The sequence below is a fragment of the Dysidea avara genome, chromosome 4 (genome assembly GCF_963678975.1).
Source record: "Dysidea avara chromosome 4, odDysAvar1.4, whole genome shotgun sequence".
Lineage (NCBI taxonomy): Eukaryota > Metazoa > Porifera > Demospongiae > Dictyoceratida > Dysideidae > Dysidea > Dysidea avara.
In genome coordinates, this window is record NC_089275.1 from 15,881,018 (window position 1) to 15,953,106 (window position 72,089).

The 72,089-nt window shown below is 36.9% G+C and overlaps 2 protein-coding genes and 2 long non-coding RNA genes across 7 annotated transcripts; 2 read left to right on the forward strand and 2 right to left on the reverse strand.

The window, feature by feature from the left end:
• Nucleotides 1-5,990: 5,990 nt before the first annotated feature.
• On the forward strand, nt 5,991-6,349 carry LOC136253212 (uncharacterized). The gene is made up of 3 exons (XR_010700006.1): nt 5,991-6,082; nt 6,151-6,208; nt 6,265-6,349. It is a non-coding gene; the product is annotated as an uncharacterized lncRNA (long non-coding RNA).
• A 1,677-nt stretch (nt 6,350-8,026) lies between these two features.
• On the reverse strand, nt 8,027-36,201 carry LOC136253274 (mucolipin-3-like). 3 transcript variants are annotated; one of them, XR_010700044.1, is made up of 12 exons: nt 35,775-36,201; nt 33,341-33,484; nt 32,801-32,933; nt 30,603-30,768; nt 19,458-19,743; nt 17,791-17,940; nt 15,535-15,645; nt 15,312-15,434; nt 13,033-13,245; nt 11,194-11,550; nt 8,356-8,431; nt 8,027-8,103 (listed from the first exon to the last, which is right to left on the reverse strand). XR_010700044.1 is itself a non-coding variant. In XM_066045911.1 (11 exons), the coding sequence occupies exons 1-10, from the start codon at nt 36,117-36,119 to the stop codon at nt 11,212-11,214; spliced, it is 2,010 nt and encodes a 669-aa protein (XP_065901983.1). In that variant the 5' UTR covers nt 36,120-36,201; the 3' UTR covers nt 8,342-8,431; nt 11,194-11,211. The 3 variants fall into 3 exon arrangements, 2 of the variants coding, with proteins under 2 accessions (XP_065901983.1, XP_065901984.1); XM_066045911.1 differs by lacking the exon at nt 8,027-8,103 and having other exon boundaries at nt 8,342-8,431; XM_066045912.1 differs by lacking the exon at nt 8,027-8,103 and having other exon boundaries at nt 8,342-8,431; nt 11,171-11,550.
• LOC136253275 (uncharacterized) lies at nt 27,232-29,111 on the forward strand. Its single transcript, XR_010700045.1, has 8 exons — nt 27,232-27,405; nt 27,454-27,613; nt 27,723-27,827; nt 28,082-28,146; nt 28,207-28,235; nt 28,286-28,419; nt 28,835-28,899; nt 28,959-29,111. It is a non-coding gene; the product is annotated as an uncharacterized lncRNA (long non-coding RNA).
• Nucleotides 36,202-41,948: 5,747 nt separating the features above from the next.
• Nucleotides 41,949-58,553, reverse strand: LOC136253276 (mucolipin-3-like). Of its 2 annotated transcripts, none has more exons than XM_066045914.1 (11): nt 58,108-58,553; nt 54,218-54,367; nt 51,582-51,714; nt 50,225-50,387; nt 48,468-48,753; nt 47,075-47,224; nt 46,540-46,650; nt 46,349-46,471; nt 46,030-46,242; nt 44,168-44,497; nt 41,949-42,090 (listed from the first exon to the last, which is right to left on the reverse strand). In XM_066045914.1, exons 1-11 carry the CDS (start codon nt 58,480-58,482, stop codon nt 42,067-42,069), a joined length of 2,058 nt encoding a protein of 685 aa, XP_065901986.1. In that variant the 5' UTR covers nt 58,483-58,553; the 3' UTR covers nt 41,949-42,066. The 2 variants fall into 2 exon arrangements, with proteins under 2 accessions (XP_065901986.1, XP_065901987.1); XM_066045915.1 differs by lacking the exon at nt 58,108-58,553 and adding an exon at nt 53,924-54,014 and having other exon boundaries at nt 54,218-54,335.
• Nucleotides 58,554-72,089: the final 13,536 nt, after the last annotated feature.

Here is a 72,089-nt window from a genome sequence, read left to right on the forward strand (position 1 = left end):
ACTTGTTTGTGCACAAATCTTATATTGTTCACAAGTGTGGAGACCTTATCTAATTAAAAATATCAATATGTTAGAAAGAATACAGAGGCCGGCGGTGGCGGATCCAGGGGGGGCACAGGGGGCACGTGCCCCCCCTCCCTTAAAAAAATGTATATAAGATCGAGATACTCTAATAGAGCAGTCAATCACCAATCACTCTAATAAAGCAGTCACAGTGTTCATGGGGAAGGTAGCTTACTTAGGAAGCTATAAATAGGATTTTATTTTACATAACATACGTGATATAATATATCTAATCCAAAACAGCCAAGCTGTAAAAAAAGTGTGCGGCCCTCAGAAAGGCTATGGTGAAAAAAGATGTGAAATCCAAGGTGGCGGCCAAGAAATGGCTGTGATGGTAGGTTAGTGGTAAAAATTTTAATAACGACAATTCAGGTGAATTTTTGTGAAGTGGCACAAAAATTCACCTGAATTGTCGTTATTAAAATTTTTACCACTAACCTACCATCACAGCCATTTCTTGGCCGCCACCTTGGATTTCACATCTTTTTTCACCATAGCCTTTCTGAGGGCCGCACACTTTTTTTACAGCTTGGCTGTTTTGGATTAGATTTCATTTCTTTTTGTATTTGTATACCCCAAAGCCGGCCTATGGCCAGCTTTGGGACTTTTTTAACCTATGCTTTTTTCTTTACTACAGGAAGAAGAAAAGATGAAGTAGATGTACTTTAAATATTTTATCAGTAAATGTACAAATTATATATACTGTATAATACATATGTGACCGGATTTGCGAAAAGGGGTCCAATTTGCCAACTTTGACAATTGATAACTTCAGATTGGAAAGAGCTATTGCCTTGATATTTGGGCAGTGGTGAGCACCACTAAAGCTGAATACATGGTGAAATGTTCAGGTTAATATGTTACTTGAACACTGAGTTATGGTCTCCAACATTTACGGAATTGGATGTGTGTGGAAGACCCCTTTTCGCAAATCCGGTCACATATATTTATTACAGAAATCTCCATGGTGGTTTCTTTGTAACTGAACACTCTACAAGGTGACTTCTTCTAATTGCTCTCTCTACAGGGTGAATTGTTTGTAGCTGAACGATCTACAAGGTAACTTCTTCTAGCTGATCTCTCTACAGGGTGATGTGTTTGTAGCTGAATTCTGTATAGGTGATTTGTTTGCAGCTGAGCTCTTTACAGAATGGTTTCTTTGTAGCTGAACTCTCTAAAAGGTAACTTCTTCTAACTGATCTTCCTACAGGGCAATTTGTTTCTGGCAGAATTTTCTACAGGGTGATTTCTTTGCAGCTGAACTCTCTACATGGTGGTTTCTTTGTAGCTGAACTCTCTACAAGGTACTTTCTTCTAGCTGATCTCTCTACAGGGAGATTTGTTTGTAGCTGAACTATCTACAAGGTAACTTCTTATAGCTGATCTCTACAGGGTGATTTGTTCGTAGTTGAATTCTGTACAGGTGATTTGTTTGCAGCTGAGCTCTTTACAAAATGGTTTCTTTGTAGCTGAACTTTCTCCAAGGTAACTTCTTCTAACTGATCTTTCTGCAGGGTGATTTTTTTGTAGCTGAACTATCTACAAGGTATTTCTTCTAGCTGATCTCTCTACAGGGCGATTTGTTTGTAGCTGAATTCTGTACAAGTGATTTGTTTGCAGCTGAGCTATTTACAGAATAGTTTCTTTGTAGCTGAACTCTCTACAGAGTGATTTGTTTGTAGCTGAAATCCCTACAAGGTAACTTCTTCTAGCTGATCTCTCTACAGGGTGATTTGTTTGTAGCTGAACTCTCTACAGGTGATTTGTTTGTAGCTGAACTCTACAAGGCGATACTTCTAGGTGATCTCTCTACAGGATTCCTTGTTTCTAACTGAACTCTCAACAGGGTGATCTGTTCATAGCTGAACTTTCTACTGGGTGATTTGTTTGCAGCTGAACTCTCTAAATGGTGGTTTCTTTGTAGCTGAACTCTCTACAATGTGACTTCTTCTAGCTGAACTCTCTACAAGGTGACTTGTTTCTAGCTGATCTCTCTACAGGGTGACTTGTTTCTAGCTGAAGGTGATTTGTTTGTAGCTGAACTCTCTACATGGTGGTTTCGTTGTAGCTGAACTCTCTACAAGGTAACTTCTTCTAGCTGATCTTTTTCACTGCATATTTGTTTGTAGCTGAGTTCTCTACAGGGTGATTTGTTTGCAGCTGAACTCTCTACATGGGAGTTTCATTGTAGCTGAACTCTCTACAATGTGACTTCTTCTAGCTGAACTCTCTACAGGGTGACTTGTTTCTAGCTGAACTCTCTACAGGTGATTTGTTTGCAGCTGAACTCTCTACATGGTGGTTTCTTTGTAGCTGAACTCTCTACAAGGTAACTTCTTCTAGCCGATCTTTCTACAAGGTGATTGAGTTTTTTGCAGCTGAACTCTTTACATGGTGGTTGCTTTGTAGCTGAACTCTCTAAAAGGTGACTTCTTCTAGCTGAACTCTCTACAGGACGATTTGTTTGCAGCTGGATTCTCTACGTGGTAGTTTCTTTGTAGCTGAACTCTCTACAATGTGACTTCTTCTAACTGAACTCTCTACAGGGTGACTTGTTTTTAGCTGATCTCTCTACAGGGTGACTTGTTTCTAGCTGAACTCTCTACAGGTGATTTGTTTGCAGCTGAACTCTCTACATGGTGGTTTCTTTGTAGCTGAACTCTCTACAAGGTAACTTCTTCTAGCTGATCTTTCTACAGGGTGATTTGTTTGTAGCTGAATTCTCTACAGGGTGATTTATTTGCAGCTTAACTCTCTACAAGGTGACTTCTTCTAGCTGAACTCTCTACAGAGTGATTGATTTTTTTTGCAGCTGAACTCTCTACATGGTGGTTTCTTTGTAACTTAACTCTCTACAGGGTGATTTGTTTGTAGCTGAACTCCCTACAGGGTGATCTGTTCATAGCTGAACTCCCTATAAGGTAACTTCTTCTAGCTAATCTTTCTACAGGGCGATTTGTTTGTAGCTGAGTTCTCTACAGGGTGATTTGTTTGCAGCTGAACTCTACATGGTAGCTTCTTTGTAGCTCTACAATGTTACTTCTTCTAGCTGAACTCTCTACAAGGTGACTTGTTTCTAGCTGATCTCTCTACAGGGTGACTTGTTTCTAGCTGAACTCTCTACAGGTGATTTGTTTGTAGTTAAACTCTCTACACGATAGATCTTTGTAGCTGAACTTTCTACAAGGTGATTTCTTCTATAGCTGATCTTTCTACAGGGTGATTTGTTTGTACCTGAACTATCTACATGATGGTTTCTTTGTAGCTGAACTCTCTACAAGGTAACTTCTTCTAGCTGATCTCTCTACAGGACAATTTGTTTGTACCTGAACTCTCACATGATTGTTTCTTTGAAGCTGAACTCTCTACAAGGTGATTTCTTCTAGCTGATCTTTCTACAGGGTGATTTGTTTGTAGCAGAACTCTCTACAAGGAAACTTCTTCTAGCTGATCTCTCTACAGGGAGATTTGTTTGTAGCTGAACTCTCTATACATGATTTGTTTGTGGCTGAATTCTCTACATGATGGTTTCTTTGTAGCTGAACTCTCTACAAGGTAACTTCTTCTAGCTGATCTCTTTACAGGGTGAATTGTTTGTAGCAGAACGATCTACAAGGTAACTTCTTCTTACTTATCTCTCTACAGGGTGATTTGTTTGTAGCTGAACTTTTTACAAGGAAACCTCTTTTAACTGAGCTCTGTACAGGGTGAATTGTTTGTAGCTGAACTATCTACAAGGTAACTTCTTCTAGCTGATCTCTCTACAGGATGATTTGTTTGTAGCTGAACTATCTACAAGGTAACTTCTTCTAGCTGATCTCTCTACAGGGTGATTTGTTTGTAGCTGAATTCTGTATAGGTGATTTGTTTGCAGCTGAACTCTCTACATGGTGGTTTCTTTGTAGCTGAACTCTCTACAAGGTAACTTCTTCTAGCTGATGTATCTACATGGTCACTAGTTTGTAGCTGAATTCTCTAAATGGTGGTTTCTTTGTAACTGAAGTATCTACAAGGTGACATCTTCTAGCTGATCTTTCAACAGGGTGATTTGTTTGTATCTGAGCTCTCTACAAGAAATCTTCTTCTAACTGATGTTTTAACAGGGTGAATTGTTTGTAGCTGAACTCTCTACAGGGTGATTTGTTTGTAGCTGATCTCTATACAGGTTACTTATTTCTAACTGATCTCTTGAATTCTGCTCAGGGTGACTGCTCTATTAGGATGACTGCTCTATTAGAGTATCTCGATCTCGCACTTGCTACACCAAGTTGGATTTCGTGTTATAACTCCGTGGCTTTAAGTCTGATTCTTCTACACCATTGAAGAGCCTTTCTAAGATGATAACTCCATCTGTACAGCGATTTTGAAAGCATTACCCCAAGCGGTTTACCTGGTAGGCGTGGCAAGCATAATAATAATAATAATAATAAAATAAAAATATTAAAAATTAGCTAATCTCGATTGCGTAATTGTTACACACTGTTGATTTTTTCGCTGTATCTTCCTGGTTTTTAGCTCGATTTCTTTCAAACCACAAAAGGTTTGAGGTTCAATAGTTAACCTATTCACCCACCGATTTTCAGCTTCTTCCCATACGCGGTTTACCCTGTAGGCGTGACAACATATTGGTGTTATTTTTCGTGCATAATCGCTCATAGCTCTTTGTCTGTTTATGGTATTCCAGCCAAAGTTGGTACCGAGATGCGCCTTTATACCCCCCTTCTGTGTGCCAAATTTCAAGGCAATCGGATAACGCGTTCGAGTTTTATAGCAGATTTTGTAAGTGTGCGACAAGAAAAAGAAAAATAAGAAGAAAAAAACGAAGAAACTCAGCCAATTTTTGAAGTCGCATACCTCGGGAACGCGCGAAGCGATTTCGCTCAAATTTGGAATGTAGAGTGCTGCAGTTTGGGGGCATGTCCACAGCAAAAATCGTCTTGTTTCATCAAGGAAGCACAGAGCTACGGAGGTGCGAAAATTGCGTTTTCTTTCTTCCTGTCAATATACTCACGGGTGTTACGCGCCGGCTTCTTGGGCCGCACGACACACTACCGTGTGTCTTGATTTGGTAAAGGATAACTAGCTATTATTGTTGTGACCTTTTTTTTTTTTTTTTTTTGCTCTTCAACTGTTTTTTTCAGCAAGGTGCCCCCCCCCCCTCTTTCCAGACTCTGGATCCGTCCCTGAGGAGAGCTACAAAGTGGATTTTGAATGACTACCAATCATCATATAGGTCACTCCTGGTCAATCTACATCTATTACCACTAATGTATGAATATGAAATGAATGATATTATGTTCTTCATCAAGTCCTACAAGCAACAGTCATCACATTTCAACATCATACAGGGCGTAGCTGAAAAACAGCTTTGCTGATGTTACCTTCCCTGTTTAAATAAATTAAAAAAAAAAAAAAAAAAAAAAACATTACTAAATATGTTCAGTTTAGTACCCTCTAATACACGATTTGGTGCATCTGAAAAAATGGTTCATCATAGATGTTCCTCCAACACTGCTCAGAACTTTTACTTTTATCGTTTACTACGTCTCTGGAACTCATTACCAAAAATAGACCTATCTCTGTCCACAAACATTATTAAACACACACTGTACAACTACATGTGGGATCATTTCATGCGGCAATTCAATGATACAAACGTTCATACCTTCCACTACCTCTGTCCCTGCTGCCACTGTCCAACAGCGTCGCCATCACCAATATATGCATGCCGGCAGTACTGTTATAAGTAATTATTTACTGTAATTAATTGTAGTAGAGTCACTGGCAGTACTTGTCAGTGGCTTTCAGTATCTTTTTTGTGTGTACTGAAAAGCAATAATAATGATACAACCAAGTCACGGTAGTAAGAATAATACGAAATGCGGTTAAAATTAGCTACGTCATTAATAATGAATGAATAAATAAATAATAAATAATGTTTGAGAAAACTACGAGGCCTAGAGACATGAACTAAGCGGGGATAGATTCGCCTGTGAATGAAGGCACAACCGTATAATAAGTACGCCTGTTCGTGCTGATGACCTTACCGTACGTGTAATTCTATATAACGCCCTTGTTTAATTACAGATTGCTCGAACGAGAAGATTAGTAAACGTCCGCGGAGAGGCCAGGCGCCACTTTACTGGTAAGCAACAACACTACTAGTATGTTTAAATGTTTGCAACTGTATTTTGTGTGCAGGATATGCGCTCAAGGCGTCATGCAGTGAAGGACCAGCTGGGATACCAGCTGATGCGCTCATAAACAACCAGCTGGAACAGCAAGGTAATGAGTAATGTAATACTTGTACCGATAGTTGTATTATAGGTCTACATCTTCATCCTTCATCTGGCTTGCTGGCGGCTGGAATTATTTTCCACTCGGCTTAACTACTAGTCTACTGTGAGTCTGTAATAGCTAAACAAGAAGCCGATGCAGTGCTGCATATACAACAATGTGTAACTATCTCCTGTTACGTCTTAGCTATTATTATGTTTGCTAGCTGGATTTACAAAAAGTAAACAAGCTAGTGTAAAAATAATATAAAAATATGGGAATAGAAATTTGCTGAAAAAAGTAAAGAAACAATATAATAGTCAAACAAGCCAGCATGTTAAACACACATAGATATCTCATTTGGACTCAATCAAAACATTTATATAATGACTGGATTTGTGAAAAGGTACCTTTTCCACACATTTTACATGTAAGCAAACAAAATGATGCAACACTTGACTCCTTACACTAATTGACTTGCTTTTACTTTCATAATGTAGCCGGATACTTTAGCTACACTCATGGAAAATGTCAGGCAATTATATGCAATGATAAAGAAGTTATAAAGCATCAAAGTTCCAAAAAATGGGTCAAATTTTGTGTGTGAAAAAGGTAGCTTTTTGCAAATCCGGTCACATATATGCATACAGAAGCATTCTCTGTACTTTTCTGCCCTTGAATTATGAAAACGTACTTAGTTTCTACCATATCCATTGAGTCCAAATAGAGATCTCTGCATGTTTAACATGCTGGCTTGTTTGACTCTCAATCATTCCCATGTTTTAATTTTTTGAAATACACTAAATATCCTGACTGCCTGGCAGACTCCTGTAAGCATTTGAGCATCAATCAGATGGCTGCAGGTTCAAGGCTGCCTAGGTCCAGTCATGGATTTTTTCTCCTTTGTCCACCTTTTCAAACACACTTTATGTAACAACTTTAAACTGGCTGTAGGACCAGGTGTCCTACAGACCTTCAGCGAAAAACAAAAACATAAACTAGTTACAATTAGCTATTGTATTATAGAGTGTCAAGACATGTATGTGTATACTGAGATAATGATCATGCACGGTTATCTATATAATCACAGTGCATGGTAGCAGCATTCAGCTACCTATACTCACTATGACCTTCTCAGTACTCCTTTGCTCAATATTAAGCTGGTATACATTAACTATTTCCATACAGGTACTTCAGTGGCATGACAAAAAATTAATATACAATATAGGTCACATTTAACATCCAGCTATTATGAATTCGGTTATTGTGGCTGAGGTGATCATGATGTGCAGTGTTGTAGTTGTGATCTTAGCTTTGGTAGATTTTGTTAGGCCGCAGACTAAGTAAGTCATGTAGAATATATACTACACATGTACATTACAAGTCAGTGGAAGAGAACTCTGTGTTAATACTGACTGATGCATGCTGAAAGTGTCTGCTGAAAACTTCACACTGTAACTAGACAAATTTTTAAACCAAGAAATACAGCAATTAACTGTTCAATTAGGATACCTGTTATCATTAGATTTAAATTTTTCTCACAAAGATAAAACCCATGTTGTCTTATAGCACATTATACACAGTACTGCAGCATCAAGGAATTACAATACATTTAGTGATAGAAAATTGTGTGGAGCGTTTGTATCTTGTACTGTATCAAGCTACTGTTGTGAGTTTGGTTGACGCAAAGTGTTGATTATACTCCTCATTATTTTCTCTTGGTTAAAAGGATAGGAAAGACAGCATTATAATTAAATCTGTATATGTGACCGGATTTGCGAAAAGGTACCTTTTTCACACACAAAATTTGACCCATTTTTTGGACTTTAAAGCTTCATAGCTTTTTGATCATGGCATATAATTGCTTGAAATTTTCAATGAATGTAGCCACAGTATCTGGCTACATTTTGATACTAAGAGCAAGTTAATTGGTATAAGGAGTCAAGTGTTACATCATTGTGTGTGCTGGTATGTCAAATGTGTGGAAAAGGTACCTTTTTGCAAATCCGGTCACATATATTAACAAAAATAAAGTGTGATACTATAATTATTCAGTTTGTACAAGTTGTCAAGTTTCATCTTCATTAATCACCTATACAATGATAAACAATGGAGTATATAGCTACAATAATTATCTTGTGCATTCCTTAATGCCACAAGTGTAAGAATTTTACAGTCTAGTAGGGATAATTACAATAAAAGTGTTTAAACAAGAGTCATAAAACAATAAACCCCAGGGTAGCTAAAGCAGAGATTAAATTAAAAGTAACAGCCTACGTATATAGTTTGACTTTAATTTTACCCATTTTGCTATGCTGGTGTGCTCAAAACTTCTGCCTGTTATGTTCAATATGCATGCCTCTGTTCTGATGTTTTGTTAATTTGCATTTTGTGAAAGGGTAATCATAATGGTTCTGCTGTATAGCAAAGATATCATTGCCTGTAAGCCTAATGGTCTGTGAACTATTGTTTCTGATTGTTCAACTATAATTTGCATGTATACATGTGAACCGCTGAACGAAAACCTGACTTGTTTGTATAATTCTGTTTTTAAAAAAAGAAAGATAAATTCCATTGAAATAGTTAAAAAAATGCGTGCCACATAAATAATTTTATGCATGTTTTAATTGCTTCAGTAAACAGTGAAGGAAGGCTTGAATTGAAATACCCATTACTATGACTAGTAAACCAGCCTGTGTTTCTTAACCTGTGTGTGGGTTAATATGATGATAAATTGTAATAATCGGTTGCTATCCAGCACTTGATATGACTTAAATTACCTCAGAAGCATTGAAATACTCTAATAGAGCAGTCATGATCAAACAATCTAAACAGAATTTTTGATCAGAATGAGCTGTAAACTAATTTGAAGGACTAATATATGTAGTTGCGGATACCTTTTATGAACTTTCAGCTTTTATGGTTGACATATATTAGAGTGCAATTGACTGCTCTATTAGAGTATTTCAATCCTGCAATTAGTTACAGCCTGGAAAAGTAAATGACCCTTTTCAGTGGATCACTAAATACAATTATTGCACAAATTGTCATTTTAACAAACCACCTAGTCTGATTATATTTCCAGACTGTTCTTTGATCTCCAATTTAAAAGGAATAAGTTATAGATAGTTGGAAAGCAAATAAACAGCCCTACAATCTGAGGGGATGCAATTGTTGATTGAATGCAACATATAATAGAGGCTGTATTTTTGTTGTTGATTGAACCAATCTTTGGAAGGCTGCTGTACTGAGACAAAACAACTGGGTTATTGAACTTGGTACATACGTTTCTACCACATTGGCCTATATGGAGATGTGAATTGTCTGAGTGTACCATCCAAGAAGGTGAATCACTCCATGTTGCACAGTGTAAAAATAAATAAAAAGTGTGGGAGTAGGCATCATAGAAAAAAAGGAGCGTACACCTGCAGCTATGTTAGTGTAAATTATATCCCCACTTCAGTCATGGCTATATCACTGACAGGCTATAAATTAATTAAGCATGCACTCATGTGGCTGCAGATGCGGGTGACCTCCCTAGTTTCAGTAAACACTTCAACTGTGTGATGGTTTCATAGAATTTTGAGTTCAACAAAATATGTACAAAACTATTCGGAACTTGCTGAGTACAACGCAAGTAATGACCAATTTCTACTGGACAACGATTGAACATGCCATGAAAAATATTCAGGAACACCTTTTTCTTCAAGTAAATTCTATCTTCACCATTCTAAATTATATGGTTTGCCCCAAATAGTGCATAAACTGTTTTTAGCATTATTTTCACATCGATAAAGTTCTTTATTCAGAATTGCATATTGACTGACTGGCTATTCAACTAATGCATTTTAAGTATCATTCAATGACACTGACTAGATTTTTAACAATTAGATGTACTGTACTGTAACAGTCTAGAGTGGGTCCAACATGTGCCTTCTATCATACTGTACCACTGGAGATTTAATGCATGTATCATTTGCTTTCTCTGTGTCCTACTCCTTATCTCTTTTAGGGTAACGTGTTATGGATTCATATGTTGGCTAACTGTCATATGAAACTTCCTTTTCTATAAAGCTAAGTACAGTGGAACCTCCCTTATCCGGACCTCTATTATCCAGGCACCTCCATTGTCTGGGCAGCTCTATTGTCTGGACACCTCCATTGTCCGGACACCTCCATTGTCCGGACAACCCAAATTGGTCATGTGGCTTGTAGTTTATTGACCATAATGAAGTTTGGTTTAGATGAAAGCACAAGGAGGGAGCCTAAAGGCTGCTGTTTACCTGTTTGATGGCTTCTTGTTTATTCTACTACTAATAACTACCACTTGGTTGCTAAGTGATAATGCATTTTTACAGCCCAGGGGAGTGACCATGACTGCTCTGTAGTGACTTCCCCCTCTGCCCACTAAACTGCATAGCACTAACTGATAGCAATAACAACATTACTTGTATTTAAGTTAGTCACTTTAGTATAATAGCATGTTATTCTTAGTTACGGACATTTCTGAGATACAGACGGTAGTAGGTACCAGACCGCCTGGATAAGAGAGGTTCCACTGTAATAGACAGAGCACTACTGAAATAGCAGCAAAATGGCCACTTAACTTGCTAGCAGTGTGTGTTAGTCACACCATTAAATATTCTAAAATAAAAGAAATACACCTACGCCTGCAGCCACATGCACTTAGTCTAGCAGTACCCTCCTTCAATTATGGGTATATTGAGTTACTAACAAGCTACTTGTATATGGCTGAACTTAAATGGCTGTCGGTGTACGCATTAAGTTTTTATTGTTACAATCCCTACTCAACTAACTTTCCTTTCCTTACACTTTCTATAGCACAGAACTCACTATAGAGCTGCATGGATATCACATAGTGGGAACAGGCAGTCTTAGCCTTGCTTCATCAATTTCACTTCTGCTAGCTTTAGGAGGATCAGCTACTTGAAGCCTAACTTGTGGCCTAGGGGTCATACTGCGGGTAAATGACCTCACAAGTGCTGAGTGATCATCTTGATTAGGTGTAGTCAGTTCAATCACTGGTACCATGTTATGTGCTGAACTGTCATCACTGATCTCAATGGCTGTATCATCAACTGGTTTTCGAAGAGCTGGAATGGGAAAAGGGTAGCTTTGAGTTGGATCATCATTTGGTTTTCCTTCTGCCCAGTCACGGAGAAATCCACGTGACCTTTTCCTCCAGTCATCCTGTGTGTAAGTGCAAGTAATGTATTTCCTGCATTACATGATTTTATATAGAAATATAATTAATCATCAACCACGGTAGTTGTTTATAATGGGGGCTGCCTATTAGTTGCTTAACAGAACACTTAAAACAGCAAACATCCTTCACCTCAAAACAATGTTACTTTCAAGGAGTATGTATCAATGTACACAAATGAAGTTTGTTGTTTTGTTTATATTCATGCAGGATCAGGAATTTTAAAAAATGAGTACAGACCATAGAAATAAAACAGTGAAATAAAAGTGGTCGTCTACATCTGTAGTCATACTAATGCATAGTAATTATATAGGAGAAGCTAGTGTGGCTACAGGTGTAGGCAACCTCCCTTGCTTGCTACTTTTCATGTGATCTCTGCTCTAAAATTTCCCTGTGCTTGTTTGCTAACTTTTAATAACTTGTACTACATCAAAAGAAAGAATGGTACCATACAGATCTTATGGGCAGGTGTATCAGAAATTAAACTAATCATGCATCACAGTACGTGACCATCAATTACTGCCAAGCCAAATTAATGTTGTCATTTCAATTTGTTATTAGTAATGTTTAGAACGTCGATGTGGCACTGGATTGCATGTACAAAGAACACAACAAGACACGTGCCTCTGCAATCAATCTACTTCAAATGTCGGAAGCATGATTTTGTTTACGTCATGTGGATAACTGGCATAAGAAGCCATTTATGTGCCACCAATTAATCAATGTGTGCAAAACTACTGGGAAAGAAATTGAACAAAAAGGAGGACACAGGTAGCTAAGTCCATGGCCTTATGAGTTACTGCGGTAGACGAAAAGGCACAGCTTGGCACCAAGCAACTTTGAATAGTAAATGAACCAAGCCCATAGAACTAATGATAAGTCAGTTAGTTAGACAGTAGAAAATTAGTTTAATGAAAGAGCAACAAAAATTAAGTTGTTGACAGTGTTTGGGTCCTCGAATGCCACAAGTGACATTGATTATAATAATCAGTGCAGACTGCAAAGTCATTGTTAAGGAGATGAAGCAGGAAAATTGTTAACTGATACAGAAAATTACAGATTTTATGCTCTCACTTATAAAATAGTTGGCCAAAATGGCCTGAGCTGATTGATAATCTAATCATAAAAAAGCAGCAACCAGAGCCCAATGAGTTACAGCTTTAAATGATCAGCTCAAACTACAGCTAATAGTACCATATATGGTACAGTCTGTACATAGTATTCTATAATGCTGCTTAGGAAAATTAATGTTCTTCAATCTTTTCAGCTGTTTATTGATAGATCAAAAGTCTTTGTAGTGACTTGCACAGCCAAAAAAGTAAAAATTGTAGCTATGCTTCAATTGAACAAGCACAACCACTACTATGAACTTACCCGATGATTGAATGACAGGAGCTAGCTACATGACAATTTACACAGCATTAATTACATTGTGTTACTTAATGTATTGTATATACACAATCACTCACTGATAGTGACTCATAAGCATGACTGAATATTCCAATAAACAAACTCAATACCACGTAAATGAAAACAAAGATAAATAAAGCGAGATAAAGTTTGGAAAACACTTTCATTACTGATGATAGGAAAGTTGAATCAATTCCTTCAAATGTCACATACAGATCATCTCCATTAAGAATGGTAAAGAGAGACTCTATTGACAGCCCAAAGGTTGTAAACTAGAAGAAATATATAGTAAATAAATTAAATATGGTGTGTAGGCAAATCAAAGGCTGTTGCAAGTGATACAAATCTAGGAAAACGGGAATGGGATGGAAATGGAAAGCAGGAATGGGAATGACCAACTGAAAATGCTGATAAAGGTCATCACATCAACAAACCAGTTAGATTGTGCAGCAGAATACTTTTTTGTAGCATTGTTGGATCCTTCCACTAAAACATTCAAAATACTTTAATAGAGCAGCCAAGAATGTTTTATATAAATAGTCAAGGGGAGTTGTTTCACTTGACAAGCAACTGCTGAATATTCCATCGTATAACCTCTTATCTGGAGCAGTTTACAAAGCGTGTAATAGGCACTGTCAGTTAATTAGAAACTAGAATACTTTCAGTGTTGATGAGTTAGCTAGTCTATATACGTACCTAATTTATGCCACCTATAGTCCATCAGGCTTCAATGTAGGTGAATCCACCTCAGCTGACACATACTGCAGCTGCTATATACCCCCATGATGGCCCATATGTCATGTGACGTCTTCATGAGGGTGCAGGTACAAGTTCCACTGTCAGTTTATTAGACTGCTTTGTAAACTTCTTCATGTCCAATGGTTGAATCTTTCTGGTTTTTAGGGAGTAGATAGTTTTCAGTGCTGGTGACTTAGCTAGCCCATGTAGTGAGTTGGCAAAACATTCTTGACTGTTGTATTAGAGAACAGGTGACTGCTCTATTAGAGTGTTTCAATTGCCTTAGCGGAAGAACGCCGCAAAGAAGCATTGTGGCTATAAATCCAACCTTTCTAGTGGCATAATCACCTTTATCAGGCATTTTCCGTTGGTCATTCTGCTTTCCGTTTCCATTCTGTTACTGTTTTCCTAGAATTCTACTTACTCAATTAGTTGTAATCAGGTGCGTAGGTATAAATAGTGGACCCAGGGACCGGGAATCCAAGGACTTGGGAACCCAAGGGCCTATGTTTTTACATACTTTGCAAAAGTTCACACTGTGTTTGATTCAACAAGTGCCTCTGCAGTAGACTACTCATACTATGCACAAAGAGCACGCTAGCCTATTATGTAAATGGCTTCAGTGAAGTGATTACTGTAAGATACACCAGCAGTTTGATAAACAGACTCTGTGCCATGTAGCAAACAAAGGCAATGACCTGTTACTGCTTAATGATACTAGTACTGAAGGTGTAAACAATGAGTGGCCTACCAGGCACTAATTTCTAGGCATTGTGCAAGGAACTGTCACGATGACAGGATAGAGAAAGAGTGATCTAGGCTATTTGAGACTAGCCACTATGACAATACAAGGATAGTGTATAAAATGTAAAATTCAAATTCCACAAAACGTAGGGTCCCCGGGTCATGAATCCTTAGTCCCTGGGTCCACTGTTTTATACCTACCAGTTGCAATGTAACACGGTTAAGTACCTCCTTTTGGCAACAGTTTGGCCACTAATTAGTTCAAAGACATGAAAAGAAACCATACACTTCACCACCACACAAAGTAACAATTTACCAGGCTATGAATTTGGCCAATACATCAAGCTGATGAATCACTCTGGAATGAATATCCACAGCTTCAGTTTTACACTTACTTGCCTAAATGAACGGGAAGCAGTACAACTACTGGGCTGAATCAGCATATATACCACGCACTCAATAAATTAAGCCAACAAGGATTATTAATAATATTTAGCTACATTGCTAAACCACTGAGCAATGAATATCATGTTAGTTACACATATAAATGTGAAATAGTACAACAGCTGGTCTAATTGGCCAGCTATTAATGACAAAAAACTAACTATCAAGACAGTAATTAGTGAGTAAAATTGTTCCTTGGGCACAGCATGCAGCAATTGCCTGGCTTTTTTGCTTTTTCCATGTTAGAAATGGGCGCCTTTGATCCTGTATTTGATTTTTAAACACTTCTTTCTCAGTCCTGTGGCCCTCAGGTGCCGTCTTTACAAATTAGATACAAACCTCGTGGGTATGTTACAACCATAACATGTATCAGTAAGACTATATAGGTCTAATAGAACACATGGGTATGTACCTTTGGATGATAAGGACTAAGCACCAACCATCCACACAGTGAGAATGCTACGAAAATGATGGCCACACAACATAAAAACCACAGAACACTGGGAAGAGCTAGGGAAACTGTGATGAATAACACCTGAAATGGACAAGATTGTATGAACATGACAAAATGCAGCTAGTTGATTCTGATGAATTTAACATCCATTGCAGCAAATTAGTGTGTTAGGCCAACATACATTTAAGGGTTCAAATGATATAAGTAGTCCAAATAAACCACACCATAGTAGCAATAGTCCAACTCCAAGCAAAAGTCTTACTGCTTCTAATAGACCAATGACAATCTCCTCCTATGACAGCAAGTAATAATTTCAGATACTCTTACAACAGTAAAGACAGTATCACATATAATACAAACTCATAGCATTAATTGAACATTATAGCAGCATGAATTTAATAATCTGCAGAAAATAAAATGCAACAAGCAAAATTTGAATCAGCAGATAGTTTTTTTTGTTGTTGCATTTTTCTCACATTATTAATTTAAGTTTACCCAACAGTTTTTGAAAAGGAACGGTTGCACCTTATTCGCATATAATCAAATGCTAACTCTAGACTATGGGTTACTACTATACGTACAGCCAATGAAATTTTTGGCTTGTAAAAAAACATCTGCTTTAAGGGTGAGCAAGAGTCTATAAATTAGTCACAAGTGGATCATAAGAACTATATACAGTGCTCCCTTGATTATCTGAATCTCTATTACCTAAACAGTAGAAATGACTGCTCTATTAGAGTATTTTGTCTAAGATGCAAGTTCTATTAGAGTAATAGAGGCTCTGTATATAAATGAATGGGGTTTGATTATCCAAACATATTGATTATCTGAACATGTCTTTGTCCCAAAGGGATCAGACAATCGAGGGAGTACTGTAATATACTCGTGTGTATCTATCTATTAGTGCCGAGCGATACTACCGTTTAGCGATATATCGCGATATTTTGAAAGTATCGATATCGCGATATTTTGTTATTAACTATCGTGATACCATGCCTGTACATTACTGTCATTAAAAATCCATTTGTTATGCTAAGAATCCTTGTAAATGATAAAGTCCACCCATCTGGTTTCCCCTGCAGAGAGGTGTGAACACCATAACAACCTCAAAGCATGTGTTACAATAACTGTTACTGTAAACAAGGATGATAGTGGCTAGTTTGCTATCACTTCCTGCAGGAATGCTGAGCAATACATTATGTGGCACCAGCTATGATTGACTTATTTGTAAGTATCGTGAGTATTGTGAATAGTGGCTTTAGTATCGATCGTGATACTAAAATGGCAGTATCGCTCAGCCCTACTATCTATACAGTATTTTTTTTTAAATTGTTAAAAATGAAGTAGGGATCTATGCAATAAAAAGTAGTGAAACAAGAGATGAATGATGGTATTACAGCATAGCTCGATGGGAAAGTCCAAGTTAAAATACTAGTTTGTTTAGTTTTTTTGTTGCAGCACAGCAGCTTATTAAAGTACGTACTGTGCCAAATTGGAAGCATATAGGTCCATAGTAGTGTGCATAACTTACCTTTGATCGTAGTAGCAATGGCGCTCAGATCTATGACCTGTCTCAGTACGATGGTCTGCGTTCTATTCGAGGCCCGGTTCTATTCACCCTGACCGGAAGTTGTTCAAACGGACAGGCCTTTTCAATTGTCTGGAGCTTAGTCTCGACTAACAGGATGAAGTAATACAATTTCCACTCGAGTACTATTCAATCACATGAATCACTCACTGATCTCGCCGTCTGGCACCGAGTGGCTGAGTCAGTGTGTTCAGAGAAACAAGTTGTCGAGTATCAGTCCATCTCATTCATTGATTGCAGTCCAGGCGTTTGCAAAAGTCGAAGTGACAACTCAGCAGCCTTAATGTTTCACTTGCAACACTTGAAATTATAAGTGCCCTGCTCTTTCAGCAGCATAAGCGCTTTCTGAAATAATTTTGTGGCATCTACAGAAAAGTGTTGTTACGGAAAATTAATGCCTCGGTATGGTTTTGATGCTTGCAGAGGACAACCAACCTGATTGAAGATAAAAGGAAAGACAAGGCGTACAGGGTGCATACTCGTTGGAACCCCAAAAGGCACATCCCACTGGTGAGTTTGTTGCTGTGGCGTAAAATGGTGACCGTGCACTGCTTCGTTTGGGCTCTAGGTTTGCGACAGTGGTCAGGCAGTGGTCAGGCAGTGAGACTAAAATCGGAGTTTTTAAAATTTTATATCCAGCCACCTGTATGTGTTTTGTTGTATTATATGGACTAGTACTATTCCGTAAAGGTGATTTTCGCCGTGTAAAATGTCTGTAGGATGATTTTTAAAGGCAGAATTTTGGGCGGCGCATGAAACATTCACCACGATCCCTACTTAAATGGTACGACCATACCGTTTGATAGTGTCAGTGTTATTCTAGGTATAATGACTGCTACATAGCTATACCTTGTATTCACTGATGATCTTTAGAACAGTTCCAGAAAATATGAGAGTGTTTGTAAACAACATCAGGATATACCACTTGTTAAATAAGTGACTAATTTCTTTCCATCGTAAATGCTTTTTATAGAATGCTGAGAAATGTAACTTCAGATCCTACAGCAAAATTAATTTCTTATATCATTACAGTACTGCTTAATGTATGCTGCTAAACAACAGTTGTAATGTAAAGCTTTTGCAGTCTGCAGCTGCAAAATGCATGTCATTCACAAATTTCCTAACTTTCACATAATAATACAAAGTACAGATAGTGCTTAAAATATGCATTATAAAAGATTATCAGTATGTAACAGTTGATCACAAAACAACAAAACAATATAAACAGTGTAACATCAAGCAAACGTTATTAGCATATGCATAACAATTAGTTGTAATTAACATTTGACCTATAGCTAAACTCTGTAGAAGGTTGTAACTGTAAAACAACACCTGTACTATTGACTACTTATCTGCATTGATGTCATAATTGACAAAATGGCCGTGTTAGTGTGGGGACTTTGTCACGTTTTTATTCGTAGTGACTAAAACGACCCTTGTTTGCGGCTTTCACAACACGGGAACATTGGATAATGAAGGTAAGAGGCTAGTTAGTGTGATGTGGCGATGTGAAATAATCCCACCAGGCGAAACCAGACCTAAGTTTTGAAATATAAAACAGTGCACATTTGTCTTGTAAGTAAGTAAGTATGCCTTAACTTGATTGCTGCAAACTTCAGCACAAATGGAGTGAATTAACGTTCTAAATTTGCTATGAATCTGATAATATCCATGGAGTTATGAATGTTTACTCACATATAAAATGATTGAAGTTTGCTCACGGCTACAGGATAAACCGAGTATGAGAATACCATCAAAATTGGTGTGTACAAAGACTGATTATTGTAGCAGTGCCTTTCGATGGTTTGAAAAACAATGGAGATACAGCTACAGAGTTATAAAGCAAAAACTAAACAAGTGTAAAATCTTAGGATTGAGATATTCTAATAGACCAGTCATTGTGGGTAAAAAAGGTGCAAAAAATGTCAAAAAAATTTACCAGAGTTTGAACCAGGGACCTTCAAATCCAACATTCACATCCTTAACCACTGAACCACTGCCATCTTGGCTGTTTACCTTACTTATTTTCTAATTTACAGATGAATATTCTTATTCTTACTTTTTGTTAAACGCTTATAATTTATAGCATGTTGTGTGTGTCCTATTAGAAGTTCTCAAAAAAAATGTGCATTCTATTAGAGTATTATTAGAGTATTATTAGAGTATTATTAGAGTATTATTAGAGTATTATTAACAAATATCATGCAATACAATACATATACAAGTCTGTCTTCAGTAATCACCATTGTGTAAGAAGAAATGTGAGTAAAAAAGCCTCAAAGTCAGCCATAGGTTGGTTTTGGAGCTTTATAGTATATAGTACAAAAGGCTTTAGCCATGATTATCAAAATTTATTTTCATTAAAATCACTACAGCTATTTCTTGGTCGCCACCTTGATTTCACAACTTTTTTCATCCAAGCTTATAAAGGCACACTATTTTTCACAGCTTGGTTTGTTTTTGTGTGGTGCATTGTACATGTGTGCTGTGTACACGCATGTTAGTGAATGCACAACCTTGCACAATTTTACTGTTAAACAGATAGAATAGAGGTATGTTCCTGATGACAATATCAGTAGTAGAAATACAGTAACATCCACAATTGTTGCTGTGGTCCTAAAATCATCACGGTCAAATCTTTTCAACTTTGTGTTCATTTGTACATGAGCAAAAATGCCACTGTGTCGATCACTCTTAAGCAGGATATTGAAATGAACAATAGAATTAACTTTGTTGTACTCTTCGATGTCCCTTTCATTAAACATAGTAAACAGGGTAAAATTGAAGGAAACAAAATTAACCCTAAAAAATAACCAAAAATACTTGTATGTACTGTTTTTCCACATGTAATTATTATACACAGATAAAAAAAATGATAAACTATACATGAAAAAATATTCATGTGCCTGTGTACTGTACATGCATGTGTGATAAACAGCTTCATCATTCTGTGTGAGAAGTTCACATGGATTACTTATGCAGTAGGTTTGTGCCGATTATTACCCTGAAAATTGCAATGGTAATAGGTTAGCAAAAGCACCATCAAACATTATACCAGCATAGCAGGGATAAATGGTTCTCAGGATTTTTAGTTAAAAGGAAAAATTAGGAATTTTAAGTTTGACTAGGGATCGTAGAAATAAGTGTAGTGAAACAAGGGAGGATGTCTACACCTGAAGATATACTAGTGGACGTTTAATCCCTACTTCAGTCTACTTTTTTTGTGATCCCTAATCGAACTTAAAATTCCTAACTTTTCCTTACACTTTCTGTTTTTTAACATTACAAGTACACAAAAAATTTGGAATTTTCAACTAGAGTAGGGACCATAGCACATCGATAAAAAGTACTGAAACAAGATGGAGTAGTGCACAATATTAAATCATAGTAAAACAATAAGAAGTGTTATATCCCCTATCTACTGTACATAATGGAAATGCACAGTAGGGATATAACAATTCTTATTGTTTTACTGTGATTTAATACCATGCACTACTCCAGTTTGTTTCAGTACTTTTTATCAATGTGCTATGGTCCATACTGTAGTTGAAAATTCCAATTGTTTTGTGTACTTGTTTGTTAACTTTTTTGCAAAATAAAATAGCAGTACGAATCAAGAAGTGTTCAAAAGCACCTCTGCAATCAAAGTAGCCACTATGAAAAATCAAGACAATTACTTTATTACGAAGGGAAGCCATCATGTGCTACCACCAAATCGACACCTTTCGCTATCAGCAAAGATGAATGGAACACAAAGGAGGACACCGGTAAGTCCATGAAGAATGAATTGTACATACTGTGGTATGCCAAAAGGCACCTCTTGTAACGAAGCAACATTGAATGGTGAAAAAATCAAGCCCATAGCCTTAGCCATTATTGAGTTACGCTTGTCTGAAGGAATCAGTCAGTCAGTCAGAAGAAAATTCCTTTTTTTTGTAAAATTCCATAGCAATTTGTTGAAAGCGTTTCGGGGCGATCTGAAGACTTGTTTGGGCTTAGTTTTACCTAACCAATACTGCTTTGGGAATATTGAGGCTGGTTTTTGGGTTATGTGTTTTTGTAGGCCACACTTCCACCTTTGTGGTCCCTACTATACAGTACTATTGTACTGTATGATTATGACTGTTGAACCCGAGCATACCACAACAAACGAAAAATATGGCACCAGAGCAAGCGCTTTCGCTGGAACATGCACCCAACTATTAATTACTGACTCGAAAGTGAATTTAAGTGGCCATTTATGAAGCATTACAAATGAAGAACAGTAGGAGAAGCATCTCTGCAATCAATCCAGTCACCACAGAACATACAGGCGATTCCATTTACAAATGTAGGGAAGCCATCACAAGTTATAGTTACCGCAAATCGACATCTTGGGCTGTCAGTAAAAAGAAATGGGACACAAAGCAGAACAAAGGTAAGTCCATGACCATGATACGTGTATTCTATGTACTGCGGTATGCTTAAAAGCACCTATCGGGCCGAAGCAACATCGAGCAGTAAAAAGTCAGGCCAATAGCCTTAGCCGGCATCTAGTTACGCCTTGATTAAAGGCATTCATAAGTAAGTCAATCAGTCAGCCAAAATTCCACTAAATAATTAACTTTTTTAGCAACCTATTGGATGCATTCAGAAGGAACTTTTGGACCCAGTTATAGCTAACCAATACTGTCAAGGCACTATGAAGGTATTGCGAGGCTGGTTTTGGGGTTATACTGTTGGTCAGAAAAGCCCAAACCATCGTGATTCCTAACAAATAGTACTTATCGTACTGTATGATGCACATGCCTAAAGATAGCAAGGAATAATGAACACAAATAATTCAGATTCACACCAGACTTGAAATGTGAATTCACATTAATACGTCCTCGCTGTATTTCATAGCAATTAAGTTGTGCATTTGCGTTGTATACCAGTTTTTTTGCAAAATGTGTGAAAAGAACTGGAAAATGGGGAAAATGAAGAAATTAAGCCTAACTTTGAGGACTTACAAATACATACAGCTATTTTGCTGAAATTTGGAATGAAGGTGGCCAACTACTGTATAACAGAGATATACATTTCAAACTGTCATAGTGGCAACACCATGCATGCATAAACGTACTATAGATCCACATACAACTGATATTGCATGCGTTATGATCATGAAGTGGATTTCTAACTAATCAAAAGTACATACATATAATGAAAAGAGCAATGAACAAAGCAATAATATTACAATTAATTGTGATACATTTTATCAAAAGATCTAGTGTACATGTGTACTTACAAAATAGCTCTGTAAGTTATAGTTAAAGCACCGCTGTGTGTGTGTATGGAAAATACAGTACAAGGGTGTGTGTTGAGAGGCTAATACAGCATGAGGCGAAGCAGAGTGCTGTTTTTGCCTTGAGACACCCCTGAGTGCTGTAGTTTTCGCACACACAATCAAGGCGGTGCTTTAAGTGTTATATTGTACTTCCTGGTCATCTGGCTTGGAGCGATTTTCTCTAGTACTCAAACTGCTGTGATTTTCGGTGATCAGGATATCAGTAAGTGTTTACCTACTAGCTGTAGAACGAACTCATAGGATTAGTTTGGCTGGTTTTAGCGATTTACAGTGTGTTGTTTATGTAACATTCATAAATAAATTCTCCGCGTAACTGTACTGTATTTGCTAAATTAGTTGCATAACTGTACTGTATGACTCATACAGTACAGTTATGCAGTTGATGAGTACTGTATGGACAATACGAGATGCGGCATCGCTTTGATCCTCTCACGCAAAGTACAATATGTATAATTATGTTAAAGCATTGCAATGAATGCTTTAGGACAAATTGTCACTGAAGAAAGCTGGTGTAAAAGGAAAAATACATATAGCACAAGATGAAATCCAGTACTATAAGTACTATCTGAAGACTGGGGCCCACTCAAATTTCCCTGGGATAGCGGTGCCCCTTTGCTCTTATTACAAAAAAAAACAGACAAGTAGTGCATACCTTGGTAGCACAATAATTATTTCATTGTAAATCAGCAAGAAGAGTTGAATAATTACATCACGCAATCCAAGTAATTTCAATATTTTCTATTTAATGCACAGCATCACGTGATCAAAAATTTCAGATGGAGAAGAGAGGAGGGGATCCAGTCTAATTTTCCACATCAGAGTTGTGAGTAACAGCACAGCTTCTTTTGTTGGTGGGGTTAAGTGACCTAAAGTGCTACATAGACAAAAAAAACTCTATGGTGCCAAGCAGGGGTGTAGCCAGCCAATATTTGATGGTTGGGCATAACATCAACTTAACTACACACACAAGAAACATGCTCACTTTCATGTGAGACATTACCAAAGAAAAATATGAAAAGTGTATGCACGCAAGGCCTACAGCTACCTATGCTATAGTGTAAACAAAATGCTGCTTGCATGCATATAAACATTTACTAGCTATATGCTATTCTATTAAATTTGTAGGGCAGGCATCCACCGACAATCGTCGTAGTCAAGCATCACGTGACACCAAACTGCTGAATCTGCAATGTATACAGTTCATTACACATTTACTACAATCAACTGGCAGTATAGCTTACAAACAAACCACCACATCGATATGTAATGCTTTTTCAATAAACGCCACGTGGCCCCAAATGAAGGCCAGGGGTGCTAATTTATGAACTATAATGAGTCTTATCACAAATATGAGCATGCCAAGAAAGCTTCGTCCCAGACTTATAGCAGCCAATGTACATTTTGCATGAATCTGGTGTAAACCACAACTCGGTTAATCAGTACAAATTGTGCATGTGACAGTTTATAATGACTTGACCTTTTCTCCATTTCCAGCTCCATCTGCATATGCCATTATTGTTATCTAAAAGAGTACGTTTTCCTGTTTTCTTTTATCAGCAGTAAGTTAGGCTATGCGGTAGCTACTTTCTTTATCAAAAAAATACGCTTGACAAGTCCACTGAAACGGAATCTTTTACTGTCAGCACCATTCACACTGCATCCTAAGGACAATTATCACACACTGTGACTTAGAGATACAGTACCACGACTATAGTGTACCACGCTCCGACTCCATTTTAAATTTCCAATTTAAACTGCACTAATGAGCGTGGCACGTGAAGTGTAATTATAGGGACTTCCCACGTAATGGATCATGTGATACATCATCTATCTCGATCCCTCTTTGAAGTCATGGTTCAACAAATGAGGTACACGTTTGTGCTTTACAATATTAAAGTATGGTTGTTTTGTGTGCTGTAATCCTTGTGTGAATCTTAAACTACTTGTGATGGTTGGACAAACGTTTGTGATGGTTGGGCAAACGCCCGCCCATGCCCACCCTTGGCTACGCACCTGGAGTGCTAAGCAAGTCAGTGGAGATGAAAAATTGGTTACTGAATTAGGCCATACAATTACCTCAAGAGTTGGATTGGTATATAAAGAGTTGTGCACAGGTACAGATGGTTAAAAGAGAACAAGACAGTTGTAATTAGTTCTCTTTTTTAGCTTCAATATCATTCATGCAGTAGCATTAGACTAGTGAAATAAGCTGCAGGAACAGCAGCATAACTTAATATTAGTTAGCTAGACACATATGTGCACTTTTGAAACAGTTTTAAAACCAAATGTATGTAGAGTCCACAAAGGATGGCCTAACAGTTAGTTGCAAGCCAGCACAGGAAGCTGTGGCTATCATTTTACTGCAAACAAACACCTTGTATTGTCAGTGAAAAGAACTGAACACAAAGGAGGACAAAGGTAAGTCCATGATGTGTGCATTGTACGTACTGTGATATGCTAAAAGGCACCTGTAGGACTGTCTGACAGTGAAATGTCAGGCCAATAGCCTTAGCTGTTATCGAGTTGGGGTGAAGTGTGTGGGTGAGCGTACCCACCCATCCTTGAAGGCCTGGCTAAGATACTGTGTGCAATAGCCATAATCCCTATTGTTACAGTAATATAAACCACCCCAAAAACACCTTCGCTGTAAAAAAGGCGCGCCCAAGAAACTAAAAGTACCTGGAACCCAATGCAAAAAAACAAAAAGAAAAAACAGCTCAGCTGAAGTGAAAAGTAACTGGTAACTTAAAGAGCTGATATCTGAAGCGGCCAAGAATACAATTACTAAAGTTTAATCCATGCAAGAACACCTTGGCTATAATACAGGTGTGTACATGAAAGTAACTGGCAACTGAAATGGCTGATATCTGAAGCGGCCAAGAATGAATGGTCATATACAACTAATTCAAAAATTTAACACTGAACCTTTATAATTCAGCTGTGTTCTATATTCACTCTTGCTGCATCGTAAGGTAATTTCTTTTAACTCTAATTGGCTGGTAATTTGGCCGCCTTTTTTAATAGTCAGTATAATAGAGCAAAAAAGGCGGCCAAATTACCAGCCAATTAGAGTTACTTTACGATGCAGCAAGAGTGAATATAGAACACAGCTGAATTATAAAGGTTCAGTGTTAAAGTTTTGAATTAGTTGTATTCATTCTTGGCTGCTTCAGATATCAGCCATTTCAGTTGCCAGTTACTTTCATGTACACACCTGTATTATAGCCAAGGTGTTCTTGCATGGATTAAACTTTAGTAATTGTATTCTTGGCCGCTTCAGATATCAGCTCTTTAAGTTACCAGTTACTTTTCACTTCAGCTGAGCTGTTTTTTCTTTTTGTTTTTTACATTGGGTTCCAGGTACTTGTAGTTTCTTGGGCGCGCCTTTTTTACAGCGAAGGTCTTTTTGGGGTGGATATCACTCATTTTTGTCAGTGATAGACTCTACATTTGGTTTAAAAGGTAATTTTTTTTTGGAAATGAGCAATTAACATTAATGCAGAATATTATCTTGGAGAGTCAGTAAAATCCATACATAATAATGATTGTTTCATAACACCGTAAATTCTGAAGTATGAATTTACGGTGTAGTATGACTGTTCTATTAGAGTAGATCTATCTTTACTGCCTGCATGTGACGAATATATCTCATATCTGTGCATGTTAAATGCTTCAGACACCTAATTAAACTTGCAAGTGCCTAACTAGTTCACAGTTGCTACACAGCTATAAATACATTTGTAATTGTTATCATCATAATCATTTAACCATTTTTTAATATTTTGGTCACTACTTCAGGATTAGAGCAGCAGAGAAAGGAATAGAGGACTCAACCATCAAGACTTGTATATGGGAGATGGGACAGCATTGCGATGGACAATGCCAGTACTAACCCCTCAAGGGTGTTGCAGTACAGTATAGATGCAAGACCAGAGCCTCGATCGTCACCTTTTGACTGTGGTCACAACTTCAGGATTGGAGCAGCAGAGAAAGGAATGGAGGACTCAATCATCAAGACTCGGTGAGATGGAATAGTATTGCCATGGACAATGCCAGCACTAACCCCTCAAGGATGTCACAGTGCAGTATCGATACAACCACTCCAACCAGTGCATAAGACCAGAGCTTTGATCATCACCTTTTGACTGAAATTTTTATACTTGAAGCAATTGAAACAAAAAAGTTGTAGTACTTATACTTTCCTGAGGGAGCATGTCTCCAGAATCCCAGACTCCCTTGCCTGTTCAGCAGAATAATAGGATTGAGCCTTACTACCACTTTCACCTTTATTCTTGGCCCGGATGTACATATCAGCAACATAATACAGTAGTTGTAGATAATGCTAGTTAATGCCCCTAGCTATAGGTAGAGCTATAGGGGTGGAATTTTTCCCTACTATCACACTATCACAGTAGTTCTTCTCGCAGTTCTTTGCCTGGCCATCATCAACTGCTGTAAAAACATTAGTCTCGTCCCCCAGACCCTTCCTCAAGCATGCTCATCACACAAAAATAACTTAGTTTAGCAGTACACAAAAAATTATTGACAGCGTATACTATATTAAAGTACACTTACCGCATTGTTGAACCATGTATACCACCAGAATCCACCGGATTGACAACTAACACGTGATCTATTTAGGGGAAATCTCGTGGAAAGTCCCTAATTACCTTAAGCGGACACTCGTGATACGTGGTTTTAAATTGAATGGTTTAAGAATGTAACTGGATGGTGAGGCGTACTTTAATCGGCTCGACTTTAATGAGAAACTCGAGCCCCTCGTGAGAAACTACATCGCTAGAGCAACGCTTGAAGAAGTAAGAGTCAAGACTACTGAGGTACTCTATGACATATGTCGGTCTTGAATGCTAACGAAACGAGGAGTGAAACGTGTCATATCGCCACACACTGATTCACCGTGTTTGTGCGATAGGGTTTTTGACCTGTCCGCCAGATGTTGAAATTCATTCCACCACATGTTGAAAGGAAATTCATTCCAACTTGTGAAGTTATTGATATACTCATTGTTGGGGTCCACGGGGACATCGATGATCATTTACCAGTCAGCTGTAAGTAATGTCACAACAGAAGGAAAGGAACCATTTCCATACCCCTATGGCATACTGATTTTCCAGGTCAGTTTATGTACACTCAACCACAGAAATGTAGAACTTTGGTTGCAGGTGGAAAATAAACACCTTTTTACTCAGTTACAAGAGATTCACCCAGCTGGGATAAAATGTTGAAGTGAATGTCATTAGTACCAACTTGTTCATCAGGTATTGGACAATTCCAAGTGTCCAGATTATGCAGTTGTCCTCATGTTCAAGTTTACATGTTTAGGCAAGTTCCACAACATCCTATAATCTATTACTATATCAGTGTGGAATAATGCTTATATGATATAGCTTTAGGTGTATTGTATTTAACAACTGCTTGTTGGTTTTTGCAGGCCATCTGGTCATACTGGTTTATCCACTAGCAGTTGAATGTGATCATGGTACATATGTAAGTTGAGACCACGTAAGAACAAAGATACAGTTGTCATGAATTTCAGGTCAGTTACTGTTCAGAGGAATTGTATTATTACAATTGTTCTTTTTGTAGTTATCAATTATCACTGACCAGTTTGTGATAGCGTACTTTTGTTTGACTAATGACCTAATGTTCTGGTTTACATGCTTACCCAACAGTTATGTTACTCACTTAACCTGCATATGGGATATATAATTTTTAGTTCATTTTGATTATCCATCCTTTATTGGTACAGCCTGGCATATTGATTTTTTGCACATTCTCTTTTTAATTCAGTGCCTGCTGGATTGTTTCGTCAGATATCGAAACAGGTGTCTTTGGTGTTGCGACCGATGTTCCAGGTCAGTTTGCATGTGTGTTTAATTTAAGGTTGACTTCAGTGCCTGCTTATTCTTTTACAGGTCTCGGTATCGAGTGTCATGAATTTCAGGTCAGTTGACGTACAGAAGAATTGTATTATTGCAATTGTTGTTTTTGTAGTTATCACTTATCACTGTATACTAGTGAGGTGAATTTGCAGGGTCAGTTTACTCAGATGTATCGGGTATGGTGTTGATGGGTTCAAACAAATATCCAGTGTAGACTGTAGTGGCATCAAGGGTGTTAATTTCCAGGTCAGTTTACATGTTGTGATGTTAGTGATTTTTTCCTAGTACCCAGATGTTAAGTGTATTGTATTTAATGCCCACCTGTTATGTTTTTAAATTATGGTATATCAGTGTAGACAGTAAGCCTTCTGTGTTGTAGTAACTATTTGTTTCATAATTATGCTGTTGTCCCGGAATGGCACAATTTTTGGGCAACCAGTGTGAAGTCCAGTGGTACAAACATTGTATTATGACCAAGTTGTGATAGCATACTTTTGTTTGACTAATGTCCTAATGTTCAGGTTTGACATGCTTACCCAACAGTTATGTTATTCATTCACTTAGCCTGGGATATAATTTTTGTTCATTTTGATTATACAGTACATGCTATTATTAATACAGCCCGGCATATTGATTTTTTGTACATTCTCTTTTAATTCAGTGCCTGCTGGATTGTGTCATCAGATATCGAAACAAGTGTTTTTGGTGTTGCGAACGATGTTCCAGGTCAGTTGCATGAGTGTTTAATTTAAGGTTAACTTCAGTACCTGCTTATTCTTTTACAGGTCTCAGTATCGTCATGCTGACATACAAGAAATCATCACTATTGTTGGAACTATTTTTAGTCAAGTCTTGATGTGATGTTGATTAACGTTGTTACACATTGTTGTATGTTTACCATATGGCAAGAAATTTTCATGGCCATCATGAAATTTGAATATTGTGTAAGTTGTGTGGAACAACCCCAACTCATACATGGTCACTGGCAAACCACGAACCACATTCGAGCCACAACACCACGAACCACATCCGAGCAATCCATTACAAAATTTTGTTGCACCATTTGTGTGTGCATAATACTTAATGAAAGCCACAACACAAGCTACATGGTACACACTACATATAGGTGGTAACCACTAAAGCCTTGTTACCTTTTGTATTCACCTTACCGGCCTTTGTGGTTAATCTATTAAAAATTACATGTAAATAGAGAATTGAAGAGTATGCTTAAAGCACCTTCACTAGTGATTTTGCTCTTCACACCATAAGACAACTGGCGATTTATAAACGCTCGCATGGGGTGTGGCACTAAATCGAATTTAAAAGATTTCTGCTTAAAACGCCATCCCTAGGGAACTTACGGTTCAGCACGTTGTCACAATTTGTTTATCAGGCATTAGAGTTTGTGTCCACGTCGTGTCTTTAAAAGTTATTGTAGGGAATAGAGGTTTTATTGAAGAAAATACGCGTATAGGCAAACCAGGATTGGATAATGTCAGTGCTAGATGGACTATACAAACACGGCTATGTTGACTGGTATAACGTGACTAAGGCTCAAACGAATAACCGATTATTCGTATTAATATTCGTTGGCATAGTATTCGAATAATAAAATTAATCCCCGAATATTCGCACATGATCGTTATACAATGGCACGTGATTAGCTGTAAGCAATTAAGGAAGCGGAGACGATGCCATTGAATGGAAAGAATGGTGTTGAAGAAGCGAACAGTAGAAATAGCATTAGGCAGCCACTAATTGGTGAAGATGTACTAATGCTGTGGCAGATTGCCGTAAGCACAAGACTTCATATGGATTCATGGTTTACTCCAGATACTTCTACTTTGTTATAAACACTTTCCATCACAATATCGCTGCGGTAATCCTTTCAGAAAGGGCACTATGCTACCCTTTTCTTCTCAGTAAGTTATTCATACGAAGCCACAAACTTGTTTGTGGTTCTTTATAGGTTTCTTGGTAGTGGCCACCTTAATTACTGGATTGCATTCATAGCAATGAAACCTTACACCGAATATTCGAGTATTCGGACAATAGTTGAGTAAATATTCGAATACAGAAAGCTACTATTCGTTTGAGCCTTAAACGTGACAGTAGTTGTAACATAAGGTAGAGAAATAAAGTGAAATACGCCTATTTTTTATTTTGCGATGGTTACTTTTTTATTTTAGCGAGGTCGCAAGAAAACTATGATGATGACGACTCCTAAAGATTTTTTTATCACGTAACGCAATACAAATCTATTGAGAGATGTTGCATAATCTAGGACTAATATTGCGAAAATAGCCCTACACGTAAATAACTCATAGTAGTGGCCGCACGTCTTTTAATTGGGCGTGCGCTTTGTAGTTTCTTGGCCGTGCGACTCACTACCGTGAGTCTTGATAATAATTTTTATATAATCCTCTAACCTGTCAATATTTTCTTCATTAATACAACACCTAACCTGATCTCTTATGGAGCAACAATATTCATCAGTTGTCTGATCACTGTTTACAGTATGATTACCACAACACTTTGCTGTTTCATCTGACATACATTCAGTTGTTGGGGCATATATTGTTGGATGAAGGTTTCCTGTGAACATAACACATGTACATTTATAATAATCTATGATGAACTTAATTAATGAGAATTCATGGTGTTAAATCAAATTAGTAGCCATATAATAATGCTGTTACGAAGATTTATAATTTTTTCTTCTACTTAATCGTTTTTATAACAATTATGGCCACTGAACCCACATATATTGAATCAATCAAAAGAATGGCATCAGGCATGCCACAAAATTAATTTTGTGAATGAGTGTCCCAATCAACAATAAATTACTGAAAAGTGAAGTGGCCACTACACTTCGTCTTCAGCTATGTTCTGCCTGTTACACAGTTTACTAATGAAGAACAGTATGAGAAGTGTCTCTGCAATTGATTCAGTCGCTGTGGAAATAGGACGATAAGTGTGCTAGCCAGCCAGCCGTAGCTATCATTTTACCACAAATCAGCACATTGCATTGTCAGCGAAAAGAACTGGGACATGAAGGAGGACAAAGTTAAGTCCATGATGTGTGTATTGTATGTCTTAACTTACAAATACCTTCAGACAAGCATAACTTGATAACAGCTAAGGCTACAGGCCTGTTGATTCAGCCTGACAGGTGTCTTTTAGCATACCGCAGGTAAGTAAGTAAGTCAGTCAGCCAGCTAGCAGAAATTCCACTAAAATATTTCAACATTTCATAGCAACTTACTGGAAGTATTTTGGGTCACACTGAAGGCACTTTTGGGCTTGGTTATACCTACCAAGGCGCCATGAAGGCATTGTGGGACTGGGTTTAGGTTGAAATTTTTGGCCAGTAAAGCCCAAACCTTCACAATCCTAAATATACAGTACTATCGTACTGTATGATACATCTTCATAAATACACCCATGTTTAAGAGAGACAGAGGGATATATGTTGCAGTTGTGTTTAGTGCGCTATGAATGCAGCAAATGTGCAGGCATAATTGAAGCATGGGTGGATATAGGCCAAAAGTATACCTTTATCAATTTCCAAGTTAATGATGAACACAAGTTTCAACTCTATAGCCTGTTGCATTCATGACATAATTATGATCAATTAAATAAGTGCCTGTAATTTATTTTCTATATAGCAACTGGTATGCAATTTATTTATTTATTTTATTTATTAATGCTTTACAGCACAAGTGCTGAAGGTCTGTAGGACACCTGGTCCTACAGCCTGCTCAAAGACTTTAGCTACTTAAGGTGTGTTTGAAAAGTTGGAGAAAGGAGAAAAAATCCATGACTGGACCTAGGTAGCCTCGAACCTGCAGCCATCCGATTTACACTCGAACACTTACAGGAGTCTACCAGGTGGTCAGGATGTTTTCTCCTTGTTATTTTCATGTAACTATATCCATAGGAATTCTAGAGAGTATTTTTGGCAACCTACAAGGCCTTTGCTATCATTTTTGGGTTTTTACAATACCTGTACAACCTAAATTAGGAAAGCCATATTCAGAACCCACTTTCACCGTATTTTGACTGGCATGATGTACGTATACGCTTCAGGATAAAGCTTTACCTGCCCATAAACTTAATACAGGGTCTATAAAGCACTCACACTGGATGCAAGACTGGCAATGTGACAACACGTCAGTTTCTTGTTGACATTATTTTTACTATCACTGCGACTAAAGTTTAGTCTATTTTAACATGGTGCAATGATTTTAAAATGACATATAATCAAATCCCATAATGACTTCACCTATTTATCTATATAAAATAGCCCCATTATCTAAGATGGTTAGATACCATGCCTTCGGATCTTTGTGATAATATGAAGAATTTTTGCTAGGTCTCTAACCTACACTTAGGTGAGTGCACCCAAGTGGAATATCATTTTTCTATTATCATGACTGTTTGCTGATTATACACCCTCAGCTCTCAGACTTAAGGTGTATACATATATATCAACAAATGTAACTGCATTCAGCATTTCTGCCCATAGAAAAATTATAGAATTCTTTTGTCTACTATCTGGCAGCTAGCGTATGTCTTTATGTTGTATTTTATCAACAGTGTCATATTAATTCTACGTTAGTATTACCTTGTTTGCAGTCTGAAGTATTATCGACAAATTGAACAATCATTCTCAAGTTACTAGGAGTATCTGATATATCACCACTATCAAAACTGACATACTTGTAAGGTATCACATACTGATCTGAGATATTGTAATACTGTAGTGATGGAGACAACAATTAAAACATATTCTGTAACTAGATTTTGGAAAATCAGGTTTAATGTCACATTTTGTTGATAAATGAAAAGCATATTAATTTTATGACTAAAATAATTAGATTCTAAGCTATACAATATACTCACAACCTTGTATTCAAATAAATTCTGAATAATGATGACATTGCAAATTCTAACTATTTCACGTGTGACATTAAGACAGATTTTCAAGTCTGGTCACATTGGTGTATATATATGGACACAAATAAATAGTCAACTAAGTAATAGACCATGATAATACTTAGTGGAAAATATTATCTGAGTCAGAGAGCACCTATGCTTACTCGATTACTGAATTTTCATTTAATTCCCTACTTATGTATGTATTAGTTTAGGTACATTAACTTACAGACATGACAATGTGAGTGATCTGCTCGTAGACTTCCTCCAAAGTATAAATATTCGTAACAGGAGTAAAGTATTGTTTGAATGCAACTGAGCTTTGTGACAAGTAGCTTGTGAGATTGGATGTCTGTGAGACATAGATGCATCCCTACAGAAGAAGAGGACTAATATTTTCAGCATACTGCAAGTACACATCGTATGTATTATCACGGTTCATATATTAACAACAATGCATCATAACTGGTCAGGAGTACAGTAAAACAACACTTTTAATGCAGCTAGCACAGAAGCTAGTGATCAATCTTATCTAGAGTCTATTTCAACATAGGAAAACACAGCAGTAGCTGTAACTATATCACATACCCAACACAGTGCTTACTGTTAAGCAGTCACCTGCATAATAGCCAGCCAAGAATTTAACAATGAAACACTGTACATACTGTTTGAGTAACTGTCACTGCCATATAAGTAATTTGCGGTTTGTTCAGTCAACAGTCTGGTTATGTGATCCAATTATCACACAATTATTACAGTTTCATGAATACTATAGAATCTTATTGGCTTTGAACATGATAACCCCTACACATGTTTACACTGGGTGAAGTGAACTATTATATGCTGCATAGTTGGTAACAGCAGACCAATACCTCTCATACGTGATAAACATAGCCATCAGCACTCAGCTGCATATGTGTCATCATCATGATCAGCTTAACAGTAGACAGAATTATGTAAAGGTATCTGCCTCAGTGATTATTACAGCATTCCTGAGGGGTTGTTTATACACTGAAGAATCCTAGCAATGCCACATCTTAGTTATTTAGACATGGCCCCGTAACTGGAAGTTAGTGATCAAAAATTTTATGATGTACGATATCTGTGGATTTTACATGTACATAGCCAGAAGTACATTTTGGTAGTCCCACTGAAGCTTTGAGTTTATTAAACCACTTTATACAGTCACAGATTCTTATCCAGATGGTTTTATTCATTTGGTTTTAACTGAACATTTTATTCATTAATTTGTCATGTGATTGTGTAGCAGTTGCATAACTATCATAACCCATTGAGCATTTGCTATATTCACACCCTTAATGTTTTACACTGCATTTATAACTGCTGTGTGGGTCGTGAATACTGAATAGTACCAATGGCTATAATTAAGGGGTTGATAATGCCCCCCAAAATAGCATATGAGAGTCCTAATGTTAAGGACTTTTCAAATACAGTATAAAATATTTTACTGTACTTGTGCATGAATCAGGACAGTAGACGGGAGGCCATAGCCTCAACAGGAGTATGCAAATATTCTTTGCACAAAAACATGACAGTCAATTACTCCACATAGTCGTTGTAGCTACCCAGTTGTCGTCCCAGACATCATGTCTCATTGTGATTTTTTGGTTGCCATTAATCATACTGTAAACCTTAGCTATATCCACTTCGCACTTGTTGTGAATATACCGTATAACGGAAATTTTTAGCGGAAGAAAATTTTGGCGAATTGATCATTGGCAGAAATAGGCGAATAATATTTTGGTGAATGCATGGCATTACTTTGCCCACGCAATTTTAATCTGACAGCTTTGGCGACGAAGCTTTGCGATGTCTACGTACAAAGTACTACAGTTCAATGTCTCTGATTCGAATCGACGCACTCTTATGTAAATAGCTAGCTGAAATAAAAACAACGTGCAACGTCAGTAATCGAGACTGGAATGCTGGCATGTGGCAAGCGAGGCAAGGCATTTGCACGATTTTTTTTTAACCCGGGGCTTGATGGACTGCCCTTGCCTACCACCCCCAGCACAAAGGCACGTGCTGGACAACTGTAAAAAACAAAAGAAAAAGCAGTAACACAGCCAGCATGTTACTCATGATGGGCACTGAGCTGAATCGCTCGAGTGAATTGCCCATCTGCCTGAGCTATTAGTCTAATACTGGCTGTGGATACTTGCGGAAGATTAACCACTCACCGCTGTAACAGTATTCACAGAATAAATTAATTCACTCACCGATGAACAGCGTCTACTGCACTTTCAGTGTTTATAAAAATGGCGAATAAAATTTTGGCGAATCCATGCATACTCGCCAAAATTTTCCGCTATACGGTAGACTGAAACAAAAATATACTATCTGCTTTCCAGGTTTCAGGATTTCTAATTAGATTTCTCAGTTAGTGTATAAGAGTCCCAGGTTGTTGGCGACCCTTGGAATGAACCCGCTTGTACACATGCATTTTTGAGGTCAATGAAAAGGGAGTGGCTTTTACAACTGATAGCACTCATGCGATGTAGCCATTTTTCATACAGCTAGCTATATATATATATATATATATATGTACATTATTAAAGTACATGCAGCTACTTAGTAGCTAGCATGTCGAGCAGAGTTATAAACTAGTCATCTCACAATAACATACCTATCCCCGGTCTCACCTGTGCAGTAACTAATCCAACAAGTAAAATGTGTAAGGCTGCCTTCCATGGAAAACGTGGGTGATCTTTATCCATCCATTTTTGTATGTGGCTCCTAAAGTGATCCTTTAATCGTTTCTTCATTTCTAGATCTCTGGTGCTCATAGGAGCGGCACGTCCTGAATCATTCACCACTTCGCCATACTGCTTGCAATGACGACTATGCCAACACGCCGTGACAAAGTACCTACAAAGAAGCTCCCAACATCGTATTAGAATCGTCGTTCTCTGTGGTTTTTTAGTGTCGCCATCTGATTCAGGCAGAAGACGGGTGTACGTACTTAGCTCATGAGTGTTGACTGACATCAGTCTCTTACATGTACAGGGTTTACTGTATCTCGCTCTACAACACCGTCCAAAGCGAGGTCCAAAGAAACTCGAAAAAACGTGATCCACCGGACAAATTAGTTAAGAGTGGCGCCGCGGCGGGCTAATTTGGCATCCAGGGGATGGGGGGGACACGTGCCCCCCCACCCTCCCCTTCAAAAATTTCGCGCCCATACTCTTGGAATAGAGTAGTCAGTGAAATAGAATAGAGTAGTCAGTGAAATACTCTTAGAACAGTCACCCAATGAAAATTACCACTGAAAACTCTGTGAAACACTTTTCATTGGCAACTTTTCATTAATCTGCCCAGTTAACTGCTATGAAAATAACATTTCATTGGAGCAACCCCGAGAGCAACCCAATGAAAACTTTACTTTTCACAGGTTGAACATTTTTTTCATTGGATTTTCATGGACAATATGTCCAGTAGTGATCAAGACACACGATCACTACTGGACATATTGTCCATGAAAATCCAATGAAAAAACTGAAAAAAATTCAAAATAAATAAAATAAAATCAAGACACGATAGTGTGTCGTGCGGCCCAAGAAGCCGGCGCGCCACACCGTGAGTATATTGACAGGAAGAAAGAAAACTTCATTTTCACACTTTTGTATCTCGGTGATGGCTTATCCGATTGAAACCAAATTTGCTGCAGAGTTGCCCACCAGCTAGGGGAGTCTACAGTCCAAATTTGAAGGAAATCACTCAAGCCATTTCCGAGATATGAGCGGCCAAAGTTTCGTTTTTTTTCTTCGTTTTTTCTTCTTCTTATTCTTCGTCTTTTCGCACACTTGCAAAAATTGATATAAAACGCAAACGCGTGCTCCGATCGCCTTGAACTTTGGCACACAGAACGGGAATCCAAAGGCGAATCCTAGCATCACATTTGGTGCAAATCCGATGAATGGTTCAGGAGTTATGACCGATTATTCGCGTAAAACAAGATCGATTTGTTGTCACGCCTACAGGGTAAACCGCTTCATGGAATGAGCTGAAAATTGCTATGTAGATGGAGTAACCATCGTAGGAGTGCCTTTTGGTAGTTGAAAGGAATCGAGATTAAGGCCACGGAGATATGACACAAAACCCAACCTGTGTCACAATTACGCGATCGATTTTTAGTAATAAAAAAGTATTAGTTTTTACGCCTACTAAGCAAACCGCTTAGAGCAATGAGCTGAAAATCGGTGTATAGCTGGAATAATCTTCATAGAAAGTCCTTGCAGTGGTATAGAAGAATTGGATCACAAACCACTGAGTTATGATTCGAAAGCCAACTCTGTGTAGCAAATGCGAGATCGAGATACTCTAATAGAACAGTCACCCTAATAGAGCATTCAGCTAATTTATTTACTCCATTATAGAATTCTATTTACATTACAAGTTATTCTGTAGGGACTTCAGCTGCAAACAGTTAATCGTATAGACAGTTAAGTAAGAAGCAAGTCACCTTGTGGAGAATTAAGCTACAATTATATCACTGTAGAGATTCAGAACATTACAAGTCACACTAAAGAGAGTTCAGCTATAAACAAGTCATGCACCCTGTAGAGAGTTCACCTACAATTAAATCACTCTCTAGAGAATTCAGTTACACACAAATCACTGTGCAGAGAGTTCAGCTACAAACAAATTATCCTGTAGAGAGATCAGCTACAAACAAAACAATTTGCAGAGAGTTCAGCTACAATCTTTAGAGTGATCAGCAACAAACAAATCAACTTGTAGAGAGATCAGCTAGAAACAAATCAACCTGCAGAGAGATCAGCTACAAACAAATCAGCTTGTAGAGAGAACAGTTACACAAAATCAACCTGTAGAGAGATAAGCTAGAAAAAAATCACCCTGTAGAGAGTTCAGCTAAAACAAATCAACCTGCAGAGAGATCAGCTACAAACATATCACCTTATAGACAGTTCAGCTACAAACAAATTACCCTGTAGAGAGATCGATTACAAACAAATCAACTTGCAGAGAAATCAGCTACACACAAATCAACTTGTAGAGAGATCAGCTACAAACAAATCACCTTGTAGAGAGTTCAGCTAAAACAAATCAACCTGCAGAGAGATCAGCTACAAACATATCACCTTATAGACAGTTCAGCTACAAACAAATTACCCTGTAGAGAGATCGATTACAAACAAATCAACTTGCAGAGAGATCAGCTACACACAAATCAACTTGTAGAGAGATCAGCTAGAAACAAATCACCTTGTAGAGAGTTCAGCTACAAACAAATCAATGTGCAGAGAGATCAACTACAAACAAATCACCCTGTAGAGAGATCAGCTAGGAACTAGACACAATGTAAGGAGTTCAGCTACAAGCAAATCACCCTTTAGAGAGTTCAGCTACACACAAATCAACCTGCAGAGAGATCAAATCACCTTATAGAGAGTTCAGCTACAAACAAATTGCCCTGTAGAGAGATCAGTTACAAACAAATCAATCTGCAGAGAGATCAGCTACACACAAATCAACTTGTAGAGAGATCAGCTACAAACAAATCACACTGTGGAGATCAGCTAGAAACTAGACACAATGTAAGAAGTTCAGCTACAAGCAAATCACCCTGTAGAGATTTCAGCTGCAAACAAATCACCCTGTAGAGAGATCAGGTAGAAACTAGACACAATGTAAAGAGTTCAGCTATAGAAGAGGTCACCTTATAGAGAGTTCAGCTACAAAGAAAACATCATGTAGAGAGTTCAACTGCAAACAAATTACTCTGTATAGAGTTCAGCTAGAAAAAGTCACCTTGTAGAGAGTTCAGCTACAAAGAAACTGCCATGTATAGAGTTCAGCCTCAAACAAATTACCGTGTAGAGAATTCAACAACAAGCAAATCGCCCTGTAGAGGGATCAGCTAGAAGAAGTTACCTTGTAGAGAGTTCAGCTACAAAGAAACCATCATGTAGAGAGTTCAGCTACAAAGAAAGCACCATGTAGAGAGTTTAGCTGCAAACAAATCACCTGTAGAGAGTTCAGCTAGAAACAAATCATCCTGTAGAGAGATCAGTTAGAAGAGGTCACCTTGTAGAGAGTTCAACTACAAAGAAATCACTACCTAAAGAGTTCAGCTGCAAACAAATCACCCTGTAGAGAGATCGGTTAGAAGAAGTCACCTTGTAGAGAGTTCAGCTACAAAGAAACCATCATGTAGAGAGTTCAGCTACAAAGAAATCACCCTGTAGAGAGTTCAGCTAGAAGAAGTTACCTTGTAGAGAGTTCAGCTACAAAGAAACCATCATGTAGAGAGTTCAGCTACAAAGAAAGCACCATGTAGAGAGTTTAGCTGCAAACAAATCACCTGTAGAGAGTTCAGCTAGAAACAAATCATCCTGTAGAGAGATCAGTTAGAAGAGGTCACCTTGTAGAGAGTTCAGTTACAAAGAAATCACCACCTAAAGAGTTCAGCTGCAAACAAATCACCCTGTAGAGATATCAGTTAGAAGAAGTCACCTTGTAGAGAGTTCAGCTACAAAGAAACCATCATGTAGAGAGTTCAGCTACAAAGAAATCACCCTGTAGAGAGTTCAGCTAGAAGAAGTCACCTTGTAGAGGGTTCAGCTACAAAGAAACCATCATTTAGAGAGTTCAGCTACAAAGAAAGCACCATGTAGAGAGTTTAGCTGCAAACAAATCACCTGTAGAGAGTTCAGCTAGAAGCAAATCATCCTGTAGAGAGATCAGTTAGAAGAGGTCACCTTGTAGAGAGTTCAGCTACAAAGAAATCACTACCTAAAGAGTTCAGCTGCAAACCAATCACCCTGTAGAGAGATCAGTTAGAAGAAGTCACCTTGTAGAGAGTTCAGCTACAAAGAAACCATCATGTAGAGAGTTCAGCTACAAAGAAATCACCCTGTAGAGAGTTCAGCTAGAAGAAGTCACCTTGTAGAGAGTTCAGCTACAAAGAAACCATCATGTAGAGAGTTCAGTTACAAAGAAACCACCATGGATGTAGAGAGTTTAGTTGCAAACAAATAACCTGTAGAGAGTTAAGCTAGAAACAAATCACCCTGTAGAGAAATCAGCTAGAAGAGGTCACCTTGTAGAGAGTTCAGCTACAAAGAAACCATCCTGTATATAGTTCAGCTATATTTTAAAGTCACCCAGTAGAGAGATCAGCTGCTAAAAAATATCCTGTGGGGAATAATGGGCATGTAATAAATATATGTATATAATTTGTATAATTACTAATAAAATCAAAAATAATTGAAGTATTAAAAACCTTCTATAAGTTCTTTTCTTCTTCCTGTGGTAAATAAAAAAACACATGGGTTAAAAAAGCCCCAAAGCCAGCTATAGGCTGGCTTTGCAGTATACAAATACAAAAGAAGTGATATCTAATCAAAAACAGCCAAGCTGTAAAAAACGGTGCAGCCCCCAAAAAGGCCATGGTGAAAAAAGATGTGAAATCCAAGGTGGCGGCCAAGAAATGGCTGTGATGGTAGGTTAATGGTAAAAATTTTAATAACGACAATTCAGGTGAATTTTGAAATCCAAGGTGGCGGCCAAGAAATGGCTGTGATGGTAGGTTAATGGTAAAAAATTTAATAACGACAATTCAGGTGAATTTTGTGCCACTTGGTCTTGGCATCAAATTCACCTGAATTGTCGTTATTAAAATTTTTACCATTAACCTACCATCACAGCCATTTCTTGGCCGCCACCTTGGATTTCACATCTTTTTTCACCATGGCCTTTTTGGGGGCTGCACCTTTTTTTACAGCTTGGCTGTTTTTGATTAGATATAATTAGTCCGATAAAGTGCATGTCTAGTGACAAGATTATGCACGCATCTTATAGTCGGGAGTTTCACAACCTTACACAGATATCCGTATAACCAAAATGATGGTACATATGCATGGGCACTAATTCTTTATGTTGATAACTGTAGAAATGACCCATGTGTGTGGAATTGTTGGGGAATCAGAATGGAAACGAGTAATATGCATCTAACTACATTATTGTCCCCATTGACTCCACAAGGTGCATAATAATATCAGTACTCTAAGCTCGCTGTGTCTTTCTGACGAGATTCCAGCTGAGATCAGCAGAAACTTATTGCTAATACTGAGTTGTTTAAAATTTATGTAGCTGAATCAAGAAATTAAAACTTTCCCCGTAAAACCATAATGGATTCAAAAATTATTTGATTGTTAGGGCATTGCACCTGTACATATTGCATGAGTGCATGCATTGTGCATATCATTTTATTATAGCATTGATCCATCTAGTTCAATATAAAGTACACTCTGTAATAATAATAGTAAGTACTGAGTTAATGAGCACGTCATGACCATATCACCCCTTCTACAAGTAAATACATACACTAAACACCCTATAACTCCTGTTTAGTCTAACTGCATGAGTGGTCAGAAAAATAACAGCTTATTACCTAGCAACATATAGCCACTAAAGAGCACTAAAAGCTTAATAGTAATAACCTGCAGAAGACTATATACATATCTAAAGCATGTGGCTACATGTATATGACACCATTAGAGCTTGTGATATGTTCTAAGCATATTTTACTCTATACTAATGAGTGACACATCGAAAATTAATTACACTGTAGCACAAGCTCCAGGATATCATAGTATACATTTAAACACATCCTGTTCCATGACACAGGGATTTTGTCTATATAGTGACAGTTGCTGTTGTACCTAGGGGAAGAGATAATGCAGTAGGTTGCCTTAAAATTAACACAAAATTTAATCATTATATATTATGTTTACATGCAAACTATTAAAATAAATAAATAAATATATTTAAACAAAAATAAATGGTATGCATGTGTCATAACAAACGCAAATTGTATTATGATGAAACCAAAATAAATATGATGTACTTTGTATTAGTGCGCATACATAACAAGAAAATTACAAATCCCATTTTAGAGAAATAGTTAAATCAAGCTTCAGTTTCATCCACAACCTACAAAACAGCAAATAATATAAGACAACATAAACGCAAGACAATCTAAATATAAAGTGTTAGAAAATGCCTAGTTACACGACAGATTATAACGTTTCTTATTTATTATGTTGCAGCACTCAATCTGCTCTGCCCATAATTGTGCTCAATATTTATGCTGTAGCCTCAAAATGTTTTACTTGAAAAATAATTACTTTTGGCCTAATACTGTTTTTAATGAAATATTTTTATCACTCTGGTTGTTTTGTGTATAAAATACTCTGATAAAACAGTCATGTCAAATAACTGTAGGACTACTCAATTAGGTGTCCTACAGACATGCACTTGTGCGTAAAGCCTTAATAAAAAAATTTTAAAATTCTAGTAATGATTTATAGCATGACATAAATATGCTAGCATCAAATAGTTGATGAGATTATGCTAAAAATTATGTTGACATAATCAGAGGGTGTCCATAAGCTAGACTGCATGCATGCTGTAAATGTTAATGGATGGTTTTATGTGTAAGTGTAATGGATGGCTACAGTGTGTATATAGTATAAAAATAAATATAGTCACATCTGACTGCTCTATTAGAGTCAAAGGTAGTATGATTACTTGTGTCACAGATATTGTTATGAAAAAGGTGCTCAAAATCATGGTAATATTAATAGCTAGCTTGCTATTAGGCCCGAGGCAAATATGCTCAAAAATGCTTTAAGAAATTTCCCAAAATTTCACCTATTATGCTCTTCAGCGTTGATAAGTGTTCCCATTTATGCTTGCATTATGGGTTAACAACATTTCTATATAAAGAGACTGTTCTATTAGAGAAAATATCAATCCAAGGAACTTAAGTACAACTATCCACTGACTGCTCTATTAGGGAATATCGACTTAATTTCATGGAATTAACCCCATAGTTTGAAATATCCACTAGTATTATGCTGGCATAGCACTACAGCTTAGTATGGTTTTTATTATTCTGGCGTACCAGTATTTTGATGCAGGCATACTTGCTATGGATTAAAGTGAGATAAACTCTATGGTTTGCTGCATTGACATTGAAAATTTTGAATTTGCAGCTTATGACTTTCCTGAGCTATACTGGATTGAAATGATTAAAATTGCATATCCCACAATCTATTAATGAGCATATATCGATGGCTTTCCCAAACTAGGTCACACATGAATGAATATAAGTTCTAAAAATATGTGACTGTTCTGTTTTAGTAACTATGTCTTACTGTATATGGTACTATTCCTCATACTTTGTATAGCACAGAACTCTCTATAGAGCTGGATATTTAATACATAAGGTAAGTGTCCCTAATATGAGCCAGTACATATTATGGTACACTTTGCTAACTTGGGCTATTATAGTAGGTGCTTAGCTACTTCACTGTTTGTATCATGCTATAAAGGTACTTTGATATGCTAGTTATCACACCGCATAAATTGTGAGTGAGCTGAATGTTGTTGAAGATATTGACTTACTTAATATCAAGCTAAATTCAGTTGTCTACAGATGACTTATCAGAAAGCTGGTAAGTGCTTTGAAGGTGATTAAATGCAATTTGTGCAGCATTTTAATTATCTTTATAACAAGCTGCTTGAAACATATTCTGTTATCCGAAAGGTAGAAAAGGTGATTGCTCAGCTATTGAGTGTGTCAGAAATTTCTGAAATGAAGGAAAAACACATACTTGCTTTTGTCTTTGCATTTGAATTATACTGCACTGACTGTTTTTGTACACCTTCACATAAATTGGAAGCTATATTGCCACTGAAAGTAACTTGTCTCAACTGTACCAACATTTACATGAAAGGAAGCCATACAAGGACAATCTACTTTCATGAGAGTTGTGTTGGACAAATTTCAATATTCTGTAGGCAACATGTTGGTGAGCACCTGGTCCAAATTTTATTAGTTTATGTGCTTTCTGCTCCAAGTTAGAGGATATTGAAGTATTTTGCAAATCAAGTCTTCCATTATATATGTATTCCAATATGTCTTCCATATGTCTTCAGTAGTTAAATATGTCTTCCAAGTTTCTGTCTTGCAATTAAATTAAGCTGTATAGCTAATTTTTCTTACCTTAGTGGGAGCAAGTCTTTGCCTAGCTTCATCAACTTCACTTCTGCTAGCTTTTGGAGGATCAGCTACTTGAAGCTTAATCTGCCTAGGACTTAAACTGTGGTTAAATGACCTCACAAATGCTGAGTGATCATCATGATTAGGTGTAGTCAGCTCAATCACTGGTACCATGTTATGTGCTGAACTGTCATCACTGATCTCAATGGCTGTATCATCAACTGGTTTTCGAAGAGGTGGAATGGGAAAAGGGTAGCTTTGAGTTGGATCATCATTTGGTTTTCCTTCTGCCCAGTCACGGAGAAATCCACGTGACCTTTTTCTCCAGTCATCCTGTGTGTAAGTGCAAGTAATGTATATCTTGTTTTGCACTGAAATATAATTAATCATCAACCATGGTAGTTGTTTAATAATGGGGGCTGCCTATTAGTTGCTTAACAGAACACTTAAAACAGCAAACATCCTTCACCTCAAAACAATGTTACTTTCAAGGAGTATGTATCAATGTACACAAATGAAGTTTGTTGTTTTGTTTATATTCATGATGGATCAGGAATTAAAAAAAATGAGTACAGACCATAGAAATAAAACATAGTAAAATAAAAGAGGTCGTCTACATCTGTAGTCAATAATGCATAGTAATTATATAGTAGCAGTTAATTTAAACTATCGTGGCTACAGGTGTAGGCAACCTTCCTTGGTTTGCTACCTTTCATGTGATCTCAACTCTAAAATTTCAAAATTTTTCTTGTGCTTGTTTGCCAACTTTTATGTGCTACCCATCAAACTATTGGGAAATGCATCCAACACAAAGGAGGACACAGGTAGCTAAGTCCATGGCCTTATGAGTTACTGCAGTAGATGAAAAGGCACAGCTTGGGACCAAGCAACTCTGAATAGTGAATAAATCAAACGCATAGAGTTAATAGTACATCAGTTAGTTAATGGGAATTTGAGCTATAATGTGAAAACCAACCATACATACATGCACTTTGTGATCTCTTTATAGAGCAGTCAAATGCATGCAACGTTCAGTAGCTACTATTAATTTTAAATAGTACAAATTTCTCTTAAAATCTAGTTATTCTGTTTACTATAGACAAACAGCCAAGCTGTAAAAAAAAGATGCAGCTTTCCAAAAATATAGGCTAGCATGAAAACAATGTGGTATCAAAGGTGGCAGCCAAGAAATAGCAACAATACTGTCAAATTAAGTAATATTATTGCAGCCATTTCTTTTTGATATCACATCTTTTTCATACTAGCCTATATTTGAATGGCTACACCCTTTTTCGCATCTAGAGTTAACAGTAAGTCAGTTAGACAGTAAAAAAACTAAATAACAAAAAAAGTAACTTGTTGACAGTGTTTGGATCCTCTAATGCCACAAATGAAGTTGATTATATATAATCAATACTGCAAAGTTATTGTTAAGACAGGTTAATTGACAACTGATATTGCTTGGCAGAAAATCACAAACTTTCATACTCCCACTTATAGAATATTTGGTTGAAATGGCTTGATACATGTAATCTAATAGCAGCACCTAATGAGTTACGACTTTTAAATATAGTATCAGCTCAAAGTTCCAGCTAGTAGTATCAGGTTAGTACAGAGTCTTCTGTAATGTTACTCAGGTAAATTAGTGTTCTTAAATCAGTTGTTTATCAATAAACCAAAGACTGAGTTGCGCAGCCAATTAGCAAGATAGTAAAACATATATGTCTCACATGAACAAGCGCAATCACTGCTATGAGTTTACCCAATGATTGGGTGACAGAAGCTAGCCACAATGACAATTTACATAGCATTGTATTAACAACAATACTATCCTGTATATACAGCGTAAGTACACAATTACTCACTGATAGTGACTCATATGCATGACTGAATATTCCAATAAACAAACTTAGCACAATATAAATGAAAATAAAGATAAAAAGAGCAAGATAAAGTTTGGAAAACACTTCAGTTGTTGATGATAGGAAAGTTGAATCAAATTCTTCAAATGTCACATACAGATCATCTCCATTAAGAATGGTAAAGAGAGACTCTATTGACAACCAAAATGTTGTAAACTGTGAAAAAAATATAGTAAATAAATTAAATGTAATGTATCAGTGAAATTGTGTCTAGTAGCACACATTTAATTACATACTGTATAAGGGTACATATGGTACAAACCTTTGGATGATAAGAACTAAGCACCAACCATCCACACAGTGAGAATGCTATGAAAATGATGGCCACACAACATAAAAACCACAGGACACTGGGAAGAGCCAGAGAAACTGTGATGAATAACACCTGAAATAGACAAGAACATGTATAACGAAATGCAGCTAGCTGATTCTGATGTAGTTGCGTCTACATACATTTAAGGGTTCAAATGATATAAGCAGTCCAAATAAACCACACCATAGTAGCAATAGTCCAACTCCAAGCAAAAGCCTTACTGTTTCTAAAAGATCAATGACAATCTCCTCCTATGATAGCAAGTAAAATATAGCAGTAATGGTAATAATTATCAGATATACATGTAATGAAAATTAGAAATTTTACATTTTGAGTAGAAAAACTGCAGGGTGGTCATTTATATTGGCAGCCATAATAATGGACATTTAATTTCTACTTCAATCATATACAGAGTATATACATAGCATTGACCATAGTAAAGGGATTAAATGCCTACTAGTATTGTTGCAGGTGTATATTATGACCTCCCTTATTTCATAGGTTTTAGTTCTATGAACGTTACTCAAATTTTTCCTTTCACTTGTTTGTTAATTTTTTGCAACATTATTTGTGACTGGTGAACCAATGCAGGTTACAAGTGGAATAATATGCATCTAAACAGTATAATGTCAATATTGTACATAATATCTGTGAGAACTGATTATAGCTATATACCTGGTATTCAGTGATGATCTTTAGAATAGTTCCAGAAAATATGAGAGTGTTTGTAAATAGCATCAGGATGTACCACTTGTTAAATAAGTGACTGATTTCTTTCCAACGTAAATGCTTTTTATGAAATGCTGAGAAATGTAACTTCAGATCCTGACAATGCAACACTAAAGTTAATGTCTTGTTGTCACATGTGGCCAAGAAAGCCAGCGCGTCACACCATGTATATATTGACAATTTTCATGCCTGCATAGCTCCATATACATAGTCCCTTCTCCAAAGCACACCATTTTGTATTATAGCTGTTCTCCAGGTAGAGTGGCCCATATGGATGGCCAAAGTTTCATTTTTTTCCCTTCTTATTAAAGGGCCTAGATTTTATTTTTGCACACTTTACAAGAACTGTTATGAAACGCAAATGTGTACCTCGATTACATGGCACCTTGAAATTTGGTACAGATTAAAGAGTGTATAAAGGTGAATTCATGTGTTAAGTTTGCAAGGAATCTGACAAGTACCCAAGGTGTATATTTATTTGCATAAAAAGATTGAACCTTTGTTATACTTACAGGGTAAACTGCTTATGGAAATAACTTGAAATTTGGTGTGTACATATGTTAGCCATCATAGCAGTACTTTTGATGGTTGGCAAAACAAAAGTAACAGCTACAGAATTACAAAGCAAAAACAACTTTAAATTGCAGGGTCAAGATGCTCTAATAGAACAGTCACCGTAATGAATGGAAAATAATGCAAAAAAAACTTATCAGAATTTGAACCAGCTGAACATCCAAATCTTTAACTACTGAGCCACTGCTATCACGGCTGTAGTTTATAGATAAAAATTCTAGCTAAAATCTACTCAATAAAAAGGTCTATACAGTAATTTCATAGATCTACCAATGGAAATTTAGATTGCTCTGATTACATTAGAATTGTACAAAATGTGTGTTCTATTAGAGTATTACAATAATAATTATTACCAAAATGTCAAAAGAATGATACAACTATAATTTCTATCTTCAATAATCATCATTGTGTCCGTAGATGGATAAAAACAAACCCCAAAACCAGCCAGGCCATATTATGTAAAAAGAAATGAAATCCACACATAAACAGCCAAGCTGTTGCCTTCAATAGCCTGGATGAAGAAAGTTGTGAAATCAAAGGTGGCTGCCAAAAAATGGCTGCAATGATGTTAATGCTAATAAATTAAATTTTAATAATGGCTGTGTGCATAATATCATTGCAGCCATTTCTTGGCTACAATGATACCTTTGATTTCACAACTTTTTCCCATGGTATGCATGTGCACGCATTCTCAATTACTGTAACACTTGCGTACATTACTGTGTACATGTACATGTATGCATGCAAGTGTGCGTGAATGGACAACCTTGCACAATTTTATTGTTAAACAAACAGAATAGAAGTATGTTCCTGATGATAATATCAGTAGAATAAACACAAAGATATCGACAATAGTTGTTGTGGTCATGAAGTTATCACGGTGATATCTTATCAACTTTCTGTTTATTTGTACTTCAACAAAAATGCCACTGTACCGATCACTTTGTAGTAGTATATCAAAATGAACAAAAGATTTGACTTTGTTGTATTCTTCAATGTCCTTTTCATTAAACGAAGCAAACAGAGTGAAATTGAATGAAATGATGCTAACCCTACCAAAGTAACCAAAATACATGTATGTACTTATGTACTGTTTCAACACATGATGCTATGTAAATTTGTGACTGGGCCTGTGAAAATAGGGAATGCATGTGGGCACAAACTACACCCTATCACAAAATAAGTCATATCTCAGTAATACAATGAAATGTTTACATTCTGTCACTTGTGATATATAGCCAACTGAATGTTTAATGCGTTCTGAAAAGTATATGGCCATATCATAACCACAGAAAAAGTTATGAATCATGAAAGTTTGAAAAAGTAGGAAAGTTTTGTGTGCCCACATGCTCTATTTTCGCAGGCCTGGTCACACTTTATATAGCTAGAAAAATGACTATACATGAAAAATACAAACTACATGTGCCTGCGTGTGTACATGTTTGATAGTTTAGCCATTGTGTGTGATAAGTTTCTTCACATGGATTCCTTTATTTTACTTATGTAGTAGGTTTGTGCCAATTTTGCTGGCATAATTTCAATGGTAATAGGCTAGCAAAAGCATCAACGAAAAGAACATAAAGTAAAGTGATATTTTAGCCGTTACGATTAACTGAGGTAGAGTAACTTCATAAGTGCCAGTGTACTTATGAATATTAAAGCATTGTCAAGAATGTTGTGGGACAATCACAGTTTGTCACTGAAGAAAGTGTGCAAGGAACAAATATGTACAGCATAAGATAAAAAGCAGTGCTATAAATAATTTTTGTCTGAAAACTACATTATTTTTGTGAACCATAATTACCATACAGTACAAACAATGCTTTAGATTATTATTAAACAAATTATACACATAAATACTAGATCTATTTAATCAAAGGGTAACCGAATCATCAAAAGTACTGGGCATTTGTCTTAGCCAATTATGCTTTGAAAATAGTCTACTATGTTTCTGAGCAATGTTCAAAAATTCCTATATGTACATACTTGAGCCTTCTCAAGCCTTGCATGTACTAAATGATATGAAAACTGAACTTTTTATGCTGGAATAATAATGGGAATAATAGGCAGTGAAAAGAATCAGAAACTTACATTGGATGAATTCTAGGAATAACTGGTGCAAAATTATAAGTTTTGCTTGCAGTGTAATACAAAAAAATTCTTTGGATACACCTGTCCACTGAAACTGTGTAGGCATAAAAACAGTCAAAAAGATCAAGATACTCTATTGTAGCAATCACAAATTTTAACAAAGCAGTCAACTTCGTGTCTATAATTCTAATGTAGCAGTCACATATTGAAAATATGCTTATGCTTGCCACAAATGTCAGGAATAATTGTGAGAATAATAAGTGACTAAAAGAAAAAATTGCCAGAAAGAATAATTGTAAGATTTTGCAGCATAATAATAACAGACTTAAAAGTCTACGCATGTTTTATTTAGTCACATGTCTATGTGCACTATTTGTACATAGCCATAATCCCTATTGCACTACATTTGTAATATGTATATAATCCTCTAACCTGCCAATATTTTCTTCATCAATACAACACCTAACTTGATCTTTTATAGAACAACAGCATTCAGTTGTCTGACCACCGTCTATTGTATGGTTATCACAGCACTCTGCTGTTTCATTTGACACGCATTCAGTTGTTGGGGCATATATTGTTGGATGAAGGTTTTCTATGAATGTAAAACATGAACATTTATAGCAATAAATGATGTAAAAAAAGAGATATGACAATTTATGGTGTATGGTATTGAATCAGTCTTTATTAATTTTGTGACTGGATGTTGAAAAAAACGATCTAAATTACACATTAGAAGTATCGAGATAGATGGTTTTAAAGAATTCAAACAATCATCACATAACTTGCCAAGGATAGTGAGCACATGTATGAAATTTACAAAAGAGATGCATACCTTTTAGACTACTTCCAGTACTTGTAGCTGCTTGAAGAGTTTCCCACCAAACAAGATAAAAATTGTGAGCAGTTGGATGAGTGAAGTAGTATCATGAGTGCTCACAAAGGGGTGGAGAGTGGTGGAGATGGATGTTAAAATGAAGGCAGACCATGATTGAAACCCAGACACAAGATTACAGGGCTGTGCTAGCTTAATTCTTAGTGGCTGATATATGTAGCAAAGAAAATGTTTGGCCAACTATATCAGGCTATCCACCATGCAGTACACCACTGATACTTGCCAAGCCTTCACAAGGCCAAAAAACCGTCATTCAAGCTTGCCACACCACCCAGAATAGATGTCTCTCTCAAAACCAGCCTTGAGAAGTTTGATCTCCTTCGTGAATAACTTAGTAATCACAAGTGGCATTGCTAAAGACTCTCGAATGCCTAATCCACTGAATAATTCTACTGATTTCAATCACTAACAGGTACTGTTTCACTATAAATTGCTGTCTCTGATCATTGTGTTTACTAGGGTGTAGCATATACTAGTTATAACACAATTACTCGGGATATAACTGAAATCCCAGGAGTCGTGCATGTACTTCATTCATATCCCTTGTAGGTGTGCCCCCATTATTTAAGACCACACCCTTGGATCTCCATGTTTTAGATTTTGCCTTAGTTTTAAAATTCAGAAGATCCTTGTGTTAGGCTTCTAACCTATGAGTGCACCTACAGTAAATGGTATATATCATTTCATGACTGTTCACTGATTATATATAGTGCTCAGATGTATATGCTGTATCAGCAAATCTCTTTTAGCCATGATATAACTGCATATCAGCATTTCTGTGCAAACGAAAAGTATAGAAATGGAATTATTTCCCCACTATCTGGTATTATTTGAATTTATATACTGTACTGTACTTTTAGCAAGAGTGACATAATAATTCAGTGGTAGCATTACCATGTTTGCAGTCTGGAGTATTATTGACAAATTGAACAATCATTCTCAAGTTACTAGGAGTATCTGATATATCACCACTCTCAAAACTGACATACTTGTAAGGTATCACATACTGATCTGAGATGCTGTAATACTGTAGTGATGGAGACAGCAAATAAAATACATTTTGTAGCTAACAGGATTTTGGAAAATCAGTCTTGATGTCACACAGTATGGTAGTACTGTAATATTAGGGATCATGTAGGTTTGGGCTTTTTTGGTGAAAAATCACCCCAAATTCAGCTTCACAATATCTTCGGCAGTATTGGTGAGGTGTAATCAAGCCCAAAAGTGTCTTCTGAGTGGCCAAAAATGCTTCTAATAAGTTGCCATGGAATTATAAAAGATTTGTTCAGCAGATTTTCTACTGACTAACTGCCTGTCTGATGCCCTTCAGACAACCATAAACATTTTAATAACAGTAAAGACTACAGGTGTGATATTTTCACTGCTAGATGTCACTTCAACCCGAGAGATGCCTTTTGGTCTACTGTAGTACATACAGTGCATGCACCATGGACTTTCCATTGTCCTAGCCCTCCTTTGGATCCCAGTTCTTTTCACTAACAATTCAAAGGTGTGACTTGTGGTAGCAAGATATGGCTTCCCAATGGCTGGCTTATCACTAAGTCTTGTATTTTTTGCTGTAGCAACTAGATTGATTGCTTTTAGGGGCATGCAAGGTTAATTTTTAAGGCATGTCTGGTGCCATTCTTCTTTTGATGTGATATGCTTGGGTTCATTAGTTATAATTATGTTATTAAAAAGTAAAGAAACAAGTAGAAAGAAAAACTAGAAATTTTAAATTGGATCAGGAATCAAAGAAAAAATATGTGATGAAACTACGGAATGAAATAAGAAAGGTTCAACTTGCAGATATAGTGGGCATTTAATCCCTGACTTTCTTCTAATTTTTCCTTCTACTTGTTTATAATTCTAATGCATAATTGCATATTAATGACCAACATAAGACATTCCAAGCTACCAATGTACAGTGATTACAATCATTATAGTCACTACACTGTATTCAAACAAATCCTGCATGGGAAATAATAACAGGTGGATAAGTGCTTTAATGATCACATGACCATTTCATGCATGGCATTATCACTGATTTTCCAATATCTGTTCACAATGGTGTATACATACATAAATTAAAAGTTCCAAATGTCACATTGTGTGTGCATACATACATATGTATTAATACAACATCAATATCGTGCCCTGTACAAAAACTCCAATAGCAGCTTGTCATACAATTTTGATATACTACAGCAAACTAGCTAATAGAATTAGTATATCACTTGTACATTTGATTATGCATCTGATAGGCCAACAAAATTGTTGCCTAACAATCATTACTAGGCAACCACTACTAATTCTAAAAATAATTTTGACACCATTTAGCAACCGCCACAAACATGTAACTAGGTCAGGTTTTAATTTTGTTGCCTAGCAACAGTTGCTATGGATTGTTGGAACAATTTTCAAAAAGATTGCAGGCTGCAACACATGTGCATACTCCTTAAACATGCTAATCACAAGGAACTACTCACCAGCACTAATAATGGTATAAAAACATTAGAAATCGCTGTTACTGCTTACAGGTGGGAGACAAGATGTTGTATTAACATATTATACTACAGATAGCTATCATGGTATTCGAAATAATATACCAAAAGATATACATATTTAGGAAAGGGTGCTATATTATGGAGATGGCAAGGGAAGGGGCACAAACAGGCTAAGTTGTAAGGGGAGAGCAAATTCTCTTGTTAGTTGCTGTATTTTTTAAGTAGCAATGATCACTCCTTAGTAGGTTGATTGTGTCATTATGGCCTTTGCGGATGGTGTGAAGTCTTTAAAGTGGTTATGAAAGTCCTAATACCAGCAACACAATAAATATTTTTAGAGGCACTTACTACGTACGAAGGTGCTGGGTGACAGTTGTTTTAACTTTGGTTTCAGGTGAGTTTGCAATAAATGTTAGTATCATGTGTTTTCATGCATTATATAAATTGATTTTGGTCTGATAATGGCTCTTCCACAGAGGGGGGGGGGGGGGGGTCTCAGAGCAAAATTAATAAAACTAAGGTGACAACTTTAAGAGACATACGTTGTTTAGCATATGATTGTGATAATTTCATAAGTGTACAAGTCTCTTGTCACTGAGTAAAAGACATAACAACATAGAAAACATTGCTTTTTGAATTAAAAGGCAATGTAATTGGAGTCAGTAAGTACCTAGGTTTACTTGATAACTAATTGCATGTACTTTTCTTGTATTTTAATTAATTCCTTACTTATGCATGTATTATAGTCAGTTTGGGTTCACCTGAGTGAGCCCCACCAAAAACAGTCCGGTCAACATGTGTTCATTCCAAATGTTTTGTGCTGGAAGAAACATATTGTCATGTAAATATGTTTGTGTGCCTGAATTATCCATACTAAATGTATGGGATATTTTTACATAAAGCCTCATAATTATCTCACTTGTTCTTGTGTTTAAGGGCTTCACAGTGCTACTAAATGCTTAGGCAGCTAACAAGAGTGATTAACAAGAAGCCCTAACATACTATATAGTACAATTCACTTACAGACATGACAATGTGAGTGATTTGCTCGTAGACGTCCTTCAAAGTATAAATATTGGTAACAGGTCCTGGAGTAAAGTATTTTTTGAATGCAACTGAGCTTTGTGACAGGTAGCTTGTGAGATTGGATGTCTGTGAGACATAGATGCATCCCTGCAGATAAAGATGACCATACTGTCATCATGCTGAATAGTATACAATAGTGCAGAGGAATTAAGCATATAAACAAGCACAAATTATTTCATGCTAGCAGATTTCATTATTGCAAAACATTCACTGCTGGCCATACACATTCTATGTATTATGCAGGTACCTGTACAATAATTTTACAAGGGCCAGAAAAGCTCAGCCTGAAGTTATTGTCATACTCTTCTGTACAATCCCATGAGTCATGAATCAACACAGGATTGGCATGTAAACTACAATCATGAGTATATGTGACTACAGTACATTGTAGATGCTATTACATCAGGACAGGGCAATGCTTGACTATTTAAACTGCAGAGCAAACAAACAACTATTGAAATATATAGCTTCATGCACATGCTATGCTGAGTGAGCAATATATATTACATAGTCAGCAACAGAAGTCTTATCAGTTCATTTCCTTGTATATATTAAATAGTCCTCATACAAGGAAATTGATATTGCATTCATAGCTGTCATTTATTCATTTACTAGGGGGCTTTACAGCACAAGTGTTGAAGGTCAGTAGGACACCTAGTCCTACTGCCTTGATCTTAATTTATGCTTGAACTTTCTGTCAGGTGGTCAGGATGTTTTCTCCCTGTTCATTTTATGTATTTGTATCCATGGGAATGACTTGTTATCTCATAGTACCAAATGTATAGGTAAATGGACACTATACAATAAACAGAGTTGGAGTTGTTATTTTAAAAATGAGTGAAAACTCACATATGTATGTGACTGGATTAGATTCAGATTTAAAAACGCCTAAGATGATACACATCCAGATTTGTGACTTTAAAGGACCATAACTCAATGTAGGAGTATGCTATTGCTTTCAAATTGTGACCTGTGCTTGGATAATCCATAGAAAGACTTGTGTGAAAATTGTAGCTTAATAGCATACTGCGTGCATGGCAAAGTTACAAGCGGTTAAAGTCAGAGAATTGGATGTGTGTGGAAGCCTGGTTTTGTCAAATCCAGTCACATATGCATAGTAACCATCTCTTTATTAAATTATGGTAGGCCATAAACATAGATAAAATACATTATTGTAACAAATTGTTTTGTTCTTATCAAGATTGCAATTCACACCAACTACCTGTGTTGCTGTTGTCTACTGAAGATATTATGGAGTATGCTTTATTATGCAGTACTGACATTTGCAGCAGTGATCGAATTGTGTAATGCTTGCGTGGGGCGTGAGCATGAGTGTAGGCTTTGATCATAGACTAAGTTTAGCCACTATATGTATGATGCTACGCTTTCACGCCACTACGTAATGAGATTCGAACAGAGATGGAAATGTCATTGTGGCTATAATATAAATAAAATTTTAAAACACACACTATTTGGCTATTTAACTTGATGAAATTTTTTTCCTTAAACTAAGTAAAATATAACAGCCTTGCATCGATGATGGGAGAAACACATGTATATATAATTATATTATGTAGACTCCATTAAAAACAAAATCAAGGGATGATGGAATCGGACAAGACATTATTAAACCAAGGCATTGTTGAAAATTCCCTCAAACCAGCAGATTCAGTAGGGTCTTTAACACAAGGGTTTGACTCCCTATATTCACAGTACCCCTCGTATAGAAGGATAACAATTATGATGATACTGCTGCCCTTTCAAATGTGTTTTCAATAATGTAACAATTGTATACAGTGCTTTCAACCTTAAGTACTTTCGGATATGTACTTTACCTCCACCCTCCAGTGGTATTACTGAAATGTGTATCTGTACTTTGTAGCTACATCATTACTTTTATTTTCACTGCATGACCCGTAAGTATGGCTTCCTTACCAGAGACTGTAAGATCCACAAGATCACCAGACTGGAACAATTTTAAACATGGATAACTTATAGATGTTGTTGAACTGATTATTACTGTAGTTTACTAGCTACCTAGTTCTTGTAGATAGCCACATTTTATCTAATTTCAAGAATAATGATCAGGTCACTATAAGTTATCAACTCTATGTTTCCCAATTCCCACTGCAAACAGATTCTTTTCTACATGGTTTTATTCATTATGCTTTTAATTGATCAGTTTATTCATTATTTGTCATGTGATTGTGTAGCAGTTGCTATTTTTAGCATTATATAACATAACCTATTTGGCATTTACTGTATTCAGCATTTGCTGTATTCATGCTATTAGTTTAACATTAACATTGTATCCCTTTTTACAGCTGTTGTGTGCATGGATCATGAATAGTATATAGCAACAGCTATAATTGAGGCACCAGTGCCCCAACAAAACCCCAAAATTGTGTACGAGAGCCCCAATATTTAAGGAGATACAATATTAAAATATTTTACCAAGTTCTACTTGTGTATGAAACAGAACAGTAGACAATAGAGGAGTACAAGTGTTCTTTGGCCAGAACATATATCTAGCAGTCAATTACTAATAGTCATTGTAGTTACCCAGTTTTTGTCATGTATCATTGTGATTTTAGTTGCCATTACTAAATAATTTATATAATAATACTGTTCTTGCTTTACACTTGTTGTAAATGGACTGAAACAAAAATATCCCTGATTTGGATTTCATTAGATTAATAGTGTATAGGAATTGCAGGTCGTTGGCGACCCCTTGGCTATAATAAATAACAAAGCGACTACCCATGCACATTCATTTTTTGAGGTCAGTGATGTGGGAAACATTACAACTGGTGTCCATATGATGTAGCATTAGCCACTATAGCTCTCGCCATAGCTAGCTATGCAGGTGCATGTGTACATAGTTACAGACTACATGCAGTTATCTCACAATAGTAGCGATTCCGGAATTCCATAAATTTTGCATAAAATTTTCTCCGTGAATCTTCCATTGGAGAGTTGGCACAATCATTTCGTTGCCATACGAGTGATTGATCAAACAATTGGATCATTTCTAGGGTTTCTGGGGGCAAGGAATACAATGGTGCAGTTAGTTTCCTGCTACAAATATGTTTGTGTGGAGTTTTATGCCAATTATAAGATTATTTTGCAATATAGCCACCACAATGTTATGTTCTTTTTGCAAGAAACGACCCAGCACATGCTAGTTACACCAAGGTGAGCATTTTTGTCCATGTAGTTTTCAATATTACTATGCTAAAAGTCAGCAAATTTGCACCACAAATGGCGCATCTCTTTGATGCACCATTTTGGTAGCTGTCAAGCTATACATTAAGAGACAAAATAATCATATAAGCAGCTATAAATCAACAGTAAAACTCCTTGCTTTGCATGCATTGTATTTTTGAGTGGAGATGACTGGAACAGAGTGGTTGCACTTCACCACGTGTATTTTGTTTTGCTATCTGCAAAATGCTAAATGCATGCAACTATTTAGTGGCTTTCTATGGAGGTGACCTTTATTCAGAGGGTCTTACAAGTAAGGTTACAATGTGGTCCATGTATTAAGGTATTTATAACAGAAAACAGAAGTTCAAAATGTTATTGCAAAGCTCAGTTATAAGCATTTGTTCAATTATGCCATTTTGGGACTTTTTCAATGGAAAGATACGGAGAAAATTTGCCTATTTTAAAGGACAAAATTGCTTATAACTCCACCATCCTATGACAGATTTCTAGTGTTTATGAGATCCTCAGGGAGTACTACACAAGGCTATGCTAAATAAAAATTATTTCCATTAATTTTAAAATTTTCCCTAAATCAATAGCTTAAGTACCCCCTGCCTCACCTGTACAGTAACTAATCCAACAAGTAAGATGTGTAAGGCTGCCTTCCATGGAAAACGTGGGTGATCTTTATCCATCCATTTCTGTATGTGGCTATTGAAGTGATCCTTTAATCGTTTCTTCATTTCTTGATCCGGCCTGGTGCTCATAGAAGCGGCACGTTCCGCCCTAGTTCCTGAATCAGTGGCCACGACGTCGCCATACTGCTTGCAACGACGATCATGCCAGCACGCCGTGATAAAGTACCGGCAAAGAAGCTCCCAACATCGTATTAGAATCGACCATATTGGTTTCCTCTTGGGTTTTTCAGTTTCGCTATTTGATTCAGGCAAAAGCCTGAGGGTGTAACTACTTAGATCACGAGTGTTTATTGACATCAGTATCTGTCTGGTTCCGCACTACTCCTCGATCGCTCTACAAGACCGTACCACGGTTAAGACTGAAAACGCAATCTGGTGACATCCGGGGGGGGGGGGGGGGGGGAGCATGTACCCTCCCCCCCCCCCAAAAAAATACTAGCTACAAGATCTAACAGAGTATAGTCAGTCAAATACTCTAATAGAATAGTTACCACATTTAGCTAACACGTTAGTCTCGCGCAGCCAGTCTCCCCACGGCACTTATCGATTAGAGATTATAAGCGCCTGCACGAAATAGGGCAGGCGCTTATAATCTCTAATTGATAAGCGCCGTGGGGAGAAATAGTGGTCTGGCTGCGCGAGACTACTAAATCTTGATAACGTTCATTAGATTATTATAGGTAGGGTTTCCACTCAAAATAGGAAGGTGCTTCATTCTGTTGTTTTTGGAGATTTTCAGACAGATTTACTTTAAGATAAAGCAAAACAAGTGCTAATTTGTTATTGGAATGTTTGCAGCAGTCACTATATCAACACAATTTTAACATAATAATATTATTATGTAAATATCCAAAAAGTGGTCACATGACCAAAAATTCCTTCATATAGACTTTCCACTGCAAAACAAGATGATATGTCAGTCTTTTTCATTGTTTCTGATGATTTTCATGCAGGCTGACCTTAAGATAAACCAAACAAGTGCTAATATATTATTAAAGTGTCTATTACTTTCAGTATCAGTGTAGTTTTAACTGTAAATACCCAAAAAGTGGTCATGTGGCCAAAAATCCCATTACAGCTATAAAGGATGTGCTATAGCACTACAAGATGTAGAAGTTTTCATAATAAAGCAAGGTAATACACTAATTGTGGCTTCGGTCATCCTAAAATACAGTGATTGTCTAATAAGCTGCCCAATTTAACTATTATGATATTTTGGTCTCGTGACCACTTTTGGTATGTTTTTGTGTGTTAAACTTATGCCGATACCCAATGCTACAAGCAATCTAATAATAAATTAGTACTTGTTTGCTTTATCTTAAAGGTCAGTCTGTGTGAAAATCAACAAAAAGAAGCACCTTCCTATTTTGAGTTGGAAACCCTATTATAGGTTGCACCGGGGTTGCATAAAAGGACCAAATGCCTGTACTATAGGCGCTCCCCAGAAAAACATGTAAATACAACATTAAAAAAAGAGTAAACATGTTTAAAAGATCCTAATAAATCTGATACACATACCCTGGAGGATTTTGTCCACCTTACTGAGTCCCCAGTGGCTTCATCTAGAGCATCATACCATGATCACACAGAGTCACACTTAGCTATAGCCTGCTATATAGGATCAAACTAAAATGCACATAATCCTTTGTACTGAGGTGGACAAAATCCTCCAGGAATTGTGTATCAGATTTATTAGGATCTTTATTCTTTTTAAATGTTGTATTTATATGTTTTTCTGGGGAACATCTATAGTACAGGCATTTGGTCCTTTTGTGCAACCTATAATAATCTAATGAACATTATGAGCAATAGCCAATGGCATATCCCATTATTAGCTATTGCTCATAACTGAACTATCCATAACTAATCCCTACAGCTTTTGGGTCACTTAGAAAGCATATTATTGTTTAGATATTTGTGCAAAAAAATAGACATGTACCTCCTGGATCCACCCCTGCAGTGATTACAAGCTCAGTTATTTGCCACAAAACACAACCACCTGTACCTGCCCATGATTACTTTCGTGTACGCAAATACGTATCTATATGCAGATAATAGCTACTGTATATCATCTATGACCACTGAGTTATGATTTGAAAGCCAACTCCGTGTAGCAAATGCGAGATGGAGATACTCTAATAGAATAGTCACCCTAATAGAGCATTCAGCTAATTTATGACTTACTTTACTATAGAATTCTATCACATTGCAAGTTATTCTGTAGGGAGTTCAGCTGCAAACAGTTAATCTTATAAACAGTTCAGCTAGAAGCAAGTCACCCTGTAGAGAGTTCAAGCTACAAATATATCGCTGTAGAGATTCAGAACATTACAAGTCACACTGAAGAGAGTTCAGCTACAAACAAGTCACTCTGTAGAGAATTCTGCTACAAGCAAGTCACGGTGTAGAGAGTTCAGCAATCAAAAAACTACCCTGTAAAGAGTTCAGCTATACAAACAAGTTACTCTGTAGAGAGGTCAGCTAGAAACAAGAGAGAGCTCAGCTAGAAGAAGTCATGTTGTAGAGATCTCAACTGCAAAGAAACCCTGTAGAGAGATCAACTACAAACAAATCACCTTGCAAAGTGTTCAACTATAAACATATTACCCTGTAGAAAGTTCAGGTACAAACAAATCACCCTGTAGAGAGATCAGCTACAAAAAAAATCACCCTGTAGCGAGTTCAGCTACAAAGAAACCATCCTATAGAGAGTTCAGCTACAAACAAGTTACCCTACAGTGAGATCGGTTTGAAACAAGAGATTTCAGCTACAAACAAATCACCCTGTAGAGAGTTCAGCTATGAACAGATCACCCTGTAGAGAGTTCAGCTATACAAGTCACCTTGTAGAGAGATCAGCTAGAAGAAGTCACCGTATAGAGATATCAACTAGGAGCAAGTCACCTTGTAGAGAGTTTAGCTACAAAAAAACCATCCTGTAGAGAGTTCAGCTATAAACAAATCACCCTGCAGAGAGTTCAGCTGCAAATAAACCACCCTATAGAGAGTTCAGCTACAAACAAATCACCCTGTAGATAGTTCAGCTACAACAGATCACCCTGCAGAGAGTTCAACTAGATAAAAGTCAACCCACAGAGAGATCAGGCCTAGGTCACCCTATAGGGAGATCAGCTAGAAGAAGTCACCTTGTAGAGAGTTCAGCTGCAAAGAACCCACTCTGTAGAGAGTTCAGCTAGAAACAAGTTACCCTATATAGAGATCAGCTAGAAACAAGCCACCTTGTAGAGAGTTGAACTCTCTACAAGGTAACTTGTTTCTAGCTGATCTCTCTACAAGGTGACTTCTTCTAGCTGATCTCTCTACAGGGTGACTTGTATCTAGCTGAACTATCTACAGGATGATCTGTTTGTAGCTGAAATCTCTACAGGGTGACTTGTTTATAGCTGATCTCTATATAGGGTAACTTGTTTCTAGCTGAACTCTCTACAGAGTGGGTTCTTTGCAGCTGAACTCTCTACAAGGTGACTTCTTCTAGCTGATCTCCCTATAGGGTGACCTAGGCCTGATCTCTCTGTGGGGTGACTTTTATCTAGTTGAATTCTCTACAGGGTGATTTGTTGTAGCTGAACTATCTACAGGGTTATTGTTTGTAGCTGAACTCTCTACAGGGTGGTTTATTTGCAGCTGAACTCTCTGCAGGGTGATTTGTTTGTAGCTGAACTCTCTATAGGATGGTTTCTTTGTAACTGAACTGTTCAGTTGCAAAGAAACCATCCTGTAGAGAGTTCAGCTACAAACAAATCACCATGTAGAGAGTTCATGACCAGCTACAAACAAATCATCCTGTACAGAGTTCAGCTACAAACAAATCACGCTGTAGCGAGTTCAGCTACAAACAAATCAACCTGTAGAGAGTTCAGCTACAAACAAATCACCTTATAGTGAGTTCAGCTACAAACAAATTACCCTGTAGAGAGATCAGCTACAAACAAAACACCTTGTAGAGACTTCAGCTACAAACAAATCAACCTGTAGAGCGATCAGCTAGAAACAAATTACCCTGAAGAGAGTTTCAGCTACAAAAAATCACCCTGAAGAGAGATCAGCTAGAAACAAATTACCCTGTAGAGAGTTCAGCTACAAAAAATCACTCCGGAGAGAGGTCAGCTAGAAACTAGACACAATGTAGGGAGTTCAGCTACAAGCAAATCACAGTTCAGTCACAAACAAATCACCCTGTAGAGAGATCAGCTACATACAAATCAACCTGTAGAGAGATCAGCCAGAAACAAATCACCCTGTAGAAAGTTCAGCTACAAACAAATCACCTTGTAGAGAGTTCAACTACAAATAAATCTACATTTAGAGATTTCAGTTACAAACAAATCACCCACTGTAGAGAGTTCAGCTACAAACAAATCAATCTGTAGAGAGATCAGCGAGAAACAAATCACCCTGTAGAGAGTTCAGCTACAAACAAATCACCATGTAGAGATTTCAGCTACAAACAAATCACTGTGTAGAGAGTTCAGCAACCTAAAAAACCACCCTGTAAAGAGATCAGCTAGAAACAATTCATCCTCTAGAGAGAATCCTGTATAGAGTTCAGCTACAAGCAAATCATCCTGTAGAGAGTTCAGCTACATTTCAAGTCCCTTAGTAGAGAGATCAGCTGCAAACAAGTTATCCAGTAGACACGTAATAAATCTATGTATATAATTTGTATAATTGCTGATAAAATCAAAAAGAGTTGAAGTATTAATGTCTTATTATTCTTCCTGTGGTAAAGAAAAAGGATAAGTAAAAAAGCCCCAAAGCTGGCCTATGGCTGGCTTTGGGGCATACAAAAAACAACCAAGCTGTAAAAAAAGGTGTGGCCCCTAAAAGGCCATGGTGAAAAAAGATGTGAAATCCAAGGTGGTGGCCAAGAAATGGCCGTGATGGTAAAATTTTAATTACAACAATTCAGGTGAATTTGTATTGCCTCCTCCAAGTTTCACTAGGGTTCGGCACCAAATTCACCTGAATTGTCGTTATTAAATTTTTTCCCATTAACCTACCCTCACAGCCATTTCTTGGCCGCCACCTTGGATTTCACATCTTTTTTCACCATGGTCTTTTCCCATTAACCTACCATCACAGCCATTTCTTGGCCGCCCCCTTGGATTTCACATCATTTTCACCATGGTCTTTTTAGGGGCTGCACTTTTTTTACAGCTTGGCTGTTTTTGATTAGATTATATTATGCTGTAGGCCTTGCAAAGGGGCATTTATGCACACAAAGTGATCCAGTAGTGCCCTGTAAACAACATACAAACAACACACAATACACCAGCAAGAAATAAATACACTTAATTAAAATACAGATACTTAGATGATGAAAAAGTGGTAACCTCCACAACTGTTGATAGCAACCTGTTCCACAAATCCGTTTAATGATAAAAGAAACTTCTTTTACCAAAGTTATAGTGGCAACTCTAGGAACAAAAAGATGATTTACATCATGTCCACATGCATGATAACCTAGCTGTCAGATCTTTACAAGGAAATGAAACAACTCTGGATGGAACTCTAGACATCACATTAGAAATGTGCAGATTTCATGAGAGTGTAAGTATGGGGTCAATTGTAATTCCTAGATAGCAAACAGAACCAGCCTGAGTCAACAACATACTACCATCTGAAACATTAAGTGGTATATTTGCCAGCTCACTATAAGCATTGAATTGGATTTGACAATATTCAAACATAGCTGGGAACTGCAAAACCAGTGAGTTATGTCACCCAAGTCAGACTGCAAACATTTTTCCATGACACTTACTGTAGGTCTGGATGACTACAGTACATCTCAGCATACAAATCCTAAGTGGAGTATTTGATAACAGCAGGCAGGTCATTGATACAGGGCAAAAAGCAAGGGATCTAAAATATTTTCATGTTTTCGTAGCATGGAGCAAGTTTAGTTTTGAACAATTCAGTATTAACAACACAACAGAGTTTCCAACATGATCGTATTGATCTCAGCTGGAATTTGCTCAGAAAGACACAACAAGCTAAGGTCATTATTATAAAGGCATTGTTCCTGTGTATCCTGCATGTGAGCATCACTTTATAATAGTTTAGCATGCAATACACCCTGTAAGTAGTAAGTACAATGAGGCCTGTTTCGCCTAGCTGTGGAGTGTTTCTGAAAAATAACAGCTTATATTATAATTACCTAGCAGCATATACGTACCTACTCAGAGAGCAATCTAGCTGTATATACAGAAAAGTTTGTGTATTATTTTTAATAGAATCGTAAGAAACTGCAGTAGTTATACATACAATATCTAAAGCATACATGTATATTATGACAACATCAGGTGTGATATGTGGAAAGCATTATTATAGTGACAGTGACACATTGAAATTCAGGATCTGATAGTATACATACTTCAAAATGCATCCATGACACAGGAATGTTATAACAACAGTTGCTGTCTAGCCTATGAATACGTATATATATATATATATATATTTTAGTGACATCCAACTACATTTAGCTAAATCTACCCAAGTTAGTTAATTTGGTAATTCAGCAATCAGAAATTTTCAGCTTTAGCTTGGCAGGCAACCAGCTTATCACTGCATGGATATAAGTGTGTTATACATTTTAAAATTAATACAATCAGCTGATAATTGTGATTGCATATACACAAGGCTGCATTCCCAAGCTTTAGTCATACTTATGATGATTCCCAAACTTTATACTTCCCCCAATATTATGCTACTATTCTTAAAGTTTAGTACTGTACAGTACAACAGTTAATGAGGAAAAGATTGACGAATTTGAAAATTTGCATTGCAATTCATCAAAAATTTCCCTCTGAAAATTTTACATAAGCGCATTCTCTTATACAATATTGAAGTGTTCCATCATAGTTTTACTTGTCAACATCCGTTTCATCAAAATTTTACCTTGTCAATTATTTTTGTGCTATACTGTATGGTAGCATGCAAAATATCCATGCAGAATCTTGCAGATGATTTAAAGAAAACTTATCTATTCCCCACTACTCATCAGTGAATTTTATACAGTAAAAATAAAATAAGTTATGTAAGTGAATAAACAAAACTAAAATGGTATGTATGTGACATAGCGACACAGAATATAACTAAACCAATGCAATGTTGATATACGTACATACATACATACATACCAGAAAATAACAAATACTACAAATTCCATGTTAGAATTATAGTAGAACAGCTAAGTATGTAACCACGATCAAGCCTCAGTTTCATCCACCACCTACAAAACAGTAATTAACATAATATATAATGTATTTGAAAACACTTCTACTTAACCGTATCTCTTACTTGGCAGATTATGTTTCCTATCATGTTATGCTGCAGTGCTCAATATTTTTACCTGGGCTAGTTGCAATCTGCTCATATAATTCGGTTCAATGTTTAATTGTTTATATAAGCTTTGGCCTCAAAAATTCTTGGTTGACAAATAATTACTTTTGACTTGTGAGTAACTGGTTGGAAGGAATTAATTTGGCTGTTTTGTGAAGTATTAGCCATGTAAAATATTAACTGTATGACCGTTCATTTACATGTACTGACTGCAGTATTAGAGTTACCCAACTGTTCTATACTTAATTTTATTATTACAAGTAAGCCTGGTAAGTATTTAAAAAAATATGTACTCTGCATATTACGCTAGCATTAAATGCTTGATGCTTTCAAGTACCCATTATACTGAAATCATGTCGCCAAACAGAGTGTATCTATAGGTTGTACACTAGTATAGATTGTATGCATGTAAAATTAATGTTGATGGAATAATTTTACTAAAAAGTTCAAAGAATTTCAATCAACAGTTTTTAAAATACGAAGGCTTAAAGTTTTTAATGACATATATTGTACTTTGCGTGGGAGGATCAAAGCGATGCCGTGTATCGTATTGTCCATACAATACTAATCAACTGCATAACTGTACTGTATGAGTCATACAGTACAGCTATGCAGCTAATTGGGCAAATACAATACAGTTATGTGGAGAATTTATTTAACATAAACAACACACTGTAAATCACTAAAACCAGCCAAACTAATCCAAGTTTGTTCTATGGCTAGGAATAGATTGTATAAACACTTACTGATTGTCTGATCATGAAACTTTTTAAACACGACTCCACTAGGACAGCACGATTGATCATGTGCATGACATTGTAAATCACTAAAACTAGCCAAACTAATCCTATTAGTTCGTTCTGCAACTATAAATAGATTAGTTAAACACTTACTGATATCCTGAACACCGAAAATCGCAGCGGTTTGAGTACTAGAGAAAATCGCTCCGAGTCAGATGACCAGGAAGTACAATAAAACAGTTAAAGCACTGCCTAGGCTTGTGTGTATGAAAAATACAGCACTCGGGGGGGGGTGTCTCAAGGCAAATACAACACTGAGCTTCGCCTCGTGCTGTATTAGCCTCTCGACATGCCCCCTTGTGCTGTATTTTCCATACACACGCGCGGTGGTGCTTTAATTATAATGTAACAATATCCCATAATTTGAAAGGTCAATCAATAAATCAGTAATCATCAATCAAGGAAAATTTTATTATAAAATGTTAACACTGTAGCTATAAATTTACTGTAGTTGTTTAATTTTTGTACTGAAACAAATTAATTGTCCATAAATATATTCACACTGTTTGTGATCATAATCAGAAGCCATGTGGTAGCTATATGGACATAGAATTTTTATGGGTGATTAGCACTATAAGTACTACAAATTCACCAAGTTAGGTGACATATTTTTGGGTAGTGTCTTGCCAAACGCTATTGCTACATGGTACTTTTTATGCTAACATTTTATAGCAGATTACCTCAGAGTGCTCAAGGTTTCAGAACAGTGTTTCAAACCTATTTGTGACTCTTTTTTAAATTTGACCATTTTTTTGAATATTGCTTTTTAATCATTGTGTATAATAGCCTGAAGAGTAAAGATAAGTGTCTGGCTGCATTTTGATACAAAGAGTAACTTAATCAGTATAAGAAGTCAATTGTATAACATTTTGTTTGCTGGCATTTGAAATGTGCACCTTTTGCAAATCTGGTCATACTTTGTCATAAGATATATTATTACAGGTATATACATATGATTATCATTGTCAATATGTGTTGTATTTCAAGATTCAACAGTTGGTTAAATTACAAAACACAATGCATTGTACTTACAACTGTGGTTGAATGACTGCCACTTATTGACAGTCTCCGTCTTGCTTCTTCAACCTCATTTTTACTGGCTTTGGGAGGTTCAGCAACTTGAAGTCTAACTAAAGGCCTTGGACTGGTGCTTTTTGTGAATGACTTTGTGTGAGGAAGATCATCATCAGGTTCAATTACAGGGGGGTGTAGCTTTATCACTGGAACAGTAGCTTGGTTGTTAGCATAAGTGTTCGATGCCCCAAAAGTATGTGCAGTTACATTGTTATCAATTATGACAATGGCTGTATCATCATCTGGTTTACGAACAGCTGGAACAGGAAAAGGATAGTTCTTAGTTGGATCTTTATCTGGTTCTCCTTCTGCCCAATCACGTAGATACCCTCGCGAGCGTTGTCTCCAGTCATTCTAAAGTGCACAAATATCACTTATATTGTAAAAATATAATATACTGTATATATATAAATAAAAAAATGGTACTGCTTATTCATACACTTATAGCATTAGTACTTGCCCTAAATGCAACACAATATTACACACTTTCTTTCCACATTAACAATTTCTATGATAAAAAGTGGTGGTAAGGTATTAAAGTTCAACACCATTCACTGTGCTAAAACCGTTCAATTGACACACAGGTGAACACTTTCTGTAATCTGTGTTTATTGCCTTACTAGCATTGGTACCTGCCCTACGTGCAGGGACCACATTACAATAACAACTAAGCATTGAACATCAGTGCCATTTATTCCCTGCAGCATATTTTTAATACCATCATCTTGCAAAGTATACTGAAATGATGGGAAGCATGCAGGTACTCCTGAACCTGCAGAATTGCAGTAGCTAAGCTATAACTACTGTAGTAATGTGTATGCTTATATCACAGAGGTGTGAACAATGTGGATGGTTTTAGTAGTGCCTGTCCTATTATGCAGGCTATGCACGTAGCATCATTTGATAATATATTGACCATTGGTACCCGCCCTACAATGCAGAAGTTGCCATCTTGCATATTATATGTTAGGCACATAGCTAATGTAATGGAAACCATGCATTAAAATCCATTGTTGCATGTATAATGAATATCACTTTAAAGGAACATGAGGTCATTCTGCAAGTGCAAGTATACACTGGAATGATGAGAGCACACAGATAATTGTAAACAGCAGAGTTGTGTGTACATAGCTACATAAGCAAAGACAACTGTAATATTGTGCTACTGTGCATACCTATAATATTATGTCTACCACACAGACACAAACTATGTTATGTGGTGTTAGTATAATACCTGTCATGTAGGCCATACATATCAAGACACACGGTAGTGTGTTGTGTGGCCCAAGAAGCCGGCGCCCCACACCGTGAGTATATTAACAAGAATAAAGAAAACTCAATTTCATACCTATGTAGCTCTGTGATCTCCTATAGGATTGAAACCAAATTTGCTAGAGAAGTGCCAGCCAGTTAGGGGAGTCTACATACCAAATTTGAAGAAAATCGCTCCAGCCAGTTCCGAGATACGAGCGAACAAAATTTCGTTTTAATTTCCGTTTTTTTATTCTTTATTTCGCACACTTCGCAAAATCTTCCATAAAACACGAATGCGTGCTCAGATTGGGCTGAAATGTGGCACAATTAAAGGGCTCATTAAGGCGGATCTCAGTACCAACTTTGGTAGGAATCCGATGAACATTCACGGAGTTATGACAAATTATTTACGTAAAATAAGGTCAAAGGTCTGTCACGCCTACAGGATAAACCCCTTGGAAGAATGAGTTGAAAATTGATCTGTAGATGGAGTAACCATCGTAGGAGTGCCTTTTTGTGGTTTCAAAGGAATCGAGATAAAGACCATGGAGATAAGACACAAAACCTAACCTGTGTCAAAATTACGCGATCGATTTTTATGAATAAAAAAACTATTAGTTTTCACGTCTACCAGGTAAACCGCTTACAGCAATGAGCTGAAAATCAGTATGTAGCTGGAATAATCATCATAGAAAGTCCTTGCAGTAGTACATTACAAACCACTGAGATATGATTCGAAAGGCAACTACGTGTAGCAAATGCGAGATCGCGATACTCTAATAGAACAGTCACCCTAATAGAGCATTCAGCTACGTTTATAACTTACTCCATTATAGAATTATATTACATTGCAAGTTATTCTGTATGGAATTCAACTACAAACAGTTAATCTGATAGACAATTCAGCTACAAACAGTCAAAAGCATTTACCAGAAGTTTTTAAACTTTATGCTGACCTTCCAGATTATCTTGCCAGTGTCAGCCCTCCTAGCACTATCCCCACCGAACTTTCTACCTCCCTTAGCAGACCTAACTTGGTCTTGGTTTCTAAGGATTCCATCTACCTGTTTGAGCTGACTGTTCCCACTAATACCCAGCAACACTTATTGGCTGCAAAAGCTTGGAAGGAAGATAGATATGGCTCTTTACTGTATGATCTTCAACGCACTGGATTAGTTTTTGATCTCATTTCTATCGAGATTGGATGTCTGGGTCACTTTATGCCAGAAACACTTGCTCAAGTGGCTACTGCTTGTTGTGTGTCGAAGAAAACTGTCCAGTCACTGTTTGAGCAGGCTGCTCGTATTGTCATCTCCTGCTCTTACAGAATTTTCAATTCTAGAGCTTCCCCGGAGTGGGATCTATTGGACCTCTTGACCTGAACCTTGTTACTTTGTAGTTATAATTTTGTACTGTATATTAAGTAATGTAAGTCTTGCCAGGGCTCCTACACTGATCACTCTGGCTATCAGTGTATGGTAACCCTGAGTCTCGGTCCCTGTTTGTATACTATATATTGTCTTAATAATCAATAAGACGTTTATCACAGTTTATCATCATTAATCTGATGGACAATTCAGCTACAGGCAAGTCACCCTGTAGAGAGTTCACCTATAAACAAGTCACCCTGTAGAGAGATCAGCTAGAAGAAGTCACCTTGTAGAGAGTTCAGCTACAAAGAAACTACCATGTAGAGAGTTCATCTAGAAGAAGTCACCTTGTAGAGAGTTCAATTACAAAGAAACCACCGTGTAGAGAGTTCAGCTGCAAACAAATCACCTCAGTTCAGCTACAAGCAGATCACCCTGTAGAGAGATCAGCTAGAAGAAGACACCTTGTAGAGAGAGTTCAGCTACAAAGAAACTATCATGTAGAAAGTTCAGCTGCAAACAAATCTGTACAGAGTTCAGCTACGAACAGATCACCCTGTAGAGAGTTCAGTTAGATACAAGTAATCCTGTAGAGAGTTCAGCTACAAACAAATCACCCTGTAGAGAGATCAGCTAGAAGAAGTCACCTTGTAGAGAATTCAGTTACAAAGAAACCACTATGTAGAGAGTTCAGTTGCAAACAAATCACCCTGTAGAGAGATCAGCTAGAAGAAGTCACCTTGGAGAGAGCTCAGCTACAAAGAAACCATCATGTAGAGAGTTCAGCTGCAAAAAAATCACCCTGTAGAGAGTTCAACTACGAAAAGATCACTCTGTTGTGAGTTCAGCTAGAAGAAGTCACCTTGTAGAGAGTTCAGCTGTAAATAAATCACCCTGTAGAGAATCTAGCTACAAACAAATCACCCTGTAGAAAGATCAGTTAGAAGAAGTTACCTTGTAGAGAGTTCAGCTACAAAGAAACCATCATGTAGAGAGTTCAGCTGCAAACAAATCACCCTGTAGAGAGTTCAGCTATGAACAGATCATCCTGTAGAGAGTTTAGCTACAAACAATTCACCCTGTAGAAAGATCAGCTAGAAGAAGATACCTTGTAGAGAGTTCAGCTACAAAGAAACCATCATGTAGAGAGTTCAGCTGCAAACAATTCACCCTGTAGAGAATTCAGCTACAAACAAGTCATCCTGTAGAGAGTTCAGCTAGAAGAAGTCACATTGTAGAGAGTTCAGCTACAAAGAAACTACCATGTAGAGAGTTCAGCTGCAAACAAATTACCCTGTAGAGAATTCAGCTACAAACAAATTGCCCTGTAGAAAGATCAGCTAGAAGAAGTTACCTTGTAGAGAATTCAGCTACAAACAAATCACCCTGTAGAGAGTTCAGCTAGAAACAAGTCATCCTGTAGAAAGATCAGCTAGAAGGATCACCTTGTAGAGAGTTCAGCTACAAACAAACCATCCTGCAGATACATGTAGTTCAACTACGAATAAGTTATCCTGTAGAGAGATCAGCTAGAAGGATCACCCTGTAGTGAGTTCAGATATAAAAACAAATTACCCTTTAGAGACAAAGTAACCCTGTAGAGGGATCAGTAAGAAACACATCACCTTGTAGAGAGTTCAGCTACAAACAAAATCATCCTGTAGAGAGTTCAGTTACAAACAAATCAACCTGTAGAGAGTTCAACTACAAACAGATAACCCTGCAGAGAGTTCAGCTAGAAACTAGTCACCCTGTAGAGAGAATCCTGTAGAGAGTTCATCTACAAGCAAATCACCCCGTAGAGTTCAGTTACATTTCAAGTCATCCAGTATAGAGAGATCAGCTGCAAACCAGCTATCTGTATGGAATAATTGAATTTGACATGTAATAAATGTATGGATTACGGTATATATATAATTTGTACATTTACTGAAAAAATCTGAATTAGCTAAAGTATTTAAAGTCTCCTTCATCTTTTTCTTCCTGTGATAAAGAAAAAAAAGATAGGTTAAAACAGCCCTAAAGCTGGTATAGGCTGGCTTTG

Bases quoted from the DNA above. Each gene is read 5' to 3' on its own strand.
- LOC136253274 (XM_066045911.1), bottom strand. From the start codon at position 36,119: ATGTCAGTCAACACTCATGAGCTAAGTACGTACACCCGTCTTCTGCCT. The intron at 30,769-32,800 runs GTAATACTAACG...TTATGTTCACAG, and splicing joins TACTTCAGACTGCAAACAAG to GAAACCTTCATCCAACAATA. The intron at 11,551-13,032 runs GTGAGTGATTGT...ACTTACACACAG, and splicing joins ATGCTTATGAGTCACTATCA to GATGACTGGAGGAAAAGGTC.
- LOC136253276 (XM_066045914.1), bottom strand. From the start codon at position 58,482: ATGTCAATAAACACTCGTGATCTAAGTAGTTACACCCTCAGGCTTTTG. The intron at 54,368-58,107 runs GTGAGGCAGGGG...CTTTATCTGCAG, and splicing joins TTGGATTAGTTACTGTACAG to GGATGCATCTATGTCTCACA. The intron at 46,651-47,074 runs GTATATAGCTAT...TTGCTATCATAG, and splicing joins AGATCATCACTGAATACCAG to GAGGAGATTGTCATTGATCT.